Source organism: Lactuca virosa, chromosome 4, assembly GCF_052849685.1.
Source record: "Lactuca virosa cultivar CGN04683 chromosome 4, Lactuca_virosa_CGN04683_v6, whole genome shotgun sequence".
Taxonomy (NCBI): domain Eukaryota; kingdom Viridiplantae; phylum Streptophyta; class Magnoliopsida; order Asterales; family Asteraceae; genus Lactuca; species Lactuca virosa.
This window is the reverse complement of record NC_136429.1, coordinates 57749425-57821513: the sequence shown is the minus strand read 5'-3', so window position 1 is coordinate 57821513 and position 72089 is coordinate 57749425. Positions and strand designations below refer to the sequence as shown.

Here is a 72089-nt window from a genome sequence, read left to right as displayed (position 1 = left end):
CGAATAAAACCGGTGCCCTCCCACGTAGAACTACTCGGACGGATGAACTATTTGCCTAGCAGGTCCTGCAGCTGAGATGATAACTCCTGTATTTCAGGCGGTGCCAATCGGTACAGCGCCTTGGCAATAGGGGCCGCACCTGGCACAAGGTCGATCCTGAACTCGACCTGCCTCTCAGGAGGCACACCGAGTAGCTCCTCCGGGAATACATCAACGAACTCCCTAACAACCGGAACATCAGCAACCGACACCTGATCCACAACCTGCGTATCCACTACATAAGCCAAATAACCTGCACACCCGTGCCGAATATACTGTCGAGCCCTGGCTGCCGAACAAAACCCTGAACCCATTCTGGTGCCCTCCCCATAAATAACCAGTTCTCCCCCACTTGGGGTTCGAACTACCATACGCTGACCCTCACAGTCGATCATGGCACCGAAATGGGTCATCCAGTCCATACCCACAATCGTACAGACATCTCCCATGGGAATAGGAATCAAATTGATCGGAAAGGATACCCCAAAAATCACCAGAACGCAACCCTGATAAACTGAAGAAGCAGAAATACCGTGTTTGTTGGCGATAGAAACTTGCAACGAACACTCCAACTCCCTATGGGCAAAGCAAACTCCCTACTAAAAGACCGAGAAACGAAGGACCGACTCGCACCCGAGTCAAACAACACAAGAGCAGGAAAGGAGTTCACTAAGAACGTACCTAACAGAGGTACAAACATATCAGCATAAAACAAACACAATCAATAAGATAAGGTATAGAAACATACCAGTCACAACATCTGGTGCTGTCCCTGGCCTCCTCGGCAGTGAGCTGGAAAGCGCGACCTCTAGCCCTCGGGGGCTCCGCCCTACCTTGACTCTCATCAGTGATCCTCACAGTAGCCGGCGCTGGAGCCTGCGCCAGCTTAGCGGCTAACAAGGGACACTGGGCCTTCATATGGCCCACCTAATCACAATGATAACAAAGTCTGATGCCAGAAGCTGGAGTCTGCTGTCGGGAATCCCTCACAATGTGGCACTGCTTGCCACATTTGTGGCAACCCGAAGAAGACCTACAAACACCATCATGAACCTTGCTGCACTTCCTACAAGTGTGACCCCTCTGACTCCCCGACCTGGAGTCAGCGGCCCTAAACCGCTTCGGCACCGGCTGCGACTGCACCGGGGCCGGTCTCGACTCCCGAGTCTACAACTCAATCTCAATATCATGCCTCCTGGTGGCCTCCTGCATATCTAACAATGAACTGTAGCGCTGTGTAGAAACAAACTGACTGATCTCCGTCTTGAGCATGCTCAAGTAACGGGTCATCTGAGCCTGCTCAGATGCAGCAAAATCAGGGCAGAACATAGCTCTCTCCGTGAACATCTTGGTGGTCACCGTCATTGTCTCAGAACCCTGTCTCAAATCCAGATACTCATGTGCTAACCTCTCCCGCTCTACCAACAGAACATATCGGGAGCGGAACATCTCAGAAAACTACTCCCAAGACACAACATCTCTCTGCTCAACATAATAAGAACTAGTAGCGATGCTCCACCAATCCTTCGCTCCGGACCTCAGAAGGTTCAGCGCGCACCTGACCTTTTGGTCAGTATGGCATGAACAAGTGAAGAAACATCCCTCCACATCAGATAGCCACTTCATGGCTATGATCGGGTCCTGGAATCCATCGAAAGTCGGGGGCTTCATATTATCGAAGTCCTGATACAGAAAGACCCACCCTGTCCCAACACCTGCAGCCGCCATGGCTGCGGAGGCTGCAGCAGCAGCCGTCTCAGTAATGGTTGCATAGAGATCATCAAAGAACTCCATAATCGCGGTCTTGATAGACCCGAACATCTTCGAAATCTGACCCCAGACAATATCAACCACCTCCTTGAGAATGATCTCCCTGACGCGGTCCTATGACAATACCGGCTCACCCTGTCTGTCGGCTCCTGATCCCGATCCGGACCCGATCTCAACTCGTCTCGTAGTCACCATACTGAAAATACACCAAGAAGATATCATATAATCCATATACCAAAACGGGGAACCAACTCCCAACGAAGCCCTAGGGGTTGTGACTTCCTTGCTACGCATACGGGTCCTGTGCTTTCAATAGTACGGGCCCATACTACCTTCCACACCTACCTGTATTTGTCTCAAGGATCATTACAACCCCCTAACAATACTCATAAGCAAAGACGAACACTCAATCCTCACTCCCTAGAGGAAAGGCTAAACATCTCACGACTGCCTGACTAACCCCACACGACTTAACCATGAAATTTCCACCAACCCTGCAACACTCGTGTATGCTAGTCATACATAACACTGGACCCTATAGACTTTCAAATATCTGATCCTACCCTAAGCCCTTCATCAAACAAGAACAGGAAATAAGGCCAAACCAAACATTCTCATGCTATAATTGTTGGATATAGTGTCTAAGTCCATAACTTTATTTGGTATGTACTTGACCCGACCCGGCATGGTCCATTTGGGTTGCATGGCATTGCAATACTTGGATAGACTAAATGAGAGAATAAGGCACTTATGATTATTAATATATTATAAGTTCTAATATATTAATAATAGTATTATTTAATTAGTATTGATCAAGTATTAATCTAGTATTAATTTGGTGATCAAAGTGAGACTAATTAAATATATAGGGTTGATTATGACAATCATCAATTCTTTTATGGTGGATTAATGATCCATGGTTTATGGGTTTGGTTATAACCATATGGAGCTCCATGGATAGTCCATGGGAGTTACAAACCCATGGGTCATGAGAAATCAAGAGTCATGACAATTAAGGGCTCATGTGTAAACCCTAATTGTGACAACACTATAAAAGGAACCCTATGGCTAGCAAAATGGTGGGCTAGTGGACCTAGTGTTACTAGAGAGGGCATAACCGATTTTGAGGCTAAGTGACATTCTCTCAAGTTATTCCAAGTCTTGTGGTGTTGTGTGAAGCATTTGAGGCACAACATTTGGGGTGCTAGGCTCACAAAGTCTTGAAGGAATCCAAGCAACAACAAGGTATGTATTTCTACTAGTTTTTTATGTTTTATGTAATCCCCATGCCATGCTAGTTAGGAAATAACCTTGAAAAATAAATTTGCATGTATATAGAGAAAACATAGATTCAAGGTTATTAGGGTTGCATGTACACTTAGGAAGTGTTAGAATGCTCAAAAACCCATCAGTGGTATCAAAGCCTAGGATTGTTTTCTATATACTTGATGCAAAACTGCTTAAAAACCGAAAATTCTGCATTCTGACGACTGGACTCGCCGAGTCCATGGGGAGGACTCACCGAGTCCATGAACAAATTCATTCTACTCGCCGAGTAGAATAGTGCACTCGGCGAGTAGGAGCGTGCTGGGCAGTTTTTTCGAGTTTTGTTGCTGGAAATGGATTAAGATCATTATCCCAATCTGTTTTGGACTTGTAAAATCTGTTTTTCAAAATGATAATGATTATGTTAACCCATTTTACATGACTTTTATCAATTTTCAAGTATTGTATATGTTTATATGATTTCTTGAGATTGCTTGACATGAATTTGTGTTCTTATGAGTTTTTAGAAGATCATAGGAATTATGTGTAACCACCATGTGTGTTTAATTCATGATCTTAATGGCAATGATGGTGTCCATAACTTGTCCTCAAGTTATGGATAACCAAAAGTCACTTCTTTTAATTGTGATTAAAGAACTAAAGAGGTTTCACAAAATGAAGAGTCTTCATTTTTATGAACCATTAAAACTCATAAGTTACAAATTAAAGAGACTTGGAATAGTTTCAAATCTTGCCCTCAAGTTTTGGAATTTGAAAAGTCTTACACTTTATTACTTTAATTCCAAATTAAACCTTAGATTTTTAAAAAGTTTAAAAATCAACACTTATACTATTATTATAATTTTATTATATAGATATGTATAAGAATATGTCATTCTTACCGTTAGTAGGCCTCATTCACGAAGCCGGTCTATAAGGGGGGTATAAGGTTGTTGCCTATAAAATGGTGACTTAATGGGTGTCCACTCTCACCCACCGCTTCCTTGATCGGTGGAGGGTCGTTAGCCGAACGGGTAGGATATGACTTTAAATACTTGTTAAAAGTATAATGAATTATAAAGTAACTATACATTATAAATTCCCAATCTTAGTTACTTTAGGAAAATGTGAAATTGGTGCTAGCCCATAAAATTACACTTTGTACCTTACCAAGTCGTTAGTGGAGCGTGTGTGGTTAACCGGCACACTAACATGGACTAGTAAGAGTGGCAAAGGGTAACTTGACTTTATTATAGATCGGTGGAGCGTGTGTGGTTAACCGGCACATCGATTAGGTAATATTGTTGAGGGTACCAAGTCAATTTGTATGGTTATTCACACCTTGTTTGTGATCCTCGGCATCCCAGTCACAAACTTGAGAGGGCACAATCGAGATTCAAACATGCCATTGAAAAGTTCAATGTATCTCAAAAGATCTAGGAGTTTCAAAACCAATAAAACCTAATAAGAAAATATTTCGTTCTTATGGTGGAAATTGGTAAATCGTCATTTACCTACCTTCAAATATTTTATAGTATGGATTACGGCATCCCTCTTCCAACTATAAATAGTTTGTTGGATCCTAGCCTTAATATTTCATTTGGGTGAATTATTAAGGATTCCTAATCTAATGAAACTTGTCTTTCTTTCCTTTCAGATGTCTTCCAACAATGCTTCTAGCTCAAACCCAACAGGCTCCTTTTCCCTTATGAACTTGTGTGGTAAGGTCATCTTTGATGGATCCAATTTCAATGAGTGGATCAGAAACATCAGAATGATTACCCGCTATGAGGACAAAGAATATGTCCTCGATAGGGAGCTTAAGGTTGTGAGTGAAGCCACTGCTACTCCTGAAGAGTTTGCGGAGTTTGTTGCACATGAAAAGGATGCTACTAAAGTAGCATGCATCATGATGGCCACCATGACTCCTGAACTTCAAAAATCCTATGAAGATTTCTACCCCTATGAGATGCACCTGGATCTGATGGAAAGGTACCATCAGAGCGCGCGTCAGGAGAGGTATGAAATCATCTCCTCCATGATAACCGCAAGGATGAAGGATGGTGAACCCATCACCGGTCACTTGCAGAAGATGCAAAGGTTCGTTGACCGGTTGCTGAAGCTAAATGTTGACTTTCCTGAGGAAATGGCGATTGACATCATTCTCCATTCCTTACCTCCAAGTTATGATCAGTTTCGTATGACTTATCATATGAACAAGGAGGAAGTCACACTTAGCAAACTTCAAGGACTCTTAAGGACAGCTGAAAATGGCCTTAAGGGTAAAGCGGTTGCTACTTCTACTCCTTCAACAGCCCCTGTTCTGGCTATTGGGCAGGGAAAGGGTAAGAAGAGGAAAAGCCCTTCGAAGGGTACCAAGGGTAAGACTCTTGATGGTTCCTCTTCAAGTGGGACAAAGAAAGGTCCCATTACTCCTTCTTCAAACCCAAAGGAAGCACAATGCTTCTATTGCCAGGAAAAGGGACACTTCAAGCGAAGCTGCCCCAAATATCTGCAAGATCTAAAGGATGGGAAGGTTAAACCCACCCATGCAGGTATTTACACAATATTGTCTAACAACTCATCTAATGCTAATTCTTGGGTGCTTGATACAGGGTGTGGTATTCACATTTGTACTGATTTGCAGGCACTAAGAAGAAGTGAGCAAGTGGAGCATGGGAAGATAAACTTAGTCATGGGCAACAGGAAAGCATCACCTGTTACCAAGATAGGAGTTTATTCTTTATTGCTTAATAATGGGTTAATGTTAGATTTGAATAAGTGTTGTTACTCGCCCGAAATGGCGAGAAATATTATTTCTTTTCATGGCTTGTACAGACAAGGTTTTTCATTTTCATTTGATAATAAAAATGGTGCTATTAATGTTTATTACAATGATGTATTTTACTTTAAAGCATTACCTTGTGATGGTGTATATGAAGCCGTGAATGTTGTAGACAATCTAGGAAATAATGTGTTGTATATTGATTCTTCAGATAGCTTGGATAAAGCATCCTTGTGGCATTGTCGTCTTGGACATGTTAACAAGAAGCGCATAGGCCAACTCCAAAAGGTTGGAGTCTTGGAATCATTTGACCTCAAGTCAGGTGATAGTTGCGAGTCTTGTTTACTTGGAAAAATGACAAAGTCACCCTTCACAGGTACTTGTGATAGGGGTGAAGATTTGTTGGACCTTGTACACACGGATGTGTGTGGGCCCTTCAGAGTTGCTACAAGGGATGCTAATCGCTATTATGTGACTTTTACTGATGATTACAGTAGATATGGATATATTTACTTAATCAAGCATAAGTCAGAAACCTTTGAAAAGTTCAAAGAGTTTAAGCAGGAAGTGGAGAATCAATTGGGCAGGAACATCAAGATGCTCCGATCCGATCGGGGAGGAGAGTATCTTAGCATTGAGTTCCTTGACTATCTTAAGGAATGTGGGATTGTCTCACAATTGACACCTCCCAGAACACCACAGTTGAATGGTGTAGCTGAAAGGCGCAATCGAACCTTGCTGGATATGGTTCGTTCCATGATGAGTCGAGCTTCGTTACTAATCTCTTTCTGGGGGTATGCCTTAGAGACTGCCGCCCATATCCTTAATCTAGTCCCTACTAAAAAGGTTGCCAAAACACCTCACGAGATGTGGACTGGGAAAGTTCCCAATTTGGACCACATCAAGATTTGGGGTTGTGAAGCTTTCGTGAGGCGTGAGACTCATGATAAGCTTGAACCTGGAAGTGAGAGGTGTATTTTCATCGGCTACCCACAGAGATCCTTTGGTTACCTCTTCTACAAACCCAGTGATAATGTGGTCTTTGTAGCAAGAAGAGGAGTCTTTCGTGAGAGAGAATTCATAAGCCAAGGGGACAGTGGGAGGCAAATTGACCTTGAAGAGCTTCAAGAGTCAAGTGGTGAAGGAACCTCAAATGCTATCGAACAACCTGAGGAGGAAACTCCTGTTGATCCGATAGATGAGTCTGTACCTCCAAGACGTTCCACTAGGGTGAGGAACGCACCTGATTTTTATTATGGTTATCACATCACCACTGAAGGTGATACGTTTATTAGTGATAGTACACTAATAGATTTGGATGAACCTAATAACTACAGGGAAGCCATGGCAGGCCCTGAGTCTGCTAAATGGAAGGAGGCTATGGACAGCGAGATTCAGTCCATGTATGACAATCAAGTTTGGAACTTGGTTGACAATGTACCAGGTCGTAAGACAGTTGGGTGCAAATGGATCTTTAAGAAGAAGACTGACATGGATGGGAAGGTACATACTTACAAAGCGCGACTAGTTGCGAAGGGCTTTACTTAAACTCCGGGAGTTGACGATGATGAGACCTTCTCACCAGTAGCTAAGATTAAGTCTATTAGAGTATTGTTAGCCATAGCTGCATTTCATGATTATGAAATATGGCAAATGGATGTCAAAACCGCTTTCCTTAATGGAAAGTTGGCTGAGGATGTTTACATGGCTCAACCAGAGGGTTTTGTCGATACAAGATACCCTAATAGAGTGTGTAAGCTTGATAAATCCATTTATGGATTGAAACAAGCATCTCGCAGATGGAATCTTTGCTTTGATGAGAAAGTCAAAGAGTTTGGCTTTTCTAGGAGTGAGGATGAGTCTTGTGTGTATGTCAGGGCTAGTGGGAGCATAGTTAGCTTCTTGGTGTTGTATGTGGATGACATACTTCTCATAGGAAACGACATCCCAACCTTGCAGGAGGTTAAGTCCTGGCTTGGGAAGTGTTTCGCTATGAAGGACCTTGGGGAAGCTGCCTATATCCTAGGGATAAGGATATTAAGAGATAGGAGTAAGAGACTAATTGGACTTAGTCAAAGTACTTACTTGGATAAGGTGCTGAAGAGGTTCAGTATGCAAGAATCCAAGAAAGGAGAATTACCAATCCAGAGTAATGCCAAGCTGAGTAAGACTCAGAGTCCGAGTACAGAGACTGAGATAGCTGAAATGAGTCATATACCATATGCTTCCGCTGTGGGCTCGATCATGTATGCTATGACTTGTACTCGCCCTGATGTGGCCTTTGCTTTGAGCATGGTCAGTAGATATCAAGGGAACCCTGGCAAGGCACACTGGACAGTGGTAAAGAACATTCTCAAGTATCTGCGGAGGACTAAGGATTGGGTCCTTACCCTCGGAGGCAGTGATGACTTGAGAGTGGAAGGATATAGCGATGCTAGCTTCCAGACTGATAGGGATAATTTCCGCTCTCAGTCAGGCTGGGTCTTTATCCTAAATGGAGGGGCAATTACTTGGAAAAGTTCCAAGCAGGAGACAGTAGCTGATTCTACTTATGAATCAGAGTACATAGCAGCAAGTGAAGCAGCTAAGGAGGCGATATGGCTAAAGAACTTCATCGGAGACCTTGGAGTTGTACCAGCTATAAAAGAGCCAATGGAAATTTTCTGTGACAGCGAAAGTGCGGTTGCTTTGGCTAAGGAACCAAGAGATCACGGGAGATCTAGGCACATTGACAGAAAATACCATTTCATCAGACATCGAATAGAAGAAGGACTCCTCGTGGCTAAGAGGGTATCATCAGATGAGAACCTGGCAGATCCCTTCACGAAGGGACTGAGCAGGGTTAAGCATTTACAGCATGCGAGGCGCATTGGGCTGAAGGATGATATTAGTTTCAATAATTAGATTCCTGAAACTTGTAAAATGTAATTGACATTTGATGATAAATAAAAGTTGTTATTTATTTATGAGTAAGGTGTTACTATCTTGTGTTGATTGTTTACTATGTTTCAATTTTGCATGTTTTTACTTCCAGAATAATTATGTTATTATTCAAACCATCCACAGTCAGTCAAACTTTGGAAGTAAGTATTGATTTAAGACTGTCATGAATTTGGCTTGTATGATTTGTCTAAAAGTGCTTTGGACAATGCAATGGTTGCTACAACATTCATGAGTACTCATAAGGGCTGAGTATTGGATCCAACCCACGCTCACTTGCATCACTTCATGGAATTTATCTCGAGTGATCGTGAGACGGTAATATCATATGAATCTTCAAACCTAGAGATATGAGTTGTTGACTATGAGTTGGTTATTCATTGATTGTACGAAAACGCATTGGTAACTCGATGTTATAAAACATGCCTTTGTGAATAATTCAACAAGTAGTTAGTACAAGCATATCAGTCGAAGTTTATCTGTTCCTTCTAGAAATAGAAGCGATATCTGGGCCCCTCGATGATTTGGTTTTGACTTATGTACCGGGCCCGGTCAGAACCTAATTGATGTGTTCAATTTAGTTCTATGTCGAAACAAATCAGAGATCGAGAAACAAATGTTGGACAATAAGTAAGACCATGTTCCATGTGTTTGTCCGGCTGATATCATGAGAACAGAGGATTATATGATCATTTATCTTAAATGGCGTATCATCATCATCTCAGTTCCGAGAGACTTTGAAAGAGCTACGATTGCTAGTCGGATTTTGAAGTCATATTTGCAAATATAGTTATTAGACTTATCCAAGTGGGAGACTGTTGGATATAGTGTCTAAGTCCATAACTTTATTTGGTATGTACTTGACCCGACCCGACATGGTCCATTTGGGTTGCATGGCATTGCAATACTTGGATAGACTAAATGAGAGAATAAGGCACTTATGATTATTAATATATTATAAGTTCTAATATATTAATAATAGTATTATTTAATTAGTATTGATCAAGTATTAATCTAGTATTAATTTGGTGATCAAAGTGAGACTAATTAAATATATAGGGTTGATTATGACAATCATCAATTCTTTTATGGTGGATTAATGATCCATGGTTTATGGGTTTGGTTATAACCATATGGAGCTCCATGGATAGTCCATGGGAGTTACAAACCCATGGGTTATGAGAAATCAAGAGTCATGACAATTAAGGGCTCATGTGTAAACCCTAATTGTGACAACACTATAAAAGGAACCCTATGGCTAGCAAAATGGTGGGCTAGTGGACCTAGTGTTACTAGAGAGGGCATAACCGATTTTGAGGCTAAGTGACATTCTCTCAAGTTATTCCAAGTCTTGTGGTGTTGTGTGAAGCATTTGAGGCACAACATTTGGGGTGCTAGGCTCACAAAGTCTTGAAGGAATCCAAGCAACAACAAGGTATGTATTTCTACTAGTTTTTTATGTTTTATGTAATCCCCATGCCATGCTAGTTAGGAAATAACCTTGAAAAATAAATTTGCATGTATATAGAGAAAACATAGATTCAAGGTTATTAGGGTTGCATGTACACTTAGGAAGTGTTAGAATGCTCAAAAACCCATCAATAATATCTTATATAACCATTATGCATACACTAAGCAACTACAGTAATGATGTCAATTCCAAAAAAGAAAGGTCCTAGGCTATCAGGCATCATATAATCAGGCAATTCTATCATGTAATTCCTGAAGATCCCTAGCCTATCACTAGCATGTTGTTCTAACATATCACAATATCAAATAACAGTATGGTATTTTAGGGTCTACTTACTGGCTCCGACTGATCACACACATCACATCCTCCTTGATTATTTTGAAAACCGTTTGAAAAATCTTTTGAAAATCTTCCCTTAGTTTGAGACTGGATTCACACGAGTGTTCCTCCAATTCACTCAAACTAAGGCTCTGATACCAACTTGTAACATTCATAAAATTTTTAAACTTTTAAAAATACCCAAAACCATCATTGTTTACAAATTGTTTTCAAAATAAGTTTCACATCAGAGAAATCCCAAAATCATAAAATCAAAAACATGAGGAGGTGCACGTTCATGCCTTCGCCTTGCCGCGATCCTATGAGGTACCTGAAACATAATACAAAATTGTAAGCCCAAAGCTTAGTGAGTTCCCCCAAAATACCAATGCATATCAAATAGCACAAATATAACAACGACATACTATGGGTCCAATCAACCATCGGGTTGGAATACCCTAGGCCCCTCAACCATCGGGTTGGAATGCCAACATACTATGAGTCCAATCAACCATCGGCCTGGAATACCCCAGGCCCCTCAACCATCGGGTTGGAATGCCAATATATTATGGGTCCAATCATCCTCGGGATGGAATACCCTAGGCCCTCAACCATCGGGTTGGAATGTCCGACCTGTTGGCTTACGCACAAAGTAGTGAAGCCTCAGCCACCAATCACACATGTGCACATAATACAGATAACCATACTACTAACCAGCTAGCAAACAAATAAACAGATCTTATATATCTCTAAGCATAGCATCATCTTATCTACCGGGATACTGATCTAACTGATCACTATAGCATAACATATACAACGGGATATCAATCCAAGGGCCGACATTGGTGCTTTCGACCCGCAACTATAGTGAGGAAAAACTCACCTCACAAGTAGCTGAATTGATAAGCTCTAACTCTGAATCTCAGCTCCTGACTCAAATGCCTACAACCACCATGTGACCAATTCCATTAAAACCCCGAAATACCCAAAATGCCCTCAAAGGTCAGCTTGGTCAACCATGGTCAAAGTCAAAGTCAACGGTCAAGGTCAACAGTCCATGTTGACCCAACTCGTCGAGTGCACCTATGGACTCGTCGAGTTCTATAGTACTCAGAAAGTCGGGGAAAGCCCTAGCCAACTCGCCGAGTTGGCTTGAAAACTCACCAAGTTTTCCCCAGCTTAACACATTCAGATGATTATTCGATTCCAGGGACTCTAAGGCTCAAATCTGAACTCTAAATGTGTCTAAAAGGATAAATTTTCCAACTTTACCCTTCCACAAGGCTTGAAAACTCAAAGGCTTAACCATTAAGCACAAAATCCTATAGATCTGGAACCCAACCTTTCCAGAAGAGTTTCTAGCCTAAAAAACGACCCAAAGGTTGGTGCTTTATAGACATGCATGTCCAATGCATGTCTTGAAACCAAAATGGGTCAAAAAGGGAAATATGACCTAAACTCCATGTATGGCATCAAAGCTTGACAAAAGACCAGATCTAACCCACTATAAGGCCACCTTGACCTAGAGATTCATAAAGTTGCAAACTTTATTAAGTCCATCCATGTCAACATCCAAGAATAAAGAGAAAAAGGGACCAAACTGAAGATCTAGCTACGTAGATAGATAAAAATCGGATCTTGAATACTTACAATGGTCCAAAAGAGTGCCAAACTGAAGATGAGAGCTTAGCTTGCTAGATCCTTGCCTCATTCTCTCAATCTTCTCCATCTTTTGCTCCAAAATGCCACACTAACTCATAATATGAGATGAAATGAAGATTAGGGTTCACAAAGACGATAATAGGTTTTGGAGGCTGATAAAAGATTAGCCTCAAGGACTTAAGGATGTTATATAGGGTGCAAACCCTAAAATTTAGGGGTTCTCATCTAGCCTCCAACTCGTCGAGTTTTTCCTCACCAACTCGTCGAGTTGGTCCAAAAAGATGCGCGACCCAAAACCTTCCAACACGTCGAGTTCCAAGGGAAACTTGCTTAATAAAGAATAAATCTCATACCTGGAAACCGGGATGTTACATTAAAGCTCACGAACAGTTCAAAACTTACACATTGTCGCAAGTGATTGGAATTTTAAAATCACATGAAGTTGAAGTGACTGGAGAAATGAAGTCAAATTGAAATCCATTGGCCTTGGTTGCAAAAGAAGAAGTCTCAAAAGTTAAGAAATCAAAAGAGAAATTTGTAGTTGATTCAGATTCCGATGCTACAGATGATGAATGGACAAGTGAAAAAAAGCGTAGATAGTGAGCAATCCTAAAAAGTTATTTATGAAAAACTTTTCAAAGTTTGGTTTGAGGAATAGAGGTAATTTAAGTTTGAAGGTGGGAGTTATGGAAACTACAAAGGTGGTAACGCCTATTATAACAAGAACAACAAAGGTGATGGCTCTAAGAATTACTTTCAAACCCCCGGACGAGGCGGCAGAACATGTCGGGCTGTGCGACTCAGTTCATGGATCACAAGCAAATTGAATATACATCACAAGTTACAACAATAGGAACACAACAGTTATATTCCACTTTAAGGTTGAATACAAGGTTCATACAAATAATAATAATAATAAGTTCAAAAATTTTCCTTAACAAACAGGTTGATATAACAAAAACTATAAAAGACTAGATTGCCCGAAATCCATGACTATCTCTTCTACTAAAAGTTGGTTCAACGATCTCCTAAGAATACATGTAGTTTGAGAGTCAACACAAAGGTTGGTGAGAGTTACAAGCCTTCTGCTAACCGTAGTAATAATGATACTTTTTAAAAAAAGTTTGAAAAGTATTTCGTTTTGTAGTTAAAACCATGTTTGATAAAAAGAGAAACTGAATCCGTGGTTTCTAGGTAAAGAATCCAGTTAATGCTTGTAGTGATTCTTATAACCAAGCTATGTGACTAGATATAACCCCTTACGATGCTTTATTAGACGTCGTGGATAAAGAGTAAAGATAACTATCACGCGCTTCAATTGATCCGTCGAGGTTGTAGCTAGCACCGCAGGTGGGGGTGTCAACCTATATAGATCTATACATACGTATCTCGCTTTGAGGATTAACGATTATAGCCGAGAGGGTATAGTAAGTGGTTAAACTTAGGTAATGAATAGTGTCTCACTATAAAGTCCATTAACTAGGATATACGATAAAGTTTACTATAAAAGTCGAGTAAGTTCGATATATTTGTAAAAATGTATATTACTTGCTTAAATAGGTAGTATGTTGCTCAAGTGCATATATAAAATTTCAAGATATATGTGTTATAACTTATACATATATATATTCTACATATGTATAAATACATGCATGATATAGGTTTAATAATAATAAAATTTATAAACATTTGTGACACATGCATTATCCCATGAAAATCATAACATTATGATATGTTATATTTTCTAGTTCGCAACATTCTTAATTCGCTATAACATAAATATGTCACGGTAAACAAATATATGATATAATACTTAGATGGAATATCGTTTATGCTAGATATGAAATTTGTATGCATTTTTCATAATCGATATACGTGTGTCACAAGTATTGTCCCCCAAAATAATAAAAACATTAAAAAAGGGTCGTAAGCACTGAGCTTAAATGTGTAAATTCGAGAACTAAGTTCATTGAGGGGAAGCGTGACATGAGAAACCGCTATGTGATGCTCTTTGTGTTCAAAATAAACCACCGAGACTACTTTTGTTACCTAATAAACCAAAAGGGGAAATTTTGGTATTATTAAATAAATGTGGGGGTAGTTTTGTAATTTAACTAACTATAGGGGCTGTTTTTGCTAAGCTTAACCAAGGGAGGGTACAGTTTAAATAAAATGTAATATAGTTAGACAAGGGACTGATTTTGCAAACTTATTTCCAGGCGGGGCTGTTTTGATTAATCTAAACCAAGGTGTGGGGGACGGATTGTTTGGCAAAAACATCATAAGTTAAGGGTTAATTTTGATTAAAATGAAATGGAGTTTGAATAGTGTTCTTACTCCTCCTGTTCACGTTCTCACGCACGCAACAAAGGAATCAAGAAAACTCAATTATTTTCGATGGTTTGGTTTGATCATGCACGAACGAAAAATGAAATAAAATATAGAAGGGATAATGGACTCACGGTGGCAGGTGGTAGCTGGAATAAATCCCAACATTAAGGTGGCGGCGGTGGGAGATCCGACAACAACAACATGGTGGTGGCAGTAGGTTACTCTCAGTGGCAGCCTCCTGCCTCCGTTTCTTCTTCTTCTGTTTTGTGAGAACAAGAGAGGGATGGAAGGAAAGGGTAGCAACAGGTGGTAAGGTGGATGTTTGATAATTAGAAAATAGCCCTTTAATGACACACAAACAATGACACACACAAATTTACGACACACATTTTTTGTGTGCCCTAAAAATAATGACAGCTTTATAAATTTTGAAGGATAGAAGACACACATTTATGCGTGCCCTAAAATTGATGTCCAACAAAAGATAATTACAAACACGGAGGGCACTTATCTTAAATGCATGTCCTCTCCATATGTCGCTTTATAAATTTTTACTCAAACGCGCGTTCTTAAAGGAGGGGGGAAATGAAATCCTCTAAAATTCTAAAATTTTGAAGTACCCCGCTTCTAGATCTCCCTTCATTCTCCCTTCTCTCTGCAAATCATACGCCATCACCCCCTAAAAACTCAATCCACATTTAACGTTTCTATGATTCTCTCCTCTTCGGCTCTCTAATCTCCGATTTCACTCTGAAAACGTCGATCGACCTCCCCACTTCATCACCGTCTACCCAAAATCAATATTGATTGCAACCACATTCTCATCACAAAATCAACCAACTAGGTTTTTTTATATCTTGAATACTATGTTGAGTATCTCTATTCTAAGACAAGACTGGTCTACCAGACTTGATTGGATCTTCATTACCACCAACAATTTTCTTAAGTTAGTTCAAGGTTTGAGTTTTCAAACCTTGTCCTCGCAGATAGTCCTTGCTCTCACACCTCTTTTGTCAGGTGAGTACGTAGTCACTTTCAAGAATAATTTACCAAAAGTATTTATTAAATGTTATTTGTATTAATTATACTCTGTGCTACTTGTATAACTATAATAGTACTTTTTATTAGGAACTATGCGAGAATCAAAATTGCCTTTAGATATAGTCTGGGTTAGTTGTGGACTTATAAAAGGTACTTAATTCTAAATAAGCTAGATATTGGTTAGGTCTCATTCTGAGGGTAGAGTGCGAGATCCGAGCGGAATGTAGTAGTCCTTCTCTTTCTTAGATGACCATAAATGGTGGGTCCAGATCAGAAAACTGGCAAGTATGTCTGCGTCATCGACCATAGTATATGACAACACTTGACTATTCTAAGCGGTCTAGTGAATTACATTGCCAGTGTGGACTTATAACCCAAAAACGTAAGTAGAATAGGATATCATATCTATCAGTTACTCTGAACATTGGTTGCCTTTATATGACTTACACTGGCCAAGGACTCTCCTAGTTGTGTAGTCAAGCAGTTGCTCATACGATTTATCAGGTTGAGTGATTCCTCCAGATAGGCGTGTTCATAGTTCGGTTCGAAACCGTGAAACCAGCCAAACCGGTATCAGTTTGGGTTGACGGTTTGTATTTTTCTTTACGGTTTGGCTTGCGGCTTCAAACTTTTCAAACCGTAATGAACGGTTTGGCTTGTGGTTTCAAAATTTTCAAACTGTATAAAAACCGGACCGGACCGTATGGTTTATATATATACAAATTATTTTTTATATGTAATTATATTTACTTTTAATATATATTAAACTTTATATAAATATAATAAATGTTTAGGACACGTACTCATTTAATTATCAGGCCAGCCCAATCTTTTTTTTTTAAGTGAGAACTGTGAAGGTAAAGCCCAATAAATTCTCGTAAGTCAGTCGCAACTTGCACCTTGCAACGTAAGACAAAACGAACGCAACCTAACCCTAATTCACAATCTCATACTTCAAATTCGTTCGCAGAGAAGCAGCTAAGAGGCGAAAAACGCAAACATGTCGGGTACCTCCGTAACTCCGCCTTGACACTACCCATGCTTGCTCTCTGAATTGGTATGTTCCAAGTTCTGATTGCTCACCGTGTCCCTGATTGCTCATAACAGATGTTGAATCAAGAAAATATTCTTCATTTTCTTTCGTTATTCTTAACACACAATTCCTTTAAATTTTGAGGAATATCACAATCAAAATATGAAATGCACTTTATGTGGACTTATTCTAAAAATGAAGTTTCTTGTTTGGAGTTAATTGTATATCGAGATCGGTTGTTGTAAAAAGAATTGTTGGTTCTTGTGTTTTCCCCAATTCCTCTTAAGTAGTATCCTCTGTGATGGTTTGACAATTCCCCAATTATGGTTCTTGTTGGAATTTCTCTAAAAGTTCATACATGAGTGTTTCTTAAGGGTTATGTAGAATGTTGGTGTTTGGGTTAATAGTTGACCTCAAAGGCTTCAAATTCGGAGAGTACATGAATGGTGTGGCCGAGGTTTGCTAGTTATTTGATGCTACTGGTGAAATTTGATCGATAGTTTCATTTCAGATCCATTTCAAATTTTTGTAGAGGCAAACCACAACCTTCTTTCAGTCAGGTTTGTTTCAGAAAAGACGAAACTACCCACATAGTTTTTGGCTCTATCTTTTCAACATTTGTAATGATAAATTGATAATTCTGAATTCTGATTTTGTCTTGACTTTTCACATACAAAAACCTGCACTTCCAGCTTTACAACAACTTATTCATTCAAATGAAGAAGTTTTGACAGATGCTTGTTGGGCTCTTTCATATCTTTCAGATGTCACAAATGATAAAATCCAAGCTGTGATTGAAGCAAATGTATGTCCCAGATTGTTACAGGAGGTGATATGCAAACTCAGGTAGCATGTCTTTTGGAATATTTTTTAAAGAAAGTTTTTGCATTTGTTTTTAGATTATAGAAAATTGACATTATATCTGCTGCTGATTTACATTTGTGTGTTGTAGTATATAATCAATCATCAAGCATTGTCTATGTCTTCTGAACTTGTTGACCAATAATCACAAAAAAAAGTATTAAGAAAGAAGCTTGTTGGACTATATCAAACATCACTGCTGGCAAGAAGGAGCAGATTCAGGTAATGATTTATAAATTTTATCCAAAACTAACTCTTTAAGTATTAAACCTTATTTTTTATTGATATATGTACTTTGTGATTTTACAGACAATCATTGAAGCAAATATCATTGAAAGTGGATAGCATTTTGGAAGTGAGCTTGCTGATAATGTTCTTTGGACAACTTAGTAGGTTGTGTGTATTAGTCTAATGTTTGATGTAATGAAACAATATTTGATGTTTTTATTTACTGCTTTTTATTTACTGTTTTGGCTTAATAGCTTTAATAGTACAATTTTTTTTACTAAATTAGTCTATTGGACTCGACTAAAATGGGCCTAAAAAGCCTAAACTGTGAAACCAAACCCGAGCCAACCGTTAGTAACGGTTTGGTTTGGTTCGATTTTAAAATTTCAACGGTTCGGCTTCGGTTTTTGCTTGACAAAAACCATTAGTAACAGTTTGGCTTCGGTTTGACCTAAAAACCGAAAAAACCGGACTGTGAACACCCCTACCTCCACATAATCGTTACTTTAGGATTTGTGAGAATCGATTGGGCAGGGTAAGTAGTCTTATATCAGATTATACCTATATTGTTTATTTGCAGGAATGTTATTTTGTATTATCATCAATATAATGTGGGCTTGAAAACCCTATGCATCTCACAAGTTTTTCCAAACCTGACCCACTCATTTTATGTGCATCACAGGTATCAGCTGTAAGGCTGTCAAAGTTTAGTTAGAATGCTAAGTGGAATGAAGAGATATGGTGTACTAAGTAGTTACATGACCTTTTATATTTACGTTGTAATGCATGTTTGGATATGAAAGATGACATCCTCGAAGTTTTAATAAAATGAAACAACTTTTGATATTTCAAAAATGTTTTATTTAACTGGAAATTTCCGCATCTCAATTTATTAAAGCGTAAAGAAAAAGTTTTAGTTGGTTCTGAAAAATGGGGGACGTCATAAGATCTTGTCCTATAAACACAGAGGCACACCTCACATTTGATAGAACAACTAACAATTTTTCTCACTATCTGAAAATAATAATAATAACAAAGCTACTATCACATGATAAACTACAAATAATTTAAAGTGTACATACCATGTGCTGATTCAAAAAGAATTTATAGCGTATAACAACTAACAATGTTTCTACCAAGTAAGGTCTTAATCTAAACCGTTTAATCCTCATCATTGTCTTCAAACTATTCTTCTTCACCTTCTTCCTCTTGAAATTCATCCTCTTGAAATTCTTCATTCTCATCATTAGTGATTTGCTCAATTTTATTGGTATTTGTTACTAGGCACATACGTTCACTATTAGTTACTTCATTAAGTAACTCAAAATATTCATTAAACTAAAAGCGCCTATGTGCTTTAGTGTTCCCATCTTCCGAGACTTCCATTTTAGCTTCGATGGCTTCATGTACCCCTTGTGGTTTTGTCTTACTAACCATCCACAAATCTTTTGTTTCATTTATGGCAGGGTGTGGTGTATAAAAACACTTTATTGTGCATGTGATGTCAAGAAGAATGGGTCGTTAGCTTGAAGTCGAGACTTGGGTTTGACATCAACCAACCTGTTTTTGTTAACTACCACAACAAAAATATTGAATCACATAAACAATCTAATAAATTAACCTAAATAATCTAACAAATCAACCCTGAGAATACAATAGATAAACAACCTTGTTCATTTATGAATTCTTACCCTAATTTATGTAATCATGTTTAATGTTAAAGGTGTCCAAATTCATTGTGAAAGTGTTAGAAAGGGTATTTTGGTCATTTTAATGTAATATGTCACAATTGACATTTCCTTTGAAGCTCATATGAAAATGGTGATCTTTGGAAAAAAAAATATCAAGTAATCTATTTTGGAGCTTACAAGATTGGACTTTCTAATATTTAAATTTCAAATGTGATATGTGCATGGATGACCCTATGTTACCAAAAGACAATAATTTTTTTAAGTAATTTGGAATTAAAATGAAAAAGTTGTGGTGTTGAAAGTAGTATCTTGCAAATATGTTATGAGAAATTTTATAGGACCATATGCTCATCACATTGTAATTCAACATCTAGACATTGATTGCATTAGCTTTCTAAATGAAATTTGTAGCTGATAACCTTACACGACAAAGAATTCGTAGAAAAAATCACCTAGATCCGAATTATTATATAGTAATTATGCGGTTGCAAAGTTGGTATCAAAACAATGTGAGTTTTATAGATGTAAGAAGAGTTTTGCAGATCTCCATTTACAAATATCATGACTATATTGGTCAATTTGTTAATTTTCATTTAAATTTTGAAAAGTAATTTGTCAGATTAGTCCGATTTGCGTTTTTCTTCATAAAATAACAATATAAAACATAAATTAACGTTGAAATTGATGCAAATTAATTTTAAAATGTTAACCATAGAAAATAAAAATTAAGCCGAGTTGGGTTCCGTTGGAAGTTAAGTAAAAGAAAAAGTAAAATTAGTGTCGTCAATAACCACTTTATAAGATGAAAATTTTCTGTCGGTGACTTAGTTTTGATCCAAAGTGTGAGAAAGAGACAACTACATTATTTTCAACAACTTTTTATTTTTTAATATTATATATTTATTAAAAATGTTTACTTTCATTTTTCATTATACATACAAACGTCTTCAAATTTACTAGAAAATTAATACATAATAAGCCGAGTTGCCTTTCGTGTCGTTAGCGATTTCTACATCGCCATTAACAGCTGGAACATCTTGCAGACACTCTCTCTGAATCTATATAAATATTTATGTAAAGATACTCAACAGGCCCTTGTGCTTCTCTTATACTCTTCGATCTCTACTCCATTATCACAGATCCCTAAGTATTTCCTTCCGGCTCAGATTTGATCTGCTAACTCCATTGATGTCCGATTGGGTTTGACTCTCTTGGTCTATGTGCCGTCGGTTGCGATATATGCGAGATCTTCTGAGGTAAGAATGTTTTGCATCGATTTTATCTATTAGGAATTACACTACTGTAGGTAGTCTAATTAGTTATTAGAATTGAAATCTTGGATGTCAGTGTATGATAGAGATTTGAAATCTTAGTGTGGCTTCCTTTCTGGGATGCTTGATTCCAGTTGCGTTTAGTGAGGAAGGGAACTGAAGTTTGATTTTCTTTACCAGGTGATCACACGTACAGATCCGTGGTTATGGTTGCTGGCTGCGACTGATTCCTGATATTTTTAATCGATTGATTGCTCTTCTAAGCTAGAGGAGATGGAATCGGAAGGAGAGACCGGGGTAAGTAATAATCATGAACTGTACTTACTGATTTCACATTTTTAGGTCAATTGCTTCGAATTTTTCTGATCTGGATTTTTATTTGAACACTGAAAACATGTTATTAAAACCATCTCAGTTTCACATTAGTTCATGTTTGATCTATAATCAAGTTATGTCACCGATTCCATCACTATCACTCTGATCCACAAGAACAATTTACAGTTCTGACATTCGGATTGTGCAGGGGACGTCTATGAAGAATGTCGGTGGTCAGGTTTGCCAGATCTGTGGTGATAATGTTGGCACCACAGCTAAAGGAGACCCTTTTGGTGCCTGTGATGTTTGTGCATTCCCAGTTTGCAGGCCTTGCTATGAATACGAGCGCAAAGATGGCAATCAATCTTGCCCTCAATGCAAAACTAGATACAAACGACATAAAGGTTTTGATCTACATTTTTCATGATTTCTCAATATAAATCTAAGTTACCTTTAATCACTTTCATGTTACATTTCTATCTCATTATAAATCTAAGTTACCTTTAATTGCTTCATCACAGGAAGCCCTGCTATTGCTGGAGACAAAGAGGAGGATGTTGACACTGATGAAGAAACTACTAATTTCCCCTTCTCTTCACAAACCCAAAGTGAGAAGCAGAAGACTGCAGAGCGAATGCTGAGCTGGCATATGACATATGGAAGAGGGGAAGATACTAATACTCCAAATTATGATAAAGAGGTCTCTCATAACCACATACCTTTACTCACCAGTGGACAAGAGGTACATACATCACTTGACTTGGCTTTTTCATCCTATTTCATTTCTACATTGTGGTAAATCTGTAATTTTGAGCATACTTTTCATGTCTTGCTTGTTTTTCAGGTTTCTGGTGAGTTGTCTGCAGCTTCTCCACAACGCCTTTCAGTATCCTCACCTCCACCTGGTGGAGAAAGACTAACACATTCACTCCCTTATTCTGCATATGCGACTCAATCCCGTATGTCTTTTATGCTTTAATAATAACTCATAATTCACAAACTTTCCAACTCCTAAAATTGGGGTTTTGTTTTCTTTTGTTTTGTTTGCAGCCAATGTTAGAGTTGTGGACCCCGTGAGAGACTACGGATCAACAGGCCTAGGAAATGTTGCATGGAAAGAGAGAGTTGATGGGTGGAAAATGAAACAAGACAAGAATGTAGTTCCAATGACAACAAGTCGCCCTGCTTCTGAAAGAGGTCAAGACATTGATGCCAATACAGATGTGCTAGTTGATGATTCATTGCTGTAAGTTCCCTGTTTATTTCTTGGTTTTAGACTTTTTTTCATATCATCAAATATGAGATTTTGATTGATTGATTAATATAATATGATGTGTTGTTTTTGTAAAGGAACGATGAAGCCAGACAACCACTTTCAAGAAAAGTATCCATTCCATCATCAAGAATAAATCCATACAGAATGGTCATTGTTCTTCGGCTAGTTATTCTTTGCATCTTTTTGCACTATCGAATAACAAACCCTGTGACAAATGCATATCCATTATGGTTACTCTCTGTTATTTGTGAGATTTGGTTTGCTTTTTCTTGGATTTTGGATCAGTTCCCTAAATGGCTTCCAATTAATCGTGAAACATATCTTGATCGGCTATCCCTAAGGTAACATGAATGTATGAATGTGTGATCTTGATACCCTTTTAAAGAAAGAATTTTTTTTTTAATGTGGATTAATTTATTATTATATTTGATAGGTATGAGAGAGAAGGGGAGCCATCACAACTAGCTGCTGTTGACATATTTGTGAGTACTGTGGACCCGTTGAAGGAGCCGCCACTTGTCACAGCCAACACCGTGTTGTCCATCCTGGCGGTTGACTACCCGGTTGACAAGGTGTCATGTTACGTGTCTGATGACGGGGCTGCCATGCTGTCGTTTGAGTCACTATCTGAAACATCTGAGTTTGCAAGAAAATGGGTTCCTTTCTGCAAGAAATACAACATTGAGCCACGTGCTCCTGAATGGTATTTCAACCAGAAGATTGACTACTTGAAAGATAAAATTCAACCAACTTTTGTTAAAGATAGAAGAGCTATGAAGAGAGAATATGAAGAGTTTAAAATTCGTGTAAATGGTCTTGTTGCAAAAGCTCAGAAAGTCCCTGATGAAGGTTGGATTATGCAGGATGGAACACCTTGGCCTGGAAATAACACAAGGGATCATCCAGGAATGATTCAGGTTAATTAATCTCTTTAATCATCTTTACTTTTTTTTGGGATAATTCAGGTCTAATTAAGTTATAAATATACTTTTTTTTTTTCTTCAGGTTTTCTTGGGTCAAAATGGAGGGCTTGATAGTGAGGGTAATGAGTTGCCAAGATTAGTTTATGTTTCAAGAGAAAAGCGTCCAGGTTTTCAACATCACAAGAAAGCTGGTGCCATGAATTCCCTTGTGCGTAATTTTACACAAATTCAATTCAAGTTTTAATCTTTTTGACATATGTATGACTTATATAGATGGATTTGAATCTTGTTAATTGCAGGTTCGAGTCTCTGCAGTTCTTACAAATGGCCCGTTTTTGTTGAATCTTGATTGTGATCATTACATCAACAACAGTAAGGCTATTAGAGAAGCTATGTGTTTTATGATGGATCCAAATCTTGGAAAATACGTATGTTATGTACAGTTTCCACAGAGGTTTGATGGTATTGATAGAAACGATCGATATGCTAACAGAAACACAGTGTTCTTTGATGTGAGTTCTTTCATCTTTTTTAATCTTGTTAATCAGTTAATCTATATTTCTGCATTTGATTGATTGTTTTTAATTTGTTTGATGAACAGATTAACTTGAGAGGTTTAGATGGGATTCAAGGTCCAGTTTATGTGGGAACTGGATGTGTGTTCAATAGAACAGCTTTATATGGTTATGAACCTCCACTTAAGCCTAAGAAGAAGAGAGAAGATGGCTTCTTTTCTTCTTGCTTTGGTGGATCGCGAAAGAAGAGTTCCAAATCAAGCAAAAAGGGATCAGATAAAAAGAAGTCAAACAAAAACGTTGACCCCACTGTGCCAATTTTCAACCTGGAAGATATAGAAGAAGGGGTTGAAGGTATGTATATTGTATGATCATCTTATATATATAGTTTTTCCATTTTCTTGATTTGATTCATTATATATATATATATATATATATATATATATATATATATATATATATATATATATATTCAGGTGCTGGATTTGATGATGAGAAATCATTGCTTATGTCACAAATGTCGCTTGAAAAAAGATTTGGACAATCGGCTGTGTTTGTTGCATCTACACTTATGGAAAATGGAGGCGTCCCTCAATCTGCAGCACCTGAAACTCTCCTAAAAGAAGCGATTCATGTCATCAGTTGTGGTTATGAAGACAAAACAGATTGGGGAGCTGAGGTAAAAAATAAAAAATCATATACTTATTGATTATTCCAAAAAAACGCGATTTTCAATTGTGGAAACTGTTGATAATGTGCAGATAGGATGGATTTATGGATCGGTGACGGAAGATATTCTGACGGGATTTAAGATGCATGCACGTGGATGGCGGTCGATATACTGCATGCCACCTCGGGCAGCCTTCAAGGGTTCCGCCCCTATCAATCTTTCCGATCGTTTAAACCAAGTGCTCCGGTGGGCTTTGGGATCGGTGGAAATTCTTTTCAGCAGACATTGTCCTATATGGTACGGATATAATGGAAGACTCAAATGGCTCGAAAGATTTGCCTACATCAACACCACCATCTACCCCATCACTTCCATCCCTCTTCTCATCTACTGTACTCTTCCCGCTGTCTGTCTTCTCACCGGAAAGTTCATCATCCCACAGGTAAACGAATTCGACACTTACATGATGTGCACACAACGTGTTTGATGAAATGCCACAGAGATTAATTCTTTGATGTTTGATTTGTTTGCAGATCAGTAACCTTGCGAGTTTATGGTTTATATCCCTCTTTCTTTCCATCTTTGCCACCGGTATTCTTGAAATGAGGTGGAGTGGTGTTGGAATTGATGAGTGGTGGAGGAACGAGCAGTTTTGGGTTATCGGAGGTGTCTCCGCCCATCTTTTTGCAGTGTTTCAAGGTTTGCTAAAAGTACTTGCAGGTATCGACACTAATTTCACAGTGACATCAAAGGCGTCAGATGAAGATGGTGATTTTGCTGAGCTGTACTTGTTCAAATGGACGACGCTTTTAATCCCACCGACGACTCTCCTAATCGTGAACTTGGTCGGAGTGGTGGCCGGAATATCTTACGCCATCAACAGTGGGTACCAGTCGTGGGGTCCACTTTTTGGGAAACTTTTCTTTGCGTTTTGGGTGATTGTACATCTTTACCCCTTCCTCAAGGGTCTTATGGGGAAACAAAATCGCACGCCCACCATTGTTGTTGTGTGGTCTATTCTTCTTGCTTCCATTTTCTCTCTCCTTTGGGTCCGAATTGATCCCTTTACCACTAAAGTTACTGGCCCTGATGTCACTTATTGTGGAATTAATTGTTAAATTACACTTTTACTACTAGTATTTTTTATTTTATTTTATTCAAGACACTCGATACATATTTATTTTTTTTACAATTTTGTATGCTTGTTGGAATTTGTAATTGGGAAACTTTTGGAATTGTAATTTCCAGTTTTATTATTTGTAATACACTCTCACAAGTCACGGGATATATTATATCATATATGTGGTTATTTATTACTTGAGTTGATAGATTAAAGATATTTTATCTGAATCAATTTGGACCTTAGAATCTGAGAACAAGACAAAGAAGATACCATTTTTTTTTTATCTTCTTTATGTATATATAAATCAGAATTATTATTCATAATATAGCTTTGAAGCGTTGAAACACCATGATTGGGGGTATGGCTGTGTCTGCAAATGCAAAATCATGCCCATGTTTTGGATTGTTTTTAGAGTCTAAATGTAGTCTGAAAATGAAGAAAAACCAAGTGGGCATGAGAAAACACAAGAATTCAAAAAAGATTAGGAAAACAATCGTTAATGAGCTTGGTGGGCAATATGAAGAGGTCTTCAATGACGTTAAATTGGTACTTCTTTTTTCTTTTTTCACACACATATACACAAACACATTAATGGAGTTTGTGAGAAAAAAAAAAAAAAAAAACGGTTATTTGGGTGCAGGAATTAAGGAATTGTTTCACAGCGAAAGCAGTTAGAACTGTTCTTTATCAACTGTATGAGATGAATCCTCCTCAATATATCTGGCTACACAAGCAAGTGTTTCTTCTTCTTCTATAATCATATGTTATGTTTTGTTCCTGAAAATCTCTCAAGTTTTATTTGATTAATTTCAAGTAGTTGATTTGCAGTTTCATTGCTGAAAATGATCCTGCAGATGGGAAACGATTTCTTCGGATTCTTGCAAAGGTAATTTTCTAAAAATTTCAACAAGTTTGAGATGAATATTCAACATGTGGGAAGTAAAAAGTTGATATTAATTTTCTATTTTTTAGGAATATCAAGATCTTGCTGAAAGAGTAATGATAACGCGTCTTCACCTATATGGAAAATGGATTAAGGTAATATAATTGTTTTTTAATTGTTTAACGGAGAAAAAGATAATAATTTATTATATTATTACATGGTGACGTATGTAGCAATGCGATCATGGTGAAATATACAAAGAAATTTCGGATGAAAACTTGGAGTTGATGAGGGAAAGACTCTTGGAAACAATTGTTTGGCCTGCTGCTGATGAAAAAACTACCGACTAATTTCAAGACTTGGTAAGAGGTCTGTCTCAAATTAGAAAAAAATAAATAAATTATAATTGAGTTTGTAGCAATTGTAAATAATTGATGAAAATTTGTTAAGGAAATATTTTGAAGTTTAAGAAGAAAATATATCTGGGTCAATTTTAATTCGAGCTTTGACTTCTAAATAAATAGTTACAGTTTATCGCTTGAAGTCTTAATTTTCCATCTTTTATACATGTAAATAGATGCTTCTATGAAATTAGGAGTTTCGTTTCTGAAGATTTAGTTGGTATTAAATTGATGGAGGTTAACATTTTGTTGATGTCATTATATGGAAACAATATGTTTTATGTTAAACTAGAGGTAGCTCTTTGTGATTATGCGGAAAATTTATTATTTATGTAATATGCAATTGATTAGACATAATTTACCAATTATATAAGATTATATTTCTGGTCTGTGAAAACAAATATGTAAAAAAACAATTTCTACATGTTTACAACCCTACATGTATAAAAACAAATATTAAAAAAAAAAACTAATTTATAAAAACGGAAGAATCTTAAATAAACATAAACCAAAACAAATATATAAAAAAGTTGTAAAATATAATTTTGTGAAAACTGTTTTTCTAAAACATCATCTTAATAAAAATTATAAAAAACGTAACTTTATGAAAAACTAAATTAAAGTTTTAGAAAACATGTAAATACAAAGATGTAAAAAAATAAAGGAAAAAATTGTGAAAAAATATACTTGGATTGAGTTTGTAACAAATCAAAATTATTAAAAAGAAAAGTTGGATGAGGCAGAATTGGTTGGTATGGGCAGATAACCTCGACTTACGTTCCTTGCGTAAAAATAATAGGAAGGAAGTGGATCGAACTCATCGACCTCACTGATAAAGGGTTAAGACTGTGTTTAGCGCATCACAGCTAACTGATAAGCTAATTTATTTTTCGAGCTTTTTTTAAGTTGTTATGTTTGACAAGTCAAAAAGTAGCTTATAAGTTAGTTTTTTTTTTAAACTACTTACACTAGCTTTTTAGGAGATTTTTTAAAATTTCCAAATACACTCCTTAATTAATTTTAGAAACATATTCTTTTAAATGTCATTTTATATCTTTCAGCTAGTTTTACCAAATGTCAATTTTTATCAGCTAGTTTTTCAGCTATCAACTAGCTTTTTATTTAACAATTAGTTTTTCAGCTATCAGCTACCTTTTCAGCTAACAGCTAGTACGCCAAACATAGTCTAAATCTCATTTATATAATTATATTTACATTTTAAAATTTAATTTAATTGGAATTCCGTAGATGTATAAGTTTATGTTTCATAACACAACAATAATTTATATAACATACGGCTTAAAAAAAGTATGTATATGTTCACATCTTTAAAATAGAGTTTTTAATATAAAATTTAACTAAGTATTGGTCATGATTTTTTTAAGGATTTTTTACTATTTAGATAAAAATCGAATTAAACAGAGAGAGATTAAATTGTTCCAACTCTTAAAAAATAGGCTATGAAAATCGGTCAAACCATTTTGTAATTTTATTGGTTCAAATCGGATTTGAATTTAATTTGAATAATTCAAATTCATGTTTTGAAAGCTGAATTCAAATTTGAATTTATTTAATTGGATCGGATTAATTCAATCCATCCAAACAAACTTCCATAAATTTTGTAATTTGAAGGGCTCAATTTTACTTTGAACTATAAATATTGTTAGACCGGCCTCCTCGTAGGGTTTCATTTTTTATTTTGCTTTGGGCCTCAAATTGTTATGAGACCGCCCTAAATAATATAATGTCTATACATGTTTTTTATCTTACGCAGTGGGTTGTTAGTAATAACTCATCATGAATCGGTTGGTTAAAGATGGAAGAGTCATTCCAAATTTCCAATACGTCTTCAGACTTAACAATTGATTTCAGTATCAATACTCATTTCCAGTATAAATAAAGTAATATTATATTATGTACTAACTGATTCAAAATACGTATATGTTTCTGTGTTGTGCATAAATAAAAATTACCGTATTAAAATATTAATATATGTATGTTGTTCAAAATAACCAAATGGTATTTATTATCGATAATAAGATATTACTTATATCAAATTAAAAAATTGATGTAATTAGGGTCGTAAACGAACCGAACGAACACAGACAAATGTCTGTTCATGTTCGTTCATTTAAGTTAGCTGAACAAACAAACGGATAAACAAACGAGTTTTCTTGTTCATGTTTGTTCGTTCAACAAATTACATTGTTCATGTTCGTGAACAAGTTAACGAACATAAACGAACAAAGATAAACAAACATAGTTGAACTTATATGAAAATAAACAAATATATAATATAGTAATGTAATAAAAAACAATTGAACATAAATAAACTTAAACGAACAATATAAACAGACGTTCACAAACATAAATGAATGAACGAGACCATTGTTCATTTCGTTCGTTTAACTAAACGAACGAGAATTTGTGCTCATATTCGTTCATTTATTAAATAAACGAACATAAACGAATTTATCGCAAAACAGTTCACGAACGGTTCACCGAACATTCGATTTGTTTACGGCCCTAAATATAATACATCTCAAAGCAATAATGTATTATGTTTGTGATGATGCTTCGTTGAATACTATCTTCAACACTTCACATTTGACATTTGACAAGTTTAAATATTGTAGTTAATGTCATATCAAGCCACAATATCTTTATGTTTATATAAAAAGATGAAGATAGAATATTTGAATGTAGTTAAGATCTAGCCTATTGGTTTGCAGCTTACCATATACCATGTCTTGGGAGGGACCAGGCATGATCCCATCCCCTGTCACTCTCTTGGAAATGTTTTTGTAGAAATGTGTTGTATTTTTCGCCTAGCTTTTATTTATTTATTTATTTATTTTTAAATTTGACTCAATTTATACTTTCTTTTACAAATTTGGTAAAAAAATATTATAATTTTTCCTCATCTTATTTTATTTTATTTTAATTTTATCCTAACTTTTAGTGTATTTTAAAATTTTGATTCAAACTTTGTTTATATATTTTTTTTGTTTTCCAAAGTAAACTTTTTTTTTTTAAATTTTTTTTTACTTCTTTTGAAAATTATTTTTACAACTCCTGGTTATATATATATATATATATATATATATATATATATATATATATATATATATATATATATATATTAAAATATGATTTCTAATGTATTCATCTAAACATTGTTAACAAATTTGTTCCAAATTTTTATTTTTTTTGTGTTCTTTAAATTTATTTATTTATTTCTAAACAGAACAACTTCTTTCATAATTTTTTGTAGGAGTTTTACATTTTTTAGTATTGTTCTTTAACATTTGTTTTTTGGCTTTACAAATTGACACTCCGCTTTTCTCCATTATTTTTTGCATAATAAATTTTCTGCATCAACTATAGAAAGGTATACTCCTAGTTCCTAACAAACATCATCTTCCATCTAACAAGGACAGACATTAGCCCCATATGAATGATTTTCTCTATTGTCATCGCATATGGATAAAACTTTCAAATATTGGTAAGGCTTAAATAGCTTTTAGAAACATACTCTTCTAAAATAAAGCTTGAAACCAATATAGTTCTCCTCATCCTTTTTGTTTACCTCGTTTCATTTTCGCTCATTATTACTTTCTTTCAAATGAACATTTTAGGGACTAAGCACTTCGATAAATACACGAGACACGATAATAAAGATGCTAAGGCTAACCGGAGTGGAATGAATTCCACACGTGAGAATCCCAGGTGGCACCCCAGGAGACGTGTGAACACCGCCCCTACAGTCAGTGGGTTGGGTGTGAGGTGAGTGCTAGGACGGATGAAGACGATGCATTTGATTGGTTATGAATTTGGTCCCTCATATTTTCTCTATTTCTCTCTCTTTCTTTTTGCCCCTTCACTACCAACCCACTGGTAAACACCATTTCCACAACCTAGTGAGTTGGTTGTGAAATGGTAAAATACCTACATGGCCTCACCTTCACTCACAAATCACCCATGACCATTCCTCTTGGCCTAAGAACAATAACAAGAAAACAATGATTTAACATTGTTCATTTAGTCGGAGTAATCAAGTTACGTTCATATACAAAAACTACACTACAGTGATCTTTTATTGATAATCAATGTTATACATTTCTATGTATTTACTATATTACAATGAAATAGCCCTCTTTTAAATTTAATATTTAAATCAACTTAAAATCTTTTTATTGTTTTAAAATCATCATTTGCGGAAAAATACGATCCCATAGTCTTAAAAACAAAAACATTAAAACAATCCATAGTTAAAAAAAAATCTTTAAGTTTTCATAACTTCAAATTCAAGAGAACAAATGCATTTAATGTGACATTTTTAATTATCCATGGTCTTTTAATTTTCTTTTACTATTTTCACATGAATACATGTCAAAATATAGGTTGGACATCGTAAATGCCTTGTGAGTAATATAAGGATTCGTCATCTTTTAAGTCAAAGAAATTGACACAATCACTGACCAATGAGACTCTCCAAAATCTTGACAAAAATAAGTTTAGTCATACACAAATAGAATAGTCTTTACTTAATTGAAAACTATTACGTTATTAGTCATTGGTAGTCAATAATCCCAAATTTTATTTCAAATGTCATAGTCATTATCTATCTTTTAGTCATAATAAAAATATCATCATTGTAGTCACAATCAGAATATAGTCATTGTAGTCATAATCAAAATACTACCAATTTAGTCATAAAAAGAGTGGATGTAACACAATATACTTGTAACCATTCCCAATTCATTATCATGTGTCCAACCTCACAAGTCATAAAGTAAGAAGTGTCTCACATTGTCATCTTAGGAGAGTTTCCAAGCAAAGAAGGCACGTATGCCAAACATTGCTCGTAAAGAAGTCCAATATGCCAAATAATACGGAGGTGGACCTCTTAAGTCATATCTAGGATAATGTGCTCACTCATAAAATCTACATACAATGTAGCTAGACTTGCATGCAAGTGAGACATTATTTAGAGTACCATCACTTAGTCATTTGACACTTTAGGTCATTTGTCATTATTATAGTCATTTACCATGGATTTTTGTGGTTGGACAATCCATGTCATTTGTCATTATTGTAGTCATTTACCATGGATTTTTGTGGTGGGACAACCCAAGTTACAAGTGAGCTATATGGAAGCTCATATAGACATCAAACATCAACATTGGCCCATAAGCTCTTAATGGTTTCCAACTTCACCAATAACTAATCACTTAATAAACTTATAATCATCTTAATAACCCTTTTAATACTCAATTACATTCCTAAGTTATGATTCTATTTCATTCATTTTGATTACAACACAACTAGGGTGTTGTGTTGATTACAATGGCACATTGAAGTAACAATTTCATTTAAGTCAATTGAAGTACTCTTTGATCAATCCAAAGCTATCATAAATTAACTTCATATGATTCATTTATCAAACTAAAACGTTATTTCAGTTCAAACTTGCTTCAACATCATTTTATTACACTCCAATAATAATTCACCATTAGAATCACAAATTCTAATAGTTACTCCAATGGAATCATAGAATCATAAATAGGATCAACATATAAACTAGATATTCCATACATTAAATAATTTCTCATGGATTTGACATTATCAAAGAGTTAATACGCTGGTGTACAAGTCATCAAATCTTTCGTACGACTTCAAACTAAAAATTAGGGCTCCAAATCCCTAAATTCATCACTAATGATGGAATCAATCATTCCACGAGGAAATGATGATCACTTATTGTTCTATAGTACAATTCAATCATCTACATGTCATTAAAAAAATGAATTCATCCATATTTGGAACCGAAAACGAAATTGGGTAGAAATTTAGATTTGGAACTGAAAATCGGCAACAACATCTAAACCGGTTTAGGTTACGGCGGTTCGGTTCCTAGTTCTAATTTCCCCCTTCAATAGGTACCATGTTCTCCTAGTTCCTATCCGATTTGGTTCATGTTTGGATCTGTGCTCATGCTAGCCGGAACATTTTGGGCGCCATGTTTAAAATGGTTGCATCACTTTGAGCACTTTGACATTAACTTTTCAAGATGTTAAATAAAACAACAATAGTATTACCTCTTAATTTGTATTCCTTCATTTCATATATACTTTGTCTTTTGATTGGTAGTCTCTTTTATTCATTTCATTGAGGAAAATTTTAAGAACTCAATTCCAAAAAGTTGGTCCTTTTTGGTTGTTAATGTCGACCTTCGGGTCCTTCGATATATCGAACCATGCATGAGCCAATGCATCATCTTCTTTTAGATCCCAAGCCATGTTGGGGGTCTTCCCTTTTTTTAGACTCAGATTGCATTTCGGTTTAGGTTTATGCAACATATTCAAAGATTTCAAATTTGATGAAGGTGAATATGGTTTACATTTGGATATTTATAGTATGTAATAATAATAAAAAAATAGACATTGAAGGCTTGGTCAAAGGAAAGAAACTCGGCAAGGATCTATCTTTACCGATGTAGTTTTGTTGCGTGGGATGGTTGGTGTTTCGTGATGTTGGTTGGTGCGCCTTGCCGATGGCCATAACCTCCTGCCTTACAACCTAGATAAGGTGAAATGACATTTGTTAGATTTTGGGGTCTAAGAATACCAATATGTACTTGAATAATCTAGGATTGTGATTGCAATAATTTTCTAAAATCTATGATTTCGACCCTTGTGCCTAGGGTATCACGAAATCTGATTTGACATAAATTGACTCTTTTGGGGTCTAAGAATACCCATATGTACTTGAATAATTTCTAGGATTGTGATTGCAATAATTTTCCAAAATCTATGATTTCGACCCTTGTGCCTAGGGTATCACGAAATCTGATTTGACATAATAAAAAAGAGTCAATTTAGAAGTCAGGTCACTTCCAAATTCGAAACACATAGAATACCTTGTTGTTTGTGTTCTTGATGAGATAGATAGAATCAGATGATTGATTTTCGAGTATCTAGAATCCAACCTATTTCTGGAACATTTGTAAGTTCTTATACTCGGAAGAAATGTAGTTAAGGGTGGTTACATTTATTTTGTCGCCAAATATGGTGGTCAGAAGGTTGGTTATAAGACATAACCACGCCCGCTGACCGGTCAACAAAACCACCCCCATGGGCTCTTCCCCTACACCCCTGTATTCATGAGTCTACATTTATCACTCTGATTGTGCATCCCATTATTAGATAATAACATGTTTACTAAGCTATTGTATATTTTTATTTATCAACTCCTTTATTATGGGAGTATATTTTTGTAATCTTGTATTTCTTATAATTATAATACATATCATCACGTAATGATCCGTATGGTTGATTTTCTCAATATTTTATATGGTATCAGCCTACAAACTTTCTTTTTTTCCTCCTTCGGGTTCGTCTTCTATTTTCTAACCCTAAACAGGGCTGATAATCTTCCTGGTTTCTCTTCATGTCGACATCACAAGATGACACTTTCCCATGAACACTTTTCTTCATATGATTCCTATCAAGTTTTTCTCAACTAATTACATGTTATGGCATAATCAGCTGCTTCCTCTTTTCTCTTATCAGAAGCTTATAGATTATATCAATGGCACTGTTGTTGCACTGCCAACTACTATCACCGTTGAAGATAAAATTATTCCAAATCCTCCTTATTCTACCTGGAACGATCTCAATCAGAAGGTTGTCATCCTTTTCAACTCTTCTCCTACTAAAGAAGCAGCCGCTAAAATTCTAGGCCTCACAACAACTCGATATATCTAGGCTGCACTAGAATCGGCTTACAACAATTCTTCTGTGGAAAGAATTCACTCTATGCGTGTTTCTCTCAGACAACTGTTTAAAGGTACATCTTCAATTTCTACTTATGGTTGCCATTTAAAAAAAATTTGTTAAACCGTTGTTGTGCATGATTTAAACAAATAAAATAGTCAATGTTGGTTGCACTAAAGGATAACACATGGAAGGAGGGTCGAATCCTCAGGGATACAACCTAATGGTCAATGTCTCATTACATAAGGCACATACTAGTCAATTAATATAAAGTATAAAAAAAGGGGAGGGGGTTGATTTAAAACTAAAACTAAAAATTTCAGTGAAATAAACTAAATGGAATCAATAATAAAAAAAACAAATTCAGTTCTGCTGCGATTTTCCTATTCATGCAATCAGCCCAGATCTGGTTGTTCAAAATACGTTCTATCTAAGCTGGTACTGAGAAAAACTAACAAACTCTAGTTTAATCTATTTTCCCTAGTTAAATTAACCAAAACAAGCTCTTCAATTAACTCTAACTTTTTACTGCCTTTTTAAACAAGTTTTTAATTAAGATAAAAAAAGTTGCATTAAGATCTATGTAAAATTTCCAGCAATACCCAATACTTATCACAAGCTCGTAAGCGTAAAGGTATGAAATTTCAGTTTATATCAGAGTTAAATTCCAACACGGAACCAATCTGAGACTTGTTACTTATTACCAATTGACAAGAACAATTACAGGTTCTATTAACTAATTAACTGGAATGATTGAACCCTAGCTAGGTGATCAGACTAACAAGAATTAAAAATCAAACATTCATTAAGCTCAAAACTGAAACAACTAGATAGAAGCACACAATGAAAACCAAATATGATAATTGATCACATGAAAAGTACTAGTCTATTGCAGAACTGAAAACTAGGGTTTTAGCCAGACATGGCTAAAAGCGAATTAAAACTAATAAAAAGATAAAATAAATGATTAATCTTGCTAAACTAAGTGTAGGAGACGATTCCAGACGACGAAAAACCTTCTGAAGGTGACTTCTGATACTTTTCAGCGATTTCTGAAGATTTGAATATGTGATAAGCTTGTTGCTATAGGACAGTCGGTTGATGAGATGGATAAACTCCATTGGTTTGTTTGCGGGTTAGGATCATATTTTGAAACATTCTCCACTACAATTCCGACATCAAAACCCTCACCACTTTTCATGACTTGTTATCTCAAGTTGAAAGTCATGAGATGTTCCTTCAGTCTCTACATGGATCTCCCACTCCACCTGCTGATTTTCTGTCCCAGCAGTCTCGATCCAACAATACCCGGGGCCGCCAACAAAACTACTCTCATGGAGGTGGTACACGTGGAAATTCAAATGGTGGAAGAGGTCGTGGGGGTCTCCGTCTTCCACACTGTCAACTATGTGTTACAAACGGTTATTATGCCTCTTCTTGTCCTAATCTACATACTTATGCATCTACTGCTCCTGTTACAGATGCAAACTTGGCTCAAGCATTTCATTCTCAGTATCATGTCACTCAAGGAAATCCAGATTGGTATGTTGATTCTAGAGCCACTGCTTACATGACTTCCTCACCAGAAAATGTCTCTGAATCGACTCCTTACTCGGGTAATATGCATGTAACCTTTGGTAATGGTGGTAAACTACTTATTTCGTACAAGGGCAGCTCCATAGTCTCAAATAAACTTTTGTTGCGTGATGTTTTGGTCATTCCTAATCTTACCAAAAGTCTTTTGTCTATTATTAAACTTAGTATGGATCATCCGGTTGACGTTATTTTCTCTCAACCATTTTTTTACGATTCAGGACAAGGAAAACAAACAAACAATAGCCCAAGGACTATGTGAATACGGACTCTATGTGCTTAGGGATGGTCCAACGGCCTTGGCTACGATCTCTGGTGTTTCTAGGAAAGCTTCTTTTGAATTATGGCATAATCCATTAGGACATATTTTTTATGATGTTATTTCTGTTTTGAACAAGTTAGGTGTTTTACATGTTATTTCAGTTTTACCAAAACCTATTCTTTGCAAACCTTGTCAGCTTTCCAAAGGGAACAAATTATCTTTTGAATTAAATTTTAAAAATTCTTGCATCCTTTAGACTTCATTCATTGTGACTTATGGCTTCCTGCACCGGTCTCTTTGAGTGGTTATCTATATTATGTTATCTTTGTTGATGATCATTCACGCTTTACATCGTTTCATCCCTTAAAAACCAAGTCTGGTTTTTATGCAGTTTTAACTGCTTTTATTAAACTTGTTCAAACCCAGTTCTCTGAGAAAATTAAAGTGTTTCAAACTGATGGTGGCACTGAGTTTGTCAACAATACTGTTCGTACTATCTTTGAAGACAATGATACATTTCATCGTCTATCTTTCCCTTACACGCCTCCATAAAATTGACGTGCAGAATGCAAGCATAGACACATTGTTGAAACTAGGTTAGTTATGTTATTTCATGCTCATGTTCCCGCATCTTATTGGGTGGATGCTTTTAGCTCGGCTGCATTTATTATCAATCGATTACCTTCCAAACTTCTTGATAATAATTCACTATTTCAACTACTATACTCACAAATGCCAAATTATGGGAATTTTTTCGCGCCTTTGGATGTCAAGTCTACCCTTACCTTCATGATTATTCAACTCAAAAATTATCCCCAAGGAGCAGTGCTTGTTTTTTATTGTCTATCATTCTCAAAATAAAGTTTTTAAATGTCTTGACCCATCATCGTCTCATGTATATATACTCGACATGCAAGTTTTGATGAAACATCATTCCCATTTGCCAGTGCCACAAATCCTCAAGATTTTTCTACACTAGATCTCTACACTTTTTTTAAAGAAGATTCTTGTGGAATAACAAACGAGTCTGCTACACCTACAGTCTCTTCTCGGACCGATCCTCCAGCAGTTGTACCATTGGTCTCAAACCCCACTCCTTGTGGTTTATGCAAGTCCACTTTCGAATATGCACCCACATTTGAAATAGAATCGTCATCTGAATTTGCACCCGAATATGAAACAACACATACATCCAAACCTGAACCACCATCTACACCGGAATCTCCATATGCACCTACACCATCACCCGCACCACAACATCTGATGACAACCCTATATAAACCGAGAATCTCCAAGAAACGACATTTTCCTGACTTCATAACTTTGATTGTGCATGGCTTGCATGCTGCCTTACTCTCTTCCTATCAACCGAAAGGGTTCAAGTCTGCAGCTAAACATCCTTAATGGTTAGATGCTATGCACGATGAAATGAAAGCACTAAGGCAAAACAAAACTTGAATCTTGGTTCCACACCCAGTTGCTTCAAATGTCGTTGGTTCAAAGTGGGTTTTCCGCACCAAATATAATTCTGATGGATCCGTTGAACATTTTAAATCACGTTTGGTCGCTCAAGGTTTTACTCAGATTCCCGGTCTTGACTATTCTCATACTTTTAGCCCGATCGTAATAGCATCCATGGTTCGTATTGTTTTTTCTATTGTTGTTTTACACAATTGGCGTTTGCATCAACTTGATGTTAAAAACGCATTTCTACATGGTGAATTAAATGAAACAGTTTTCATGGAGCAGCCAATTGGGTTTATTGATCCTCAATTTCCTAACCATGTATGCAAGTTACCTAAAGCTTTGTATGGATAAAAACAAGCCACACGAGCCTGGTTTTAACACCTGAGATCATTCTTGCTTCAATATGGTTTTATTTGCATTCATTGAAACACCTCAAATTTCAAGACAAATTTTTTTCATTTTTAATTCTCAAAATATTACTCATAAATTCAAGTCATCACATAAATTGTAAGTTATTATCAAAACAATATCAGAGTATCCCAAAATCTTCAAATCTTCATAAGCCGACGAATGTGTACAATCATACCTCCGCCTTTCCGGAATCCACAGAAGTACCTAAAACACATTTAAATCGACACGGTAAGCACGAAGCTTAGTGAGTTCCCCAAAATACCACATCCACAAATAATAAGCCTCTCATGGCTATACCTCGATAAGGACCCTCTGGTCATGTGTCTCAGTGAGGACCCTCCGGCCCCACGTCTCGATATAGACCCTCCGGTCATAGCTCAACATATATACAAAATAATATAACAACATGAGTCACAAAGACAGAATGCATAATAACAAATAAAGCAGATAAGACCCCCCGGTCAGTAATACAAGTAAGACCCTCCGGTCAATAATATAAATAAGACCCTCCGGTCAACAACATACATAAGACCCTCCGGTTAATAACACAAACACGCATGCATTCCCACACAGGTAAGTATAGTGAGAAGACTCACCTCAACCACTACACGGGATATCCTACACTGTCGCTGCTGCTGCGCACTGGCTCCTGGACTGGGCCAAAACAACCCACACCATAATCAAAAACTACGCAAGGCTACACCCCAACACTACTCCCTAAAGATGGCCCCACCCAAACACGTCCACAATGACCCAAACCCACTGGACCCACTGGGCCCACCAAGGCCCAACCAAGAGATCCACAAAGGCCCACTAATGGCCCATTTTCCCAATTGGGCCCAACCCCCATATGGGCCTTATCCTAAGCCCAAAGCTTCTCTTAGTCCAACAATAATCTCAGATGGCCCAGAGGCCCAAACAGTAAGTCCAACAAAACGGCTCAAAGATACGAAGCCCAAAACGCCACAAGCCCACAACGAGACTACGCGGGGCGTACCTCCCCTGGTACGCTCACCGTACACGCGACTCCTGATCAGGGAAACTAGACTAGTACGCGGGGTGTACTGGGACTTACGCAAGGCGTACAGATCAGGTCCAAAAACTCTATTTTCGACTCAACCACTTCAGCCCAAAGCATCCAATCCTCAGGGAAGCTTCATTACAAGCTCCTAACTAATAAAGTTGGCGACTTTATCAGTTTGCATGTCTTAATGGGACCCAACTTCCAAAAATAATCATTAAGACTCTCTTTAATCATCTTAACACATGCATGGAGAGATCTAGATGACCAAGTTCTCAATTTTATGAATCAAGATAGCTCAATACACTTAAAAGGACAGGAGATTTGCTCTGGAGTTCACCAAACTCACAAAGTTCCAATCTTGGGACATAAAACCCTAAAAATGGACCCAAAGCAAGAACTAGCACAACAATGAGCAAGTTTCGAACTTGATGCCTCTAGAAGATGCAACAACAAGAGTAGAACTCATATCCAAAAGCTAGAAGCACAAGTTATCCTCTTTCAAGTCTCCTTCTTCACCAAGTGCTTCACCAAGAACACTCAAATGAGCCTCCATACTCACACAAGCTAGGGAAACGAGATTAGGGTTTGAGAGGACTTGGAGATTGGAAATGGTGGCAGAAAATGAGGCCATCATGTTCCTTAAATAGGGCCACCTCAAAATATTAGGGTTTCTTTCTGGACCTAGTACGCCCAGCGTACTAGGTGGCCTCCGCGATCATGCAAAGCGCATGAGTACGTTGCGCGTACACAAGTGTATGCCCCGCGTACCCAATTGCCACCCATTTCTCAATAAGCACTAAACTTGCCAAAACTTCAAACTATCATAATTTCTTCGTTATAAGTCCTTTCCCAACGAACCTTATATCCACGGAAAGGTGGCGAGAAGCCCTACACTTCTAGCAACACATCACATCCTTAAAACTCCATGAACCAAAACCCAAAATTCATAAAAGACCGAGCCAACGCCTTTACCGATACTCTTGGGCTCTAAAGCACAGCCCAAACCCTTTTATCACATGACCTACCTGATCCATGTCCAAAAAGGGCCTAACCTTTATCCTTCTACGCCTCAAAACCTTCTCATGCCCGGGTTACGACCCACGAGCCTTAAATCACAAACGATCCAAAACTGGATGTTACAATTCTCCCCCACTTAAATATGATTTCGCCCTCGAAATTGCTACTTAACATTACTCAGATCAAATCAAAAACCCGAGAAGTGCATCCGAAAATCAGAACATAAAACGATCTCCCCAAGACAACCGAAACCAATCAGAACCCTCCAAACCGAAGAAGAACGAACCCTCCGCCGTTGCAGAACCACTTCTGCCTCTCCAAAACCTGGAATCTATATTGGTATGTCTCCCCGACAGGCCGCCCACGCAGAATATCACCATGTCAATCGCTCATCGAATAACAAACCCAACAAAAACACTTGCAACCCTGATTATCTTGATGCGACTGATGGAAACAAATCGTTGACCATAATCAGCTGCAGAACACTTATGCCTGACATACCAGTCGATCCTGATCGAAACCCATAAGAAACGGAGGGGTCTCCTCGCACCGAAGACCAACCATCGATACTGCTATAAAACCCATATGAAGAATAGACCTCAATACTCTGCCCTCAGACATTAAAAGAATACCCTACCATTCCGCATGGAAGCTCAAACTCTTCTCAATGCTGACCTCTCGTCAAACAAAACCAATCCTTTACCAAACCTAGGACGATTCAGCTCCGACCCCGAACTTAATGACCATGTCTGACCGAGACCATCCACTGATATCCGAAAACATAAGCTCCAACTACCTTCCAATGCTTAACACCAAATACGAATACAAGTTCGACTTCCAACCCAAAAGTTGAACAACCAAAGGCTACCCTAACACATTCGACAAACGAGTCCACAGCCGTTCAATCCAACAGATCTATCTCAGCCAATCACACCGCACACGCAATCATTATGTTCGCTTTACCCCAAAACGAATTTTACAACCGATTTGTAGTCTCGCATCACCCCGGCCTCTGTCGTCTACCACCTACAATTTCATGCGTGTTGTGGTCCTCCCCAAGCCGAACGAACCGACCCACCCAGGTCTAAAACATCAGATGGAAACCATAACCACTCAAAATGAAAACCATCTGAAAATCCGAAATTCCAACTTGCTTATCCTTTACACAGACAGAGCCAAACTCAAACACAAGAGTCTGGTCCGACGGCAAAAAAATGAAACCACTCATATCCAATCTGATACTCAACTCATGACCCGAGATCTGTGAATCTACGAGTGCATTACACTCCAATCCTTCCGACTTGCGACAACCCCTCCCTACATTGAGATATAACGGTTCCCGACCATCATTGAGACCCCAGTCTCGCACCTGGTTCGGCCACCAGGTTCCCAAATACTTAAATGGCAAGGCTACCAAGCCTAAGAACCCATCTGCATCACACACCGACCAGTGAATGCTACGGCTCCCCGCAGTCTTACAACACTCTCTCACTGACTAGTGAATGCTACGACTCCCCGCAGTCTTACAACACTTCCTCACTCGCCATGGGCTCACCCCATGGTCTTTCCCGACAGTCCTAAGTGATTATTCCCACCTGGATCCATCCACTCTCTTACAACCTCACATCCGCTAGTTTACAGAACAATCCCATAATCTCATTATCAAACCATCATCATACTGAGTTCACTAAAATCATGCTCCGTGATCCAACATATATAGGTACGCACACCCACTCAGATTAAGCATTACTACACCTGACAAAAATTGTTGCAAACAAAGCACTTTCCCTCAATACAATTTACACCCTTGGATAATCCCCGTATGGCGACAAATAACTGATGGGTCCACAAGTGGAATAGATAATAGTCGCTCGATGCTCCTCTTACCATCAAAACAAACCTGAGCCTTATAATAATCCTACAATCCAACAATCTAGGGCATCATACTCGGAAACCACGATACACCATCACAGAATCTCAAGATAGCTTGTCACGCCCACTGATCTTCATCTTACACAACTCGAAGCCTTTGAAGTACTCCAACTCATTAATGAAGTATGGAACAATCGTCAATGACAGAGAACGTGTTGACGACAATCCAAAACCCCAAAATTTACTGATCAAAACCCATGTGAAACTACACACACTGACTCTGAAGTTGATTGACAATTCAACTGCTGCCCCTCCTGGAGTATAGATAGCAATTTATACGTCGAACTAGCAAATCTCTCAATAATCGAAGCCTGACCTCAACGACCCGACCACCTTGAAACTTGAACATTGGCGAACCCGACAGAAATACTGACCACCATAAAACCCCTTACCAACGGCTACCTGCTGTGAAGACACCCATTCATTCCTGAGCACATACAACATGCATCATCTCGCTCTGCACCTTGCCTTGACTACCCCTAGACCCAAGTCTCATATACCTGGACCACAAATCCATATAACCCAATCTTCTGAACCGCAACTTAACAAACTGATGATCGTCCCGACAGAATACCCAGTTCTCCCCCACTTAGGGTTCGAACCATCGCCGATTGGCATACCAAACAGACCACACTACAAACTGGCTCACCAGATATACCATTCCCGAATCTTGGAACGTACCACACAACACTCGATGACCTTCCAGATAAATACCAAGCAACTCCAAGTATTCTGAATCTCAGATGGAAACCTCGGAAACCTCCCAATGTGACTGCCTCCAGTCACTCAGAATCTCATTCGGCTGCATAGGAAAATATTTCGACAGTCCTAAAATAGCGTTGACTCTATATCTGGAAATAATGGACTACCACACACTTTATTATCTGAATCTTCAACCAACACCCCATCGCAATAATCGACATAGAAACAAGAGACCTCACTCTCACAGTCATTTCGCAACATAGACAATGAGGGTCGTCGTTCCGATATACTTCTCCTGCTTCCTGAAACAGATGTAAGAATACGCCTCAATTTACTCAATTAAGGCATCTCTTTGTCCTCGCCTGTCACAGTCCCCACTGATGACTCTCTTACGGCATAAGAAATACCTCAAGGCGGTCATACCACAAGAATCTTTTGACGCAAATACCGCAACTATCTGGTACCCCATGGGGTCTACTCCAAATTCTGAAATCAGAATCTCACTCACTCTTGCTTCCGACACGGAAAAGCTGGAATATTATAATCCTCGTCATAGAAATGACATCGACTGATCACTCGACTCAGGCTGCAATTCTCAACATCGTATCATCCCCGCTTCCTTTTTGAGTCCTGCGACTCCAACTGGCACCTCACCAGTCAAATCCCTCGAGACCTAAACTCAATTTTTCCTTGCAAGGTATACTCCATTTAAGCTCGACCGACATGGCCCTCTGGCCCCTTAATTTACCATACCCACTCTCAGTCTGAACAACCACAGTCGGATAAACGGTAAAGACAGAAACACACTCTGCCACGAATCATGGTACCCAAATCATGTTATGTCCTCTCAACCTGCTACTTAGAACCTCTGGAATTCTCCTCGTTTCGAGTATGGGTCCTCTGCTTTCAGTAGTACGGGCACAATACTACCTTCCACATCTACCCATACTTTCCTCAAGATTCGTCCCAGATTTTCTAAGTAGTTTCACAACTTCCCTTATCGACCGATCCCATTCCACATGCTCGCTCCCCAGCGAATACTCACCGCTAAACAGCGCACTCATCAAACTGAAATTACTCCCTAGGCTCTCCTAGGTTCCCACACTTCTCTGCCATCAACTGCTGAAGAACTCCTCGCAAAGTCAATTAGCTATTTCATGAATACAATCACAGGCAACAAAGCTCAGATAATCCTTCGAGTATCACACTCATCCCTACAACGGTTGGACTCAGACAAGAGTTGCGCAGCAGGCTCAAATCCGTCACTCTTAGACTATCCAACCTTTTTCACATGTGACTTGACATAGTCACTCAATAGCTAACTCGTATCCCTCATGAGTCCTACAAAGCACAAAGCAAGCAGCATTCGGGCATCGAACAACCTCTAACAGCACATAAAACCACTTTAGCCTACAACACCAATTGCTCTATCCACAACACAAAAGGCATCACTGAACTCAAGCAATCCTACCTCACAACTCCTCGGAGATCTCTAATCATACATATGCAACACTACCAGCTCACATAACAAGCATAAAGGCATCTCTCCTAAGCAGGCACACTAGCATGCAATACTGAGCAGATTCTTAGCCCTAAACTAGCATGCAGTTCTATCAACTCATAATAACAACAAATAATCAAGTAAGGGTATTTTGGGAAATTACCGCTTGGGCTCTGGCTGATTGTACACACCGCTTCGGATCTGATTTCAAAACTCTTTAATCTCCTTGGAAAATTGTGTGATGAAAAATCATTCCTTTTGAAAAGTTATCAACTCCTCAGTTTGAGTCCAGACATACCCGAGGGTGTGCCCGAATCCCTCAAACCAAGACTCTGATACCAAATTGAAACACCTCAAATTTCAAGACAAATTTTTTTCATTTTTAATTCTCAAAATATTACTCATAAATTCAAGTCATCACATAAATTGTAATTTATTATCAAAACAATATCATAGTATCCCAAAATCCTCAAATATTCATAAGCCGATGGATGTACAATCATGCCTCCGCCTTCCCGGAATCCACAGAAGTACCTGAAACACATTTAAATCGACACGGTAAGCACGAAGCTTAGTGAGTTCCCTAAAATACCACATACACAAATAATAAGCCTCTCATGGCTATATCTCGATAAGGACCATCTGGTCATGTGTCTCAGTGAGGACCCTCCGGCCCCACGTCTTGATATAGACCCTCCGGTTATAGTTCAACATATATACAAAATAATATTACAGCATGAGCCACAAAGAAAGAATGCATAATAACACATAAAGCAGATAAGACCCTCCGATCAGTAATACAAGTAAGACCCTCCGTTCAATAATATAAATAAGACCCTCCGGTCAACAACATACATAAGACCCTCCGGTTAATAACACAAATAAGACCGTCCGGTCATGCATGCATTACCACACAGGTAAGTATAGTGAGAAGACTCACCTCAACCGCTACGCGAGAAATCCTAAACTGCCGCTGCTGCTGCATATTGGCTCTTGGATTGGGCCAAAACAACCCACACCATAATAAAAAACTACGCAAGGCTACACCCCAACACTACGCCCCAAAGATAGCCCCACCCAAACAGGCCCACAATGACCCAAACCCACTGGACCCACCAAGGCCCAATCAAGAGATCCACAAAGGCCCACTAATGGCCCATTTTCCCAATTGGGCCCAACCCCCATACGGGCCTTATCCTAAGCCCAAAGCTTCTCTTAGTCCAATAATAATCTCAGATGGCCCAGAGGCCCAAACAGTAAGTCCAACAAAATGGCCCAAAGATACGAAGCCCAAAATGCCACGAGCCCACAGCGAGACTACGCGGGCGTACTTCCTCTGGTACGCTCAGCGTACACGGGACTCCTGATCGGGGAAACTAGACTAGTACGCGGGTGTACTGGGACTTATGCGGGGCGTACGACTCAGGTCCAAAAACTCTATTTTCGACTTAACCACTTCAGCCCAAAGCATCCAATCCTCAGGGAAGCTTCATTACAAGCTCCTAACTGATAAAGTTGGCGACTTTATCAGTTTGCATGTCTTAATGGGACCCAACTTCCAAAAATAACCATTAAGACTCTCTTTAATCATCTTAACACATGCATGGAGAGATCTAGAGGATCAAGTTCTCATTTTCATGAATCAAGATAGCTCAATACACTTAAAAGGACAAGAGATTTGCTATGGAGTTCACCAAACTCACAAAGTTCCAATCTTGGGACATAAAACCCTAAAAATGGACCCAAAACAAGAACTAGCACAACAATGAGCAAGTTTCGAACTTGATACCTTTGGAAGATGCAACAACAAGAGTAGAACTCAGATCCAAAAGCTAGAAGCACAAGCTATCCTCTTTCAAGGCTCCTTCTTCACCAAGAGCTTCACCAAGAACACTCAAATGAGCCTCCATACTCACACAAGTTAGGGAAAATGAGATTAGGGTTTGAGAGGGCTTGGAGACTGGAAATGGTGGCTGAAAATGAGGCCATCATGTTCCTTAAATAGGGTCACCTCAAAATATTAGGGTTTCTTTCTGGACCTAGTACGCCCAGCGTACCCTCTGGTACACCCAGCGTACTAGGTGGCTTCCGCGATCATGCAAATCGCATGAGTACGCTGCGCATACACAAGTGTACGCCCCGCGTACCCAATTGCCACCCGTTTCTCAATAAGAACTAAACTTTCCAAAACTTCAAACTATCATAACTTCTTTGTTATAAGTTCGTTCCTAATGAACCTTATATCCACAGAAAGGTGGCGAGAAGCCCTACGCTTCTAGCAACACATCACAGCCTGAAAACTCCACGAACCAAAACCCAAAATTAATAAAAGACCGAGCCGACGCCTTTACCGATACTCTTGGGCTCTAAAGCACAGCCCGAACCCTTTTATCACACAACCTACCTTTTCCATATCCAAAAAGGGCCTAGACCTTTCTCCTTCAAAGCCTCAAAACCTTCTCACGCCCGGGTTACGGCCCACGAGCCTTAAATCACAAACGATCCGAAACAGGATGTCACAGTCGTGCCGATACATCCTTATTCTTTGAGAATCATGCATCATGTACTTATTGATTTATGTGGACGACTTAATTTTAACAGGTAATAATGCATGCCAAATAATCTCTTTTACCACTCGACTCCACAATGAATTTGCCATCAAAGATCTTGGTGATCTGAACTATTTTCTTGGTCTCGAAGTGAGCTATACGGATGATGGGCTCTTCCTTAGCCAAACCAAATATGCCAAAGATATTTTTACACGAGCTGATTTACTCGACTCAAAACCAATGCCTACTTCTTTAGTCACACATGAAACATTTACTTCAGCCGGTCCTCCTTTCAAGGATGTCACTCTTTATCACTCCTGGGTAGGTGCTCTCCGGTATTTAACCATAACTCGACCAGATTTGTCTTATGTTGTCACTCAAGCAAGTCAATGCCTTAATGCTCCCACAAATGCTCATTTTCAATCGGTCAAACGTATCTTGCGCTATGTGAAAGGCACTATTACCTTTGGGCTTATTTACCGCAAAACTCATACAAGCTCTATTTTGGGATAATTTGATGCTTATTGGGCTCGTTGTATTGAAACTAAGCGCTCTACATATGGCTACTCAATCTTTCTTGGTGGTAACTTAGTCTCTTGGAGCCCAACAAACAACCCACTGTTTCTCGATCTAGTTATGAATCAGAGTTTCGAGCAATGGCAAATATTGCAGCTGAAATAGTATGGATCACCCATCTTTTACGTGAACTTCATGCGCTACCTCCAGAAAGACCAACTTTATTTTGTGATAATAAAAGTGCTTTGTTTATGACACAAAATCCGGTCTCTCACAAACGTGCTAAACATATAGATCTTGATCATCATTTTGTTAGAGAAGTTGTTGCATCCGGTAAGCTTTACACAAATTTTGTCTCAACCAAGCTTCAGGTGGTTGACATTTTTACCAAGAGTCTTCCGTGTGCTTAGTTTAAACAATTTCATGCTTTGCTTCGTCTTGGTCCATCACCCATTTGTTCTAGGGGGGATATCAGATAATAACGTGTTACTAAGCTATTGTATATTTATATTTATCAACTCCTTTATTATAGGAGTATATTTTTGTAATCTTGTATTTCTTATTTTTTATAATTATAAATACATATCATAACACTATGATTCGTGTGGTTGATTTTCTCAATATTCTATACCGACACCTCCTGTCTCGGTGAGTAAATAAAGCTCAGACTATCTCAATATTAATAATAACTGCATTTAAATTTAAAGATGTTGATAACCGTAAAATTACATGGCAACATTTTTGACAAACTTTTCAAAGAGCAAAAAAGGTTATGAGTTATGACCCCCTCGGCCTCCGCTAGTCGTTTAAATTCTATGTCTACCAATCACGAATCATGCATGCAAATGCAAATGATTTTTTAAACCCCTAAAGTTTATGATATACTATGAAACAAACGTGATCGTTCAATATTGTACATAACGAACCCTAAACCCTCGTAGCATATGGTTCATCATTTGATTTGCCATCACAAATTGTTGGAATTTTTTTCCCTTATAGTATACTCAAATTTTTTAAGGGGAAAAAAAATAAATAAAAAAAAAAAAAAAAAAAACAGGATCAAGATCCGTGTAGTAACAAAGATACACAAACATAAATTTAATTTTAATAGGTTGATCAAAATCATAACATGTGATACAAATTGTAATCACACCGCCCCAAAATTAAGTATGAAATTGAAGACCCTCCACAATTTGAACCTTTAAATTCGCCAAATATATGATCAAGGATTCGTGATACAACCACAAACTCCATTCAAGTGAGCCCAAATCCCACTCTACTTTATCGTATGAACTTCAAAGTAATCCTTTCTTTCCTTGAAACAAATATCTCCTGTTAGTTGGTTAAATTGATGATATAATTCCATTGTAGCTGTCACCACTTGTTCTTACTATACCTCTAATTATTTGCTAGATTTTCTTTTTAATATATCCGACTATTCAAAAAAAATTTATATATGGATAATAAATAATATATTTTGATATTTTGCGATAGGTTGAAACTAAAGGGACCTACAAAGAAAATAATCCCAACAAAATCCCATATATGCATGTCGCAGATAATAATCTTATCTACGACACGTAATCATGCAACGTGGCTTCAAACCCAGTTCGCCACCTGCCGATCTCCGGCCACACGTCGATCTTCAGTTGCATAAATGAAACGCATTTATAAAATCATCTTCATTCTTCCCAATGCATCAATAAAGATTAAAGAGGAAACCCTGAAGTCTTTTAAGCTTTTATTCCCGGGAAAAAAACAAAGTAAGAGCAGTTTTCGCACAAAGTTGTGTTTCAGGCTTTGAACAATGGCGGTAGGTACAGTCGAAGAACCCATGCTTTCCAGGCTTGATCGTCTCGATACCATTGTGAGTTTCCAGTATGATCTGGTTTTGTATCTAATTAACTAGTTTAATTAATTATCATATTCCGTTTGATTCTGGATTAATTGTGTATGATCGATCACTCGGTCTTAAAAATTTGGCGATTGATTTGAATTTGTGGACATACAGGTGAGGCAATTGGAAGAGATACGAGGGGGAAACAGAACACCGAAGAGTTCTTGTGCATCGACACCATCGAGTGGCACACTGACTAGCGAAGGTCAAATATCATCCATTGATTTCTCTCCCAGGAGCTTAGAGAAGCACTGTCGTCCGATTGACGACGTGATAGTGGAGACAGGAGTCAAAGGCACACTCATCGAGAGGCTACTTTATGTGGAAGAGCGTGTAGCCAAGGTAATACGCATGCATCAAGCTTTATCCAAGTAGCTATGGACTACGTGTTTAGAGCATATATTGATCTGAGTTTTTGCGATGATTAGTTGTGTATGCAGATGGAAGAAGAGATAGAAGGGGAGAAGAGGAGACTTGTTGAAGAAGAGGCTATGAAGAAGAAGACTACGACAGAGAGAAAGAAAAAGAGAGGGTTGAAGGAGTTGGTCAAATCTTGTGTTACAGGCAACAATTCCTCGAAACAAATGTAAATCATCAAGGTTTTTGATCACTTGTTTTGTTTCTCCTTTCTTGAAGTTGGAAGTTTTTTTTGTTTCTGCAAGGAGAATGAATGGATACGATGGAATATGTACTTGTTTTATGACTAGGATTTTGATAAAGTCTGCTCTTTCAATTATGGATCCATTTTATTTAACTTGCATGAGTTATAATGTTATATAGGTGTAATGCTTGTTAGCTTAAAACGTTAATTGTTATACTATATGCCTGAGAATTCAGAATATGAAGAATATATATATATATATATATTCCTGCCTATTTTTTTATTACACAAATTTCTGTTGATGACGTTTATTTTAATTAAACGCATACGAGTTTTTATTTAATAATTAATACTAGATATCAATAAGAACGTCTGGATATTTCCTGGTAGCCGTAATAATGAGAAAAACATTGTTTTCGCAATCTAAAATGTACAACCCTTTTCCTACATGGCACAACTTCACATTGCACAAAACGGATTGAAAGTAAGCTTTCAAAGTTTAAAGGATTCAATACTTGATTTTCCAGAGTACTGAGGAGTTTGACTTGTCAACAGCAAACTTCAAGGCAGGTGACACTATTCCTACATTAAGCGACTTCAACTTCAACTCCAACAAAGATAACACCTCCTTATACCTCCCTTGCTTTCGCTTCAACACCTCGAAATAAGCTCTTAATCCAAGCCATTCCACTTCCCTCCTTTTCACTCTCAAAATCGGCCTTAAACTATCAATCATATTCACCACACAAGAATACATCCGCTTCTTCATAAGCTTATACATAAACCTAACAAAATCATAAACACATCACATGCATAAAATCCATCATCAATCATAACATATCAGAAAAATAAAATATTGAATTTATTACCTCAAAGAGTTGTGGATGATGTTCATATAGGACCCCGATTCAAACTTATAGATGTCAGATAAATCACAAACATAGCAATGGAACTTCATTGCACATATCACAAACGATTGATAGATATTCAATCTCACAACAGAAGCTGAATTGATCTTTGAATCATAGAAAATCGCATGACATTTTGGTCGCAAATAGTTGCACAGTTTTTCCCTCAAATCACAAACTGGATTCCCTAGCCAACTCACTGTAAGACTTGAACTTACATTCCCATCCAAGTACCTTATTAAAACATCATAAAAAAAATAAAAAAATAAAAAAGTTTATAAAAATATAACAACATAACAAGATTATATAACAATAACATTTTAAAAACAAAATAAAACCTGGTGTAGTCTGCCTGAACTCCTAGAGTCTTGCAGTTGATAAACAAACCACTCCACTTCAAAAACTTATTACCATCTTCATCAAAATAAACCCTAGTCGATTCTTCTGCCCTAACTTTCTCACCATCAAAACTTAAACCAAATTTTTCTTTGTTCATGTTACAATTATACTCACAGAATCCTCTTTCAACCCTCGACAAGAACGCAAGCGCCTGTTTCTTTGATGTCGAGACGAAAATAAAGTCATCAATAAACCTAAGCAACAAATTCTGACCAAAATGCCCTTCAGAAACCTTATCAAGAAACGGAACAAGTTTACTATTTTCCATGTGCCCATAGTAAAACGAGCACAACAATGAAGACAAAACACTTCCTTGAGGTATACCAACGTTTTGGAGATAAAAACTTTTGTCTATACGCAACACATTGTACTTCACATGTTGTCTCAAAGTAGAAAGTAATTCGTCTTTCCTTGCTGTTCTTTTTCTTCCCTGAAGTCAAAACATCATACAATTAATCTTTTTAATTCATATTATATATAAATTATATTTGAAAAAGTAATACCATATCCACAAGGATGCTGTGAGATGAGGGAGAATGAAGATGAGATCGAAACTGTCTAGACAAATTGATGTTTTGACAGATTTGCATGTTTCTCTTTGAAATGGTGACATTGTGTGTTTCATGTAAAAGATGATCATCTGTTATAACATCTTTCATCACATGAAGAAGCTTATCTTGATCAATTGAATCATAAGCTTTCTGGACATCAGCAACAACCATATAATAAACACAAGGCGAACTCTCCAATCCACTTTTGACACGTGTCAAGAAACCACGCAGCTTTCTGTGGACATCATTGTAACTGAAAACCGAAGATCCCAACTTTTCTGGTGTTTTGAGTTGAATGTCTTTTAGGGCAGCATGCAAATCACGAAGAACAATGTTTACAGCTTTGAAGCCCTTATTGGTTTTGGGTAACCTCGATGATGATTTAAGATTGGCTAATGGTCTTATTCCGTTTGGTTTTGGACAAAATCTTACCCTTGAGAAACCAAATTTTCGACTACTTAGAATCTTTTTAACATCGTTCACATCTAATAAACTGTAGCACTTGTCTTTTTTGGATGACACTGAGCTTTTCATCAATTTCTCCCAAATTGATTTCTCATAAAAGAAAACATCTAGTCTTCCATGCTCACTTTCAGTTACATAAAAGTTTGCTTGTATTAATGGCACTATGAAGCTTGTAAAGAACCAATATATCCATCTTCCTAAAAGTCTTTGTTTGACTTCCCCAAACTTGCGGTCAATGTTGCTCGAGTTGCAGAAAGAGTGGTTGTTTGATAGAAAGGAGAAGTTTGATGTTTTGAGTTTATGCATACATTGATGTAAAGAAAACTTCTCGTATATCCTTAATCTGATAAACTTGGAAATATTCTTTCTGAGGATTCTCAAATCTCCTAGTAGTTCCTCGGGAACAATGCTTCTAGAAGCTGCCCAAATAAATGACACCACTTGCCCTTTTGAGCAATGTAAATCTTTTTTATCAAAGATATGTTTTTTTAATAACTTTAGACGTGGACAACGAATGGCTTTTCGTATAAGAATCTTGAGAAGCTTATGAAGAGAGTGATATCTGTAAGAGTAAAATTAAGATTATAAGAATATATATATAAAAAAAAAATGATTATGTATTTATAATTTATGTTAATGTCACTCACAAGCATGTTGTTCCAATAGCACAAATGTTATTGCTGTGGAAGCATAGGGTTGAATGAGAGTCATTACTTGATCCAAATATTTCTTTAAAGAGTGCATTTGCTCCAGCAACATTTGGCTTCAGGGAATTGATTATGTCTTTTAAAATTGTTAAGATCAATCAATCAAGGTACCCTTTGATATTTATATTATATTCATAATGATTGTACAAAATGTATAAAGACTGGAACAGGATACGTTTTCCTGGAAGAATTGATGAGGCATGTTCTAGTTTATATAAAATGGATTGCTTACTGATTTGAGCTTTTCTGGGAACTTTCTGAAGTGTTCTCCAGATTGAACAACAAGAACATGGGATTCTCATCTGCAGATAGATCATATGCAAGTATCAGACAAACAACACCATTGATGAGATTATATATAATGGAAAAGAAATTACCTTCTCTGAGTTTGAATCACACATGTTCTGAGATGACAACTTCCTAAGTTTATGTCTGTGTTGCCAAGCATATGATCTTAACCGCTTCCTAGATTGAGGCACAGTCAAAACTCCATCTTCTTGGGTGGGTGTGGGTCCATTACAGTCAGCATCTGTTATGGGACTGGAATCACCATGACAACTCATCTTGGAGCACTGTTTCATATGAAGTTTTGTAGATGGAGTTACAGAACCCTTGATATCACATCCAAGACAAGTCATTGAATGTTCTTGACTATCAACTTCATGGTATCTCTCTGGAACTTTCTGGACTAAAAGGCAAAACGAAAGAAGAAGATAATGATGAACAGATAATAGACATGGATATAAGATCATAAGAGGAAAAATCAAAATCTACATATGAAACGTTTTACCTGATGAAGGTTGCTGATTTTTGGATTCGGATGTCTGCTTCAAGAGTTTCCAGCACATGTCATTAATGGGAATTCCTGCTACCTGATGGTGTTTCTTTCGATGTATGGGGATAAATATTGAAGAATATTTCAGTAGATAAACCATGAGGCAATCTCCTATCTGCATATGGTATATGGTAAAAAGATTAACCCAAATAAATAGATAGACAAAGGACAATGAGAACAAGAAAAACCCTTATATCTTCAATTCGGTCTTTTCAATTTATAACTTTAAATTGATTTCTTGTTTACTCCCTTCACAAAGATTCGTCTGTCATGATCTATATAGCTTTACGAAATTTTCATTATTTTGGGAAAGAGAAGGTAAATTAATGCAAGAATTCAACCCAACGAATCAGATATGGATTACCCTCTGTAACAGCAGACTCCATGAAGCTGATGTAAGAGCTTCTAAAATGATGCTTGAGCGAAATTGCTGTCAACAGATATGAAGTCATTAGCAGTAGTACATGTTTATTGTAGATGCAGAACTCGTATTTTGTTGGAAGAGAGAAAGAAAGTAAAAGTCATGGAAACAACAAAAGGGTGCAGCTTACAAGTTCAGCTAACCCCAAACAATGGCGTACCTTGTTATAGCCTGCGCATATCATATTTTTTGTGAGCACATTCTCACATGACATCATTTCAATGGTCATTCTAACAATCTGCACATAGCCATCAATACAATTGTAAGAGTTAGAAGAAGAAACAGCTTATTGTGTTCAATGATAATGAAATCCAAATTGATTCAAGTAGATGGAGTAGTGATTACGAAATTGAGGTTTTTCTTTCGAAATAATCAAATATATAGATATTCATTTCATGGATCAAACTTAATCTCAGATTTTCCTCCAAAAAAAAAAAAAAAAAAAAAAAACAAACAAACAAACTAGTGCATTTGCTGCGTCTATACATGAACCTGTGTGTGTGTGTGCATAAGAGAGAGAGAGAGAGAGAGAGAGAGAGAGAGAGACCTGAAGTTGGGACCAACGAGAATTAGGATCGAAAGGAGGAGGAGAGGGCGCATTGTCCGAGACGACTACAAAACATTGATTGAGGAGCTTAGAGTAGTCGGATGGGTCGTCTTCTCTGATCAGAAACGACATACGGTCACCGTCGCAACAGCAACGGAGGCAATGGCGACTATCCTTGCAACGGCATTGAACCGTCGCCGACGACGGTGGAGGTGTGAAGGAGAGTATGGTTTCGGCGAGTGTGCGGGCACGGTTTTGGAACAATTTCCATAGCACCCCCGGTACTCTCGGCTTCTTCGTCATTTGATCCGTTCGTCCGACCATTAAACCATCATGGAGACTAAAAATACTGGAATGCAGGGAGAGAGAAGGTCAGGGGTTGGTTGACTAAAAGTGACTGTTTGTTTTTAAATTGGAACACAAAATGAAAATTGGCTCTAGTAAACATTTGTCGTGTGTAAAAAAGCACGACAAATAACCGTTATCAATTTTATAATCATAAGCTAGCATTTTTTCTTGAATCTAATGTATTTAAAACCTCATTTTTTAACTTCCTTTCACCACATTCATTTGAAACTCTCATGACTTTTCAATTTCTTTACAATAATATTATAAATAAGTTAAATAATGTTCTATAAACAATAAAAGATATTTTATTACAATGTCTTCATACCACATCGATGGTGAGAGTAAACAAGAGAATGTTTCCTCTTCTATAAATAGGAAAGGTTGTGAAATGTTTCAAAGGGATCAAACCATGAGAACCTCCTCATGCCTATCTTTGTAGGATTTTGAAGGTATTATTTGGTGAGATTGTCTATATTGGCAAGTGTCTAGTTAACTTTTAGAATTCCAAAAATGGTTTTGAACCGAATTTTTTCAGGTTTAAACTGTGTTTCAGTTAGAAAAAAATTATATAGTTGGGTATATTGAGTTGAACCGGAGCTGGATCAATTTTGACCGATAAAGGAATCATTTTCCTTTCACAACAAACATTTGAAACTCCCATGATTTTTCAAATTATTTCTAATAATATTATAAATAAGTTACATAATTTTATATAAATATAAAAAAGCATCTACCTAAACCTAAAATTATAAATGTTTGAAAAATCACTTTGATTCAAAAGCACGAAATATATATAAACCGGGTTTCACTAGAAAAAAAAATATGTAGTTTGGTATATTTAGTTGAATCGGTCCGAGTTTGATCTATTTGGACCATAAAAGAAGCATTTTCCTTTCACTACATACATTTGAAACTCCCATGATTTTTCAAATTGTTTCTAATGATATTTTAAAAAAGTTACATAATGTTATATAAATATAAAAAAACATCTACCTAAACATAAAATTATAATTGTTTGAAAATTCGATTTGATCAAAAGCACGAAATATATACGCAGATTATATTTTATAAATGAATTCTTTTTATAATGAACTTTTGAATCTTGAAAATACATATAAACAAACTTTCTATATTAAGTACCTAACTGAATTTATGATTTTAGAATTGAACAAAAAGTTATTCAATGAAAACTTACTTTTTTGGATAGCAACTTACGAGATTATAGAAAAATGGAACTATTGAACAATAAAGAAAGGGTAAACAAGAGAAAGGGTGTTTTACTAAATAAGTTGAATAATGTTTTATTAACAAGAAAGCGTGTTTTATTACAATGTCTTCATCCCACATCGATGGTGAGAGTAAACAAGAGAACGTTTCCTCTTCTATAAATAGGAAAGGTTGTGATATGTTTCAAAGGGACCAAACCATGAGAACTTCCTTATGCCTACCTTTTTAGGATGTTGAGGGTATTCTTTGGTAAGATTGTCTTTATTGGCAACTGTCCATTTAAGTTTTAGAATCCCGAAAATGGTTTTGAACAAGATTTTTTTAGGTTCAAACAGAGTTTCAGTTGAAAAATCATTATGTAGTTTGGTATATTGAGTTGAATCGGTCTGAGTTTGATCAATTTGGACCGATAAAGGAAGCATTTTCCTTTCAGCACATACATTTGAAACTCCCATGATTTTTCAAATTGTTTCTAATAATATTATAAATAAGTTACCTAAACATAAAATTATAATTGTTTGAAAAATAAATTTGATTCAAAAACACAATATATATACAAACCCGGTTTCAATAGAAAAAACGTTATGTAGTTTGATATATTAAGCTGAATCGGTCCGAGTTTGATCAATTTGGACAGATAAATGAAACATTTTCCTTTCACCACATACATTTGAAACTCCCATGATTATTCAAATTGTTTATAATAATATTATAAGTTACATAATGTTATATAAATATAAAAAAATCTACCTAAACATAAAATTATAATTGGTTGAAAAATCACTTTGATTCAAAAGCACGAAGTATATACTCGATTATATTTTATAAATGAATTCATTTTATAATGACATTTTGAATCATGAAAATACATATAAACAAACTTTCTATATTAAGTACCTAACTGAATTTATGATTTTAGGATTTAACAAAAAGTTATTCAATAAAAACTTAATTTTTTATAGCAACTTACGAGATTACTGAAAAATGGAACTATTGAACGATAAATTTTCTGGATAACGTTTTATTTTTATTATTTAATATTTTATTTTACAAAATGAAATTATTGGCAAATAAAAAAATGAGTTTAATAAAATGTCTTCATCCCACATTGATCGTGAGAGTAAACAAGAGAATGTATTCTCCTCTATAAATAGGAAAGGTTGTGAAATATTTCAAAGGGACTAAGCCATGAGATCTTCCTTGCATCTAACTTTGTAGGACGTTGAGTGTATTCTTTGGTGAGATTGTCTTTGTCGACAAGTGACCAATTAAATTTCAGAATTTCGAAAATGATTTTGGACCGTATCTTTTAGATTTGGATCGAGTTTAATAAGGATCCGAGTGTCTTCTGGCTGAGTTAGGCAAGCTCGCTTCCATTAGAGGCCGAGTTTAAGTAACATGCCGAGTATTTGGTTGTGTTAGCCAAGTTTTACAACCCTGTATGTAATACAATTTAAAGTTTTAACCTTATAAAAGACGTCACTATTATCATATGTTCTACATAATTATGGTAATATTTATGATACAAAACATTTTTTTTACTATTTAAGATAAAAAGTTGTATCTATTATCATATGTTGTACAAAATGATAAAATTTAAGATAGATAAAAAGATGTCTCTATTATCGTATTTTCTACATTATGATAATATTTAATATAAACGTTTTAATTTAATATGAAATTATTATTTAATAGATAACAATAACGATTTATTTATTTTTAAAAATTAATTTTTTTTCTATCTTAATCATATAACTTTGTATATGCAAAACAACTTCAAGTTCCAACCTTATCTCTTATAATATAGTTCAACATAATAACAATACTAAAAATCATTTTTTATATTTTTTATGAAATTATTATTTAATTGTTAATAACAATGATTTAGTTATTTTTAATATAAAATATTTTTTTATATCTCACGCAACGCGCGGGCATTCGCCTAGTAAACAATATAAAGAGAAATAGATTATATGCTTCATTTTAAACTTTTTGTTATTTGGACTACGAGTTTAAGGGTTATATCTGCAAATTCATCAAACGAATAAATAAAGAAATTTAAATTTTGGTATTAGAAAATCGCAAATGGCATTTGGTTACCTACCATTTCTGCTCCTCAATCTCTTATGATATGTCTGGCTCTTCAAAATAAGATTATACAAGTATAATGCATAGGCTTATACATTAAAGGGAAAATGACTCTTGAGGGTAACTAACTGTTGCGTTTGTTTTCATTTGGTCCCTTTCCTTTTTTTTGTACTCAATATACCATTGAACTTGTTGTTTATGTTCACCATAACCCTTTTGACCGGCTTTTGACCTGTGATAGCCGGTCAAAGGGTTATGGTGAACACAAACAACAAGTTCGATGGTATATTGAGTACAAAAAAAAGGAAAGGGACCAAATGAGAACAAACTCAACAGTTGGTTACCCTCGTGAGTCATTTTCCCTTTACTTATTTACAACAAATCTCACGACATCTCCTGCTGATATTAATGACTTTATGAGATTCATCATTGCTTCTCTTCAAAACATAACCCACGAAAAAACATTATTCATACATGTACAACTTTGTAATGCACTTGAATATTTATTAGGGGAATCTTGACTAAGCAGGTTCATTTCATGACTACATTTACATTTTCAATCAAATGATTTATCGTATCATGGGTTCTAGACATGTCTACAAACGAGTGGAATCACAAATGCTGTGATTTTTTAGTTTACTTAGCTTTAAGATCGAATTCATGGGATAAGATACAACATCAATATGTACAATATCATGCAGCTTTTGCAGACACATCATCATAATATATCTTGAGGTAAACGTTTATGCTGATAAATATACCTCTCATATACAGTCATATCATTTTGTAGAGAGGTGTTGACAACTAACCACAGTAAGCATAGTATAGACCATGTTTTAACGAAGTTACCCCTCCGAAACGCTCCTCATATACGTTATGGCCAAAGAAGGTTGCAGTCTTTGATAATTTTGCAACTTTAATTTCATTTAACTTTTCGAAGAAAATGACTGAGGAGGGTTACCAACTATTGAGTTTGTTCTCATTTGGTCCCTTTTCTTTTTTGTGAACTCAATATACCATCGAACTTGTTGTTTGTATTCACCATAACCCTTTGACCGGCTATCACCGGTCAAAAGGGTTATGGTGAACACAAACAACAAGTTCGATGGTATATTGAGTACAAAAAAAAAGGAAAGTGACCAAATGAAAACAAACGCAACAGTTAGTTACCCTCAAGAGTCATTTTCCCTACATTAAACACTTATACAATCTTATTTATTTAAAGTTTATTTAAAGTTTGAATAAATTTTTTCAAACCTTAAATATTATAACGAAATTGTACTCAATAAGCTATGGGTTTATGACCAAATTGTAGTCCATTAATGTTGGATATTGAAAAGTCAATAAGCCATGCATTTTTAATTTTGACCAAATTGTTTTATTATTTTTTAGATTTTAAATTCTAAGACTATAAGTGTAACATCCCGTTATTTTCTACTTTGCAAAAGTCAACAAAATTCAACTCAAGTCAAAATCATCAAATAAAAGTCAAACTTAGTGATTTGTTATTTTAATAAAGTTAAAATTAATATATTCGATACATTTAAACACTTGGTAAAGTGTTGTATAAATAAGAAGTGAAAAACCAAAAAAAAAACCGATGAATCTCGCACCAGTCGAAAACTCTCGCATTCCCCTTGTCTCCTCGGACCGCAAACCGAAGGGCTGCAAACAACCTTCGCAGCCGCAAACCGATGGGTCGCAAACGGCTTTCGGCTGCAAACACTTCGGACCGCAAACCCCTTCGGTCAACTCTTATCTTCGGTCAAACCCTATCATATCGGGTAGTGTTCTCGGCCGAAAACATGTGAGCCGACTTAGAGTTTTCGGCCGAAAACCCATAACTATATATATGTATGATATCCGAAAATGAAGCTCATTCTTACACATATCAGCTGAAATCTCAACATTTTTCTCTCAAGAAGTTCAACCGAAAACCTCCCCTCTCTCCTCAAGAACATGCGAAGCCTCCCCTCTCCTCTCAAGAACACACGAAAATTACTCGATTATTCTTAAGAATCTTGCAAGTATAAACTATTGATCTTGTTTTCATTGCAAAAACACCTTCCAATCTTCTTATATTGGGCCGAAAGCACCAAGAACACCTACAAATGATTCTAAGGCTTATTGTAAGTTTTCTTACAATAATTAAGTGTTGTTTAACACTTTAACTTAGTATTTAAATTATTCTTATTTGATTTAAATACGATATCGTGTCTAAAAATTATTAGGATACGGCTATAATCATGTATTCTATCCCGAAGATTATTCGCAACCAACTTGTATCTAAGCAAGAACACGCACACAAGGTGAGTTCATACCCCCATATTTTTCCAAGATTTTTCAATGTTTTAGGGGGGAATACAAGTAAAATACAAGAAATCTTGTGTTTAAAAATATAATTTTACTTATTTCGTTTTCTTACCGTCACTATGTATTTAAACGCGAAACTTTGTTAAAACATGAAAATAAACTTATAAACTATAATAGGTATAGTTTATGGATCATATGAAGTATCTTACAAAGTCCAAGTTAAAACATGAAAATAAACTTATAAACTATATTAGGTATAGTTTATGGAACAAATGGATATTTTTACAAAATTACATGTTATTTACAAAAATGTTTTTCACTTTATGTAAACTAATTAATACAGGATTGTGAACCGCTTGATGTACCACTCATGGTACACGTTAGAATCCTAATTATAACCAGAGTCTCCTTAAGGGAGGGCGTGAGTTTGTGTATAGATCTATACGGGACTGACTATGTATTAGTATGATTATAATGAATATTCACAATAAGTATTAACTAATTATTCACATAAAGATATACTTTTTCTTAAACAGTCTCAAGGGATACTAGCTATGTGATTACTTAGTGCATACGCTAGGGTTATATATAATGAAGATCCGGTAGAGAGTGGAATGTGTGACTTCCGCCTTACTTTCTGTTCCTTGTTTGGTTGTGGGCTTAGGGCAGATTCACCCATTCAACTGACTGTTCGATCTCGGTTATATACAACTCGTATGTATTAAGTGATCATAGGAGGGTAGTATCGTCAAATCGAGTTTTTAAGACAAACACATCTTCAACTAGTTTTTCTCATAAATAAAACTAGGTATCATTAAAGTAAGTATAGTAATTATACTTGAACTTTTCGGTCTTGGAATGATTAAGACTACAAATCGGTTTTATAGAAAATATAGTATTTTCTATGATAAATATCGTTATTTTGAAGGTAAATATATTTCGATTTAACTTTCTGAAAACAATAACAATTAGTACTGAAAACAATGTTTTACAAAGAGTAAGTGGAACTAGGAACATATTTACAAAATGTTCAACACTTATTTATAAACTAGTATAACATAAAGGACCTTAAATGGTTAATTCTATAATTCCTTACTTTATACATCAGAGTTATATATAAATAATATACGATAGGCAATGAAATGTGTGACTTCCACCTTACTTCATGTTCCTTGTTTTGTTGTGGGCTTAGGGCAGATTCACACATTCAACTGTCCGTTCGATATTAGGTTATATATAGCTAGTATAATCTAAGTGATTATAGAAGGGACTATTGTGGTTACCATTTTAACAATAAAATATAGGATTTTCTGAAGTAAACACATTCATTATATCTAAAAGAATAATTAATGTTAATTTTTGATTACTTAGTGAATACGCTAGGGTTATATATGTATATATATATATATATATATATATATATATAATGAAGATCCGGTAGACAGTGGAATGTGTGACTTCCGCCTTACTTCCTGTTCCTTGTTTGGTTGTGGGCTTAGGGCATCACACATTCAACTGTCTAATCGATCTGTATTATATATAATTTGTATTCACTAAATGATCGCAGAAGGAACGGTTATGGTCATATTACTCGTTAAGAAAATATAGGATTTTCTGAAGGAACAGACGAACTTTTCTAAAGAACAAAGAGTATACTTTTTATAATAAAATACTTATGAACTCACCAACTTTAAAGTTGACACTTTTTCAAACCACTTGTATTCTCAGGATCGTTAGTAGACAGGTACTCTCTCAGGTGTTGCGAAGACGGAGCGTTACGTCTTATCTTTTGTTATAATGTACATCATGAAATGTTTTGAACATAATGTAAACTTTATATTATTAATATGATGGTTGTTGTTACTTTGATTACTATGATGCATGTGTTGTGATACTTAATATGACGTCCTCCGCCCCCGAACGTTTCCGCCGTTCCGGTTTGGGGGTATGACAATAAGGCTGGGGGAGAAGTGTCGGGTGCACCGAGCTCCACCTCAACCAAACACCATTTTATTCTTTGTAATGTCAAACAGAGTGAGTGGAAGAAAAGGGTAAGAAGAAGGTTGTCGAGGCAGGGAGAAGAAAGGGGGAAGAAAAAGGAAAAGGAGAGAGTCCGACAAAAAATCACCGAGTTTGGCCACCGAACTCGGCATGCCGAGTTCGTGACCCGGTGTTTACTAAGCCTACGTCGGATTTGCCGACCGATGCCGACTCCCACTACTTGGAGCTTAAATACTTTAGGTTATTTTTTATTTTGGATGAGCCTATTTTTCACTTCAATTTTCATTTTTATCATAGACAGAAAAAGTGAAAGTTCATTTTGTTTATGTATTTTTCCTCTATTGTAATCAGATATAATCATCATATGAATGCAGAAATATTTTATTGATTCCTTATTTATTTGAGATTGCTTCATATTTCTTAATTTCTACATTTTAATTTTATATTGTACCAGTATGGGTTCCAACAATTAAGTGCAAATTACAATTTCAGTAGCTATTTGAGTTTTTTATAACTTTTTGAAATAATTATAAAATTAAGCAAAATTTGTCTTCATTTTTTATCCTATATATAAGTTAAATGTTCTCCCATACACACAAGCTAAATGATAAAATATGATTACTTTAAGAGTAAATTATATAAAAAAAAGTATTTTTCCCTATATAGAATTTATGAATTTGGTTCCATAAACTCTTTATTTTTACAATCCTTATATTATTAACTAGGTGTGAGACCCGTGTACTACACGGGTTTTAAAAAAAAAATTAATATCAAGTTGTAAACATTAAACAATTTTTAATGTAATACTTTGTTAGCAATTTTGAATTTTATTACAACACAAGTGGTAGTAAAGGATTCTAATTTATTTAGGACACTGACATCATATTTGCATTTTTATCACTTAATAGCAACATTTTTTCGTTTGTATCAGATAATAGCATTGTACTTTCATTTTTATCCCATAGTAGAACAACTAAAAAACCATTCTACCATTTTAAAAAATTTACCATTCTACCACTACACGATTAACATATTAAAAGTAATAGTTTTAACATATATCTAGGAACATATTTCTAATTTTCAACAAAATAAAAACTTACTTATATTTATGAATGGACATGGCATCATGTTTGCATTTTTAGCCGATAATAACAACATGCTTTCATTTGTATCACATAATAGCATTGTACTTTCATTTTCATCCCATAATAGCATCATACTTTTATTCTTATCACATAATAGCATAATAATTTCGTTTTTATACCGTAATAGCATCATACTTGCATTTTCAACCAATAAAAAAAACAGAAACAATGTGAGTCTGATGATAACATTAAATATGAAGTATGATGATATATTACACAAATCCACAAACAGAAACAACAACACTTGTTGGGGTATTTTGGGCAAAAACATCTATATAATACTTAAAAATAGATATAAATACGTAAAAAATAAGTTTATACACTTAAAATACATAAACATCTATATAAAAAGATTAAAAAAATACGTAAAAATATATAAAAATACATATAAATACATAATACATAAAAAATAACACATAAAAATACATAAAAAAATATGTAAAATGGTTAATAATTTTAATATTAACTTTTTTAAGAATTTGAAACTTATAAATTAAATCAGAGTGAAAATATAAAACTAAAAAAAGCTAAAAACCAAAATTATAATGTTTAATATTCATTACATCATTGTACTTTCAACTTTTATTTAAGGAATTGCAATTTGAAATAATGAGGTAGATCGTTTCAAAGTACAATGCTACAATAGGAAGAAATAAAAGTAGGATGCAACATTAAAAATAATAAATGAATGTACATTGCTATATCTTGCATTTGAAAGTAACAATCTTATATAAAACATATGGAAAATGGTCCAAAAATGCAAAATGTAACCGGGGGAGTGGGATAAACCATATTGAGCTAATGAACAAAATGCACCAAGGGATAAAACATCCTCAAAATGAGGCAAACAAAACTGCACCATGAAATTAAAAAAAACCCTTATTTAGCATACCGAGCAAAAAATTATACCACGGGTAAAAAAACTATATGGGGTTAATGACATAAGTAGCTTCAAGCAAGCTGTAAATTTATTTTTTGTTTTTACCACTTTTAACTTTGGTTCTTGGTCTATTTTTCAAGAAGAAGTCAAACAACATCAAAAAGCTCCAAAAGTTTCCATTTTGGTCATTGTTTAAGGGACTTATAGAAATTTGGGTCCTATTCAAGTATAATGAATATATTGCCCTTTTTAATAAATATTTACTATTTTTATTTTTATTCTATAATATTATTATATTTCTATAAGGTAAAAGGTCACCTGGTGTTCATGTTGTCCCATCAAAATAAATTTATGTTTTAGGTGTTAGAAAAAAAAATTAAGCATTTAGAGGGAAATCTAATTTATTGATGCTTGTTTGGAAATACATCATTAACTAATAAAGTTGATTAAGAAATAAAGGAACACTAATACATTAAAACATTGGTTTTATATAAATGACCGTTTTACTCCTATCAGATGCGAAACAGAAACTGGAATATTTACCTCCCCATCAGTATGTGTGTTATCTAATGCAAAACCCATGGCTTTCTAAATTCGGATCCTTTCTAATGTCAGGGACTTAGGGCATGAAGCATGTCGTCATATTCATCTCTTGGTGCATCACTTTGTGTTTGTTCGGTCTCTACACACTACAAAGAAGAATCAGATCAAAAAAATTATATTATTCTTCTTGCTTTTGGTTGCCAAATATCACTTCTTATTTATAAATCTTTATTTTTATGCACAACTAACAAAATAAGGATGATACGTGTAGATGAATAATGTGTGCATGATTTACAATTGAAGTATTAAGACACGTTTCAACATTTATTACCCGCCACAACCACATAGTTATTCCAAAACCTTGATAAAACGTAAAATTTATTTATAAACCCACACATAACTACAAATTTATTTGTTATTTTGATTTAGGAATGCATAAATCAACACATCCACATAGTTATTCCAAAATGTTGATTGTTTGACGTATTTCTTTCAATTTGGCTTTCTTTACTTGAAAAGTCAGTTTGATGTTCAATTTTTGAGCTTCACATGTTTTTTATGAAGGTCACCTACTTTAAGTGGCTCCCAAAACCTTGATTGACATTATCCAGTTTAAAAATGCTTTTGATGTATCAAGATGCATACCTTGAAGGACCATATATTGACTGTTTTATAAGATGAGGAGCTGAAAAGAAAACTCCATACAAAACTGAAACAGATGAGCTCATTCTTTTTTTTTTAATTATAATTTTAATTCATAAACAACATAAAATCTACATTAAATAGTAAATAATGTGAATTTACAAACACATACCTCCAATAGCTCCTCCAAAGATACAATCAAGACGACCTTAAAATCAATGCATTTGAAGAAATTGTCACAAACACCCTCAATGATACCACTCTATAACCCACAACCAGCCACCACTAACACCTGAACCCAACGACAAATTAAAATTTCCAACAAATTTAGAAATAAACATTCATTGGATCTATAACTCAAATTTTATGTAAAAAAAATTCATTAAATTTTTGCAAGATAAATTGTTGAACTCTTACTCACTATGAAGCTGAAATAACACATACACAATAAAAACGATCGCTCAAAAGTCAAAACCGCATGGTAAATAGGGATCTTTGAAAAAAAGTTGCAGGTCAATTTCAGAACTCACAAGTTCGTTATTTTTACCATTTTTTGTTGTTTCTCAACCACAAAATCAACCAAATGTTTTTTCAATTTGAATAAGCTATTATCAGCAACAGTATCAATATCAATTTTAATTTCATCCAACATTATTGCATTCCCATTTGAACTATTCTCTTTTCCATAGTTTTTTATTCCATCTTATAGTTGTATTGTGTGAAGAGGTTGGGGTTGTATCAGGTAATCATATTACCACATTTTTTGTTCCATCATATTACTTCTATATCAGTTAATAAGCCAATTCTAAATATAAATGTGGAAAATTGTTCCTGATCGATTTATCATTCAATTTATATATCCTAATCAAATTATTAGTCAATTAGAATCAAGTTAAAGACACATACATACATAAGTCAATTAAATAAACTCAAAGCAATAATAATAATAATAATAATAATAATAATAATAATAATAATAATAATAATAATAATAAAGACAACACACTAATATAGGGAATGAAATAAAAGAATCAATAAGAGAAAAAAATTGAAGCTTAGGGTTATGCCACTCGCTGACCTTCAACATCAATATCAAGTAGAGTTGAATATATATTATGTTAACAATATTGATGGTCGTTAGGAATATGAAAACTAAGAATTAAGAGTGATTACCGTAGAGAGGATGTGACCGATTGTTGAATTAATGGGAGGGTCGATGATGATTTCCACCTAATCTCACTGAATGATGAGGAAGAAGAAGAAGAGTGCATAACAAACTTTACATGTGAGAATCACAGCGTCTTGAAGAATCATCGGTGCTTCTCGTCTTCAATTAGTGTTTTGAGAGATAAATGGAGTGAGAAGGGATTTTGAGAGATAGTAGGAGGAGGAGTGTGTTATAATATCAAGAAGAGAAAGATTTGGAATTGAGAAATATCTAGAGAAATCAGGCAATTGCAGAGAATACGGGTGGAGAAATCAAGTTTCCATTTTAATGGGATTTTAATTGAGTTTGATTTTTTTTGGAAGATCACGTTCCTGATTTTATGCATTGTGAGTTGAAATGACCAAAAGGGCAATTTCAGAATATCACTTAGACATTTTGAGCGGGAAAAATAACTTGGGGGAGGCTGAGAAATTGCCACGTGGTAATTTGGTACTTATTTATTAGATTAGGGGATTAATTATTATTATTATTATTGTTATTATTATATTAGGCCGGAATGAGTGCAACAGAAAGCAAAAGCGGGAAATGTAATTTATTTTGCTAGGTAATAGCTATATATATATATATATATATATATATATATATATATATATATATATATATAGAGAGAGAGAGAGAGAGGGGAGTGGTTCAAATGAGAACCCAAAAATGTTAAGAACAACAAGAACCATTTTTTTAAATGTTTTCAAAAAGGTATTTTAGACAAATCAAACATTAACATTTAATAAATCAAATTTTTCATTCCCTTCTTTATAAACAGCCACCACTTGTAGCTTTCTGTTGGACCGTCACCGAAAGGTCGCCCTATCGCAGTCGGACTAACATAAAATTAAATGATATTTTTTTGGTCGTATTCACAGTTTAGTAAAACAAACATTTCAAATCTCAATTAAAATGACTATATTTATAATTAATTTTACAAAAATTTAATCAATGAAATAGAAGCTTGACAAATTCATTTTTTTCTCTTTAATTGTAGATCTCTTTAAAAATAAACATTTTTAAGACATTCACAATTCAAAATACAATATTCATAGTTTAAAAAACTATATTAATTCACTCATTAACACTTTAACACAAAAATTCATACAAAATTCACAATTTAATACAGTACATTCACAAATTAATTTAGTATATTTACTGTTTAATTCACAAAATTCACAACTTAATACATAAAAATTACAACTTAATATAATACATTCACAACTTAATACATATTATTTATAGTTTTGCTTCCTCCTAACATCATCAAATCTCAATCTCTTACACTTTAGCAAGCTCCATAAATTATATGCAAACTCCAAAAATAATATCTATAGAAAAAAATCAAAATTCATAGTTTAATAAATATATATTAAATACTATTAAGCGATTGAATACAAAGTAGAAAGGAAGGAGATAGAGATAAAGTGAGGATTAAGATTTTGAGAGATTAAAAAAATAGCCAAGTAAGAGAAAAGAGTTCAAGATACAAAACCATCAAATGTAGAGAGTTACAGTTTTTCAAGCTCCAAAAATCTTATCCAAAATTCACAAATTAATATACTAATTCTTTTATAATTCATAGTTTAAAATATTAGTTCAGATACTCATTCACAACTTAAAAGATTAGTTCATAAATCTATTCACATCTTAATATGCTTAATATGATTAATATACTAGTTTAAATATACATTCACAGCTTAACAATTACTTTATTTTCATTGAGGAATTTCATCAAACACCTTTTGTGCATCTGATGTAAGAACTTTTTTATCTAAAGATTATCATTAGAGATCCAACCAAAGAAAAGATACACAAAGAACAGAATATGAGAATGAGGTACAACAAATCTGATATGGTGGTGGTACCGCCGTCGACCACCTTGAAGTGCACAATAACCACCTGAAATACATCAAATCTGATGTAGATCTGGTGGTGTATCACCAATATCAAAGAGAAGAGATGAAGGCTACCTAACAAAGTTTCACCGGAGCGACGAGCAACAGAGATGACGACGATTAACGTCATTAGTGTGCGTTAGATCTGTTGTAGATCTACTTCTTTTTCACCGGAAATCACGTAGAAAGAGATGTAGGCAAGCTAATCGTGTTTCACTGAAGCGGAGACGAAGCAGCATGGTGACCGTTGACGGCGGTGGTGATGTTCGATGGGTTTAGATCTAAAACACATCATATCTGATGTAGATCTAGTCGTTTGTCGTGGCGGTTGGCGGTGCATTTGAAGCAAAATAACTTGACGACTCGACATTCTGACGAGTGAAAGTGGTAGGTGACGGTGGAAGGTGGTAGCGGCGGGTGTCAGAAGGTGGCGGCGACAAGTAGCTGAAGTGGTGTTAGGGTTTATGTTCTTCGGAGAGTTTAAGAGGGTACGAGAAAGTTTTGAAAGAGTTTTCTTGTAAAAAAATTTATAAAAGTGTTTGAAATGTTAGGATTCCTAATCTTTTAGGGTTCTCATTTGATCTTATATATATATATATATATATATATATATATATATATATATATATATATATATATATATATATATATATATATATATATATATATATGGGTCCTGATAATTCCACGGCAGTAATTTATTTATCCACTTGAAATTCGGGTATTTTGACATTTTTGCCCTTTTTCTATTTTACAAAAATATAACAAAAAAGAAACATCCCAAACACCGGTTCTTCCTAACGCTAATTCTCTTCCCAAAATAAACGTCGATTCCTAGTCTTCATACAAGAATCGACGATGCTTCTTCGGCGTTCGTCGGACGTCGTTTCTTCTTTTCCGTTGGCCGGTCTCTGTTGCTTCTTCCAAGTCGCCGATCCTCCTTCTGAATCGGTCCCGGTTTTGAATCGATCCTCAGATACACCTCAATGAGACCCACCCTCCAACTGTGTGTGCAGGTCTATCCCGATCTTTGCTTCGCTTCTGGGTGGCGTGAATGGACTGAATCAGAAATCATCCATACCCAAATCTTGAATAAAGTTTCTTGCAACCTTTTTCAAATCAGCAACTTTGAATATTTTCAAATCTGGTGAAATCACCAAATTTGAATACACATGGTGATTATCAGAAGAACAATTGGGGGCAGGGGGGTCATAGATGGTGATTTTCTTGCTTGTTTCTTGTTGTAGGTTTGATGGTGTTGGTGTAGGGTGAAACTAGTGAAGAGGAAACATTGGTGGCGACGATGATAATGGCCTGAAGTGGAACTGTGATGACTGTTCATGTGTGATGAAGGTTGTGCTGAATTGAGTCTGATCAAAAAGATGGTGGAGGCTGCGTGGGAATGGTGTGTGGCGTGAGATGATTTTGACGGTGATGGCAATGTTCTTAGGAGAAGATGATGTGACTGTCGCCGATTTTATGGTGTATCAAGGGTTGGTTGATGATGTGAATGATGGTTCAGTGGCTGGGATGAAGAGAGTGTATGATGGCAGATGATGGAACGTAGAAGATGATCGGCTGAAAGATTGAAAGAGAGATATAATAACTCATTTATCTCTTTCATATTAAGTTAGTAATAAGGGCAAAAATGTCATACCACTTCAAATTTAAGTGGACGAATAAAATAAAAAAGTGGAAGTATCAACTCCCTTATATATATATATATATATATATATATATATATATATATATATATATATATAACCCCTTAACACATCTATAAATACCTATATATTTTAACCTTCAAACAGCTGTTGATGGAAAACACCGATAATCTTTCGGGAACGGCCCTGGAGCTAGTTTTGAAGAAAAAAGAGAAGATTATGAAAAAATATTTCCTGTAGATTGGTGTTTTAATTTTGGTTTTTTTATAGGTATTTTAATCTTAGTTTTTTATGTAATTTTTATTTTAATTAATAAAATGGTGTTTTAATTTTAATTAATTTTTATGTTTATTACTCATTTTAAAAAAAATTATAAATCTTAAAATCAATTTTATTTAAGAAAAAATAAAGTGAAAGATTGTTCCTATATACACCTTAGGTTTTGGTGAGGAAAAGAAAAGTGATAGAAAATGCTGACGTAGGAGGCAAAAAATTAAATATTGTTCCCGTTAAGGGTGAGCGTGGTACGGTTCGGTGCAGTTATTAGCCAAAACCTCACCACTAACCGTAAATATGGTTAATCCATTTTCAAAACCGTTTGGTGCGATTATTTTTGAGGTGCGGTTTTGTTTCTTTTTGTGTTGCGGTTATTAAACGCATGGATTTGATGCGGTTATTTTGTGTGGCTTTTAAGTTTTAACCACAGTTTAGAGCTCAAACGGTTTTAAGAGTTCAAACATATTACTTGTAATGATAAAAAAAAACCATAACGTATAAGACAATTAACTTAAATCACAAACAACTAATATCTTAAAACGTCAAATCAACAGTAATTAACAATAAATATCTTAAATTGTCTAATTTCACCATTTTTCAAAGTTAAACATAATAAAAAACCAACACTTTTGTCTTCTAGTATTTTATCCATCTTTCATCCATGAAACTTGTCTTATTTTTAATATTTAATATATTAATAATTAATAGAAAAAATTGTATATAATATATGCGGTACAGTGCGGTTTTTTTGCGGTTTTTGAAAACTAATAACCACACTGCACCGCAAATTTGCGGTTTTTGAAAAACAGAAAACCTCGGCATCGGTTTTTATTGCGGTTGCGGTTTATCGGTTGCGGTTTTTACGGTTAATTTTAGTTGCGGTGCGGTTTTTGCTCACCCCTAGTTCCCGTACACACCCTCATCGGGTCTTATGGTACTTCTTAATCAAAAGTTTTAA

The 72089-nt window shown here is 35.8% G+C and overlaps 4 protein-coding genes across 4 annotated transcripts; 3 read left to right on the top strand and 1 right to left on the bottom strand.

The window, feature by feature from the left end:
- The first annotated feature begins 20419 nt into the window (after positions 1 to 20419).
- On the top strand, positions 20420 to 25719 carry LOC145104552 (cellulose synthase A catalytic subunit 3 [UDP-forming]-like). The gene is made up of 14 exons (XM_079041775.1): positions 20420 to 20692; positions 20888 to 21004; positions 21231 to 21426; positions 21544 to 21764; positions 21867 to 21981; positions 22073 to 22268; positions 22373 to 22639; positions 22732 to 23215; positions 23304 to 23429; positions 23521 to 23733; positions 23823 to 24090; positions 24213 to 24415; positions 24498 to 24848; positions 24940 to 25719. The coding sequence occupies exons 2-14, from the start codon at positions 20981 to 20983 to the stop codon at positions 25522 to 25524; spliced, it is 3249 nt and encodes a 1082-aa protein (XP_078897901.1). The 5' UTR covers positions 20420 to 20692; positions 20888 to 20980; the 3' UTR covers positions 25525 to 25719.
- A 119-nt stretch (positions 25720 to 25838) lies between these two features.
- On the top strand, positions 25839 to 26911 carry LOC145104553 (chaperonin-like RbcX protein 2, chloroplastic). The gene is made up of 5 exons (XM_079041777.1): positions 25839 to 26075; positions 26170 to 26261; positions 26358 to 26415; positions 26502 to 26567; positions 26646 to 26911. Exons 1-5 carry the CDS (start codon positions 25878 to 25880, stop codon positions 26760 to 26762), a joined length of 531 nt encoding a protein of 176 aa, XP_078897903.1. The 5' UTR covers positions 25839 to 25877; the 3' UTR covers positions 26763 to 26911.
- Positions 26912 to 49268: 22357 nt separating this feature from the next.
- On the top strand, positions 49269 to 50216 carry LOC145109773 (uncharacterized). The gene is made up of 3 exons (XM_079046937.1): positions 49269 to 49432; positions 49577 to 49804; positions 49891 to 50216. Exons 1-3 carry the CDS (start codon positions 49373 to 49375, stop codon positions 50050 to 50052), a joined length of 450 nt encoding a protein of 149 aa, XP_078903063.1. The 5' UTR covers positions 49269 to 49372; the 3' UTR covers positions 50053 to 50216.
- Positions 50217 to 50539: 323 nt separating this feature from the next.
- Positions 50540 to 55284, bottom strand: TERT (telomerase reverse transcriptase). Its single transcript, XM_079041773.1, has 11 exons — positions 54897 to 55284; positions 54510 to 54587; positions 54293 to 54358; positions 53884 to 54043; positions 53471 to 53781; positions 53269 to 53395; positions 53034 to 53169; positions 51874 to 52948; positions 51310 to 51800; positions 50933 to 51205; positions 50540 to 50848 (listed from the first exon to the last, which is right to left on the bottom strand). The coding sequence occupies exons 1-11, from the start codon at positions 55218 to 55220 to the stop codon at positions 50572 to 50574; spliced, it is 3318 nt and encodes a 1105-aa protein (XP_078897899.1). The 5' UTR covers positions 55221 to 55284; the 3' UTR covers positions 50540 to 50571.
- Positions 55285 to 72089: the final 16805 nt, after the last annotated feature.

What these genes read in the sequence shown, in the direction of transcription:
- TERT (XM_079041773.1), bottom strand. Translation starts at nt 55,220, where the DNA reads ATGGTCGGACGAACGGATCAAATGACGAAGAAGCCGAGAGTACCGGGG. An exon ending in ATCAATTCTTCCAGGAAAAC is followed by an intron (nt 53,170 to 53,268) that starts GTATCCTGTTCC and finishes CAATTTTAAAAG; the next exon opens with ACATAATCAATTCCCTGAAG. An exon ending in GTTCAGGCAGACTACACCAG is followed by an intron (nt 51,206 to 51,309) that starts GTTTTATTTTGT and finishes TGTTTTAATAAG; the next exon opens with GTACTTGGATGGGAATGTAA.
- LOC145104552 (XM_079041775.1), top strand. Translation starts at nt 20,981, where the DNA reads ATGGAATCGGAAGGAGAGACCGGG. An exon ending in ATCATCCAGGAATGATTCAG is followed by an intron (nt 23,216 to 23,303) that starts GTTAATTAATCT and finishes TTTTTTCTTCAG; the next exon opens with GTTTTCTTGGGTCAAAATGG. An exon ending in CTGGTGCCATGAATTCCCTT is followed by an intron (nt 23,430 to 23,520) that starts GTGCGTAATTTT and finishes TGTTAATTGCAG; the next exon opens with GTTCGAGTCTCTGCAGTTCT.
- LOC145104553 (XM_079041777.1), top strand. Translation starts at nt 25,878, where the DNA reads ATGATTGGGGGTATGGCTGTGTCTGCAAATGCAAAATCATGCCCATGT. An exon ending in TCTTCAATGACGTTAAATTG is followed by an intron (nt 26,076 to 26,169) that starts GTACTTCTTTTT and finishes ATTTGGGTGCAG; the next exon opens with GAATTAAGGAATTGTTTCAC. An exon ending in TTCTTCGGATTCTTGCAAAG is followed by an intron (nt 26,416 to 26,501) that starts GTAATTTTCTAA and finishes TCTATTTTTTAG; the next exon opens with GAATATCAAGATCTTGCTGA.
- LOC145109773 (XM_079046937.1), top strand. Translation starts at nt 49,373, where the DNA reads ATGGCGGTAGGTACAGTCGAAGAACCCATGCTTTCCAGGCTTGATCGT. An exon ending in TTGATCGTCTCGATACCATT is followed by an intron (nt 49,433 to 49,576) that starts GTGAGTTTCCAG and finishes GTGGACATACAG; the next exon opens with GTGAGGCAATTGGAAGAGAT. An exon ending in TGGAAGAGCGTGTAGCCAAG is followed by an intron (nt 49,805 to 49,890) that starts GTAATACGCATG and finishes TGCGATGATTAG; the next exon opens with TTGTGTATGCAGATGGAAGA.